Source organism: Triturus cristatus, chromosome 11 (genome assembly GCF_964204655.1).
Source record: "Triturus cristatus chromosome 11, aTriCri1.1, whole genome shotgun sequence".
Classification (NCBI taxonomy): Eukaryota; Metazoa; Chordata; class Amphibia; order Caudata; family Salamandridae; genus Triturus; species Triturus cristatus.
The window spans coordinates 42,853,096-42,925,184 of record NC_140594.1 but is presented as its reverse complement, the minus strand read 5'-3'; positions in this window follow the sequence as shown (position 1 = coordinate 42,925,184).

Sequence of the window (72,089 nt, the reverse complement as noted above, 5' to 3'; positions counted from 1 at the left end):
GTTTAGTGCTACAAACCCTTAGGTATGATCCAGCTACCCTGCCTGCTTCCATGAGAAGTACCTGCTTGAAGCTCCTTCCACTTGGAGTCTGGACTTGTGTAGGACATCAGAAGCCTTGGCCAGTATCTGTTGATGATGACACCTTGCTCCTACTGCCTCTGATGAACACCACCTGTCTGTCTGTACAGAAACTTGTTGCACCTGTAGAACAGGACGAGTTCTGAGACCCCTGGCCAAGCTCTGGATAGAAAGGGATTAGCATCCGTTTGCCAAAAGAGAGATTGTGGGGGAGGTGTTAATACAAAATCATTTAATAGCTAAAAATACATGTGTCATCCCAAAAACAGAGTGAATGCACAAAATAACACAATCTGTGGATTTTGCTGCTGTAATATGTGGTGATCAATTTAGATTTAGAAAGGAGGTTCTCTGGCATCACAACCATTCTCTTCTACCTTGTTACATGCTCCTGTAAGGGGGGGACTACCTGACCCTTCTAGGCGAAAGTTGACCTCAACATGTGAGATTCAGAAGAATTACTGCTAATAGGATCCCTCAGGATCCACTACAAAGACTGCTCGCCATCTGTCAAGAGCCCCCGAGCAGGTCTCCAGACTCACCAGAACTCCATTTATAGAGACAATTGATTTTGGCTATTTTCCCTTTAAACCGTAGACATAAATCTCACAGATCAGTTCTTGTCCAGTATCCTGCCCCAACAGTGAGCTAATGATGCATTATGGCCACAGCATCACGTGTGACCGTGCATGAAGGTCTCAGGCCTCTTTGGCAGTCCATGTCTCCAGCCGCGTCTTGTGACCCTGTCACTCATCTCGAGTGACAGTCACTCCACCCGTCAGATGCAGGCAAGCGCATGGCTTGCTGCTCAATTAGGCAGCAACGTAAGTCTAGAAATAAGCAAATGGGTAACAGAAAATGCCCAATCTCAGTAAGTGATGGCAAAGCAGTTTTATGATCTTTATTGTCAGTTGAAAACACAGCTAGTTCCTACCACAGCAACGTCATCAATTGACCAGTTGTGTCACTCAATTAGCCTACTCAACACTGGCGCAGCATCTGCGCCGTGGAGAAGCCCCAGATCCAGTGCTTGTCTAAAGTCATTTTCATTTTTAATTGCATAAAACTAGCAACTAAATCCACCAGTAACTTGACAAGAGTGGTGGAGAACATCTGGAGCCTTTGGTGTAATATTCAGTATGCATCCTGGGGGGTGCTGTTCCTCTTGCTCGCCCAGGCAGTCTAAATCTGGGTGCGTCTGCTGTCTGCTGACCCCCCGGGGGGGGCCTGACCCATGTGTTTCAGAAAATGTCTCTTAGTAGCTTCAACTGAGGACTCAGAGCCCCCCAAAAGAAGCTGGAGGGGCCGCATGATGTGGTCTGACTCCCAACCCAAGCCCCTCCGCCCCCACCAGCAACATCTGCACACAGTCCAGACTCTGGAGTCTGATAATCCTCTCCAGACCCAGATGTCCCATGCATTCCTTTACTACACAAGTCATTAAAATCGCTTGCTTTAGGGAAGCACAGGAATGTGGAAAAGTATAATTTACTATTTCAACTCCAGCCTGTGCAACAGTATGGTAAGTGGTGGACTTAAAATCCCAAATCAGTCCAACAACACATTCCACAAAGCAAGTCGTTGTAAAGACTTGTGTGGTAAAGGAGCACATGGCAATGATGCGTTCATTGTATTGCCCCCATTGTAAAAGCACTGTGTGGTTCTGACTGCGTGGTAAGGGCTGTTTCAGGTGCCCATCACTCTGCAAGGACATAGCACCTCCCCTTTACCTAACTTGAGCATCGGCCTCATGCAGTCCTGTCTCTAACCTACACCTTAAGTGACCTTTACCTACCCCTACTCCTGACACTCACCATGATGCTAACTTACTCTAACACTAACCTGAACGAAAGACTCACCAGGGCCCAAACTTTATTCCTAACCATTGTCGTTGACAGAACCTACCCCAGTGTCTGTCTCTAGCCGTACCTGGCCTTGGCCCAAGCAGTGAGTGGTACCACAATTCTGACCCTCAGCCCCAAGACGTATCCCGAGCCCAACCTAAAGATTACCTTGAGCTCAACCATAAGGCTTTGTCCCTACCTTTACCATAGTTCTAAACCCAACCTTTCTCCTAATTCCAGTATGCACCTCAGCCATCCCCCATTTCTGGAGGAAACTTTTTCTATGATTTGTATTTTTCTGATTTAATTTTCAGTTGAACACACTCCTTGTAATGTATTTTAAACTGCCCAAATAAAAAAATTGAATTGTTAACCTGTCTCAACAAATGAAACTTTATTCATTCTTTTAAAAGAACATCAAACTCAAATCTTATATTTAACAAGACTTTATTTTCTATAAAATGAAAGAAAAACAGAAAATGATAGCCTGACAGAACAAATGAAACATAAATAAATTGTTTAAAAAAAACGTCAAAATCAAATCTTATATTTTATGTGACTTTATTTTCTTTATGAAAAAAACAACCAGAAAATGATAACCTGACAGAATAAATGAAGCATGAATAATTATTTTTAAAAAATCATAAAAATCAAATCTTATATATACATTACTTTATTTTCTATACATCAAATAGAGCTATACTTGGCTGTTAGAAGGAAGCAATTATTTCAAAGACATACAGAAAATAGCATGCATCTGACACATAAGTGAGAACAGGTGGACTGCCATGCCGATTCGGGGGGAGGGGGGATATCTGGAGGAGGGGTCCATGCATTACTAGCTCAGTAGCGGCCTGTCCCCTGCCAAAGTGTGTGTAGGGTGGGCTGGAGGACATAGGTGGGTAGGGGGGTTCGGGAACAACAAAAAACTTACTTGAAGAACGCATCAGACGCCGCCCGCCGCACTGCACTCTTCCACTCTTCTTCTGGGCACCGACTCCCAGACTGCACTGCGGCCAGTCCTGATGCTGCATGAAGGCAGCAGCTGGATTGGCTCTGAAGGCTGTCAACTTGCACTCCCAGGCAGACTGGGAGCCTGTGCTTGCTCTCTCCAGCCCCGGCTGAGACCGCCAGCCAAACCCTCATGCGCACTGTAACAGTGGCCATCGCCCCTCCACCAGCAGTGTCATCCCCCTGGACCCACCCCCAAGACTCGTCAGAGTTGTGTGATGGGTCCAAAGGGATTAAAATAAAACGATAATAAAACAGGTTTAAAACCAGTTTTATTATCGCTTTATTTGAGGGTAGTGGCGGAGGGGCGGCGCTCCTCCACCCTAATGGAGGGCCGCCACAGTACTAGCTTAGAGACTTTTGCATGCAGACTTTAGCTGCTGAGGAATGATGCATCATCCGACGGGCTTTGACAGCTTTTACATATATTAGAAGCTTCAGGCCAACGCTGTATTCTGCACAGCACGCTGCGAAGGACAGACCAAGGTCTTCCTGGTCCTGGAGTGTGATGCATTTTCTTGGAAGCCTGGGACAGTCAGAGGTTACCCTGTATTCTGAAAATTATTTATCACTTGTGTCCCAGAGCCACAATTTTGTTACCCTACAAACTGCATATCTAAGGGCCACATGTATCATTCTTTCAAGCTGCGATTACCTAATTGCGATTTTCTCGGATGGTAATTGCTAATCCTAAAGTATGAAACTTGAGTTTCGTTAGCAATTCCTAATGGGTCGCAAATAGACCTACCTCATGCATATTAATGCAATTTGTGACCCATTAGAATTCTACAACATCACAGGGATGATGGCTTGATGAGGTCAGCAGAACGCCATGTCTGTGATTGCTTTTAAATAAAGCAGTTATTTTTTTTAATGCAGCTGGTTTTCCTTAAAGGAAAATGGGATGCATTTAAAAAGAAAAAGTGAAACTTTGCAGTTTCATCTTTTAAGAGTAGGCATTGGTCCGTGGGACCACTGACTGCTCTTAAAAATATTTTTTTAACCATTCTCAAAGGGGATGGTGCCCCCTGGGGACCCCTTTCCATTTGTGAATGGGTTACCACCTCCTTCATGGAGTCGGTAAAATATTAATGCTTTGCAACCGAAATTCGGTTGCAAAATATTCATACATCCCATTCAGATTCGGTATTTGGAAGGGACGCTCTAAACACCCCCCTTCCAAACAGCGAATCGCAAACACAAATTGCAATTCGGTAATGTGTTACCGAATCGCAATTTGTTTAATACATATGTTAAAGCATATGTAAAAGCATTTTTGTTTTCAGAAATGGACAGATCGACCGTTTCCAATCGCAAAAATGCTCAATACATTTAGCCTTAAGAGACTCCCTTTTGACACTTGTAACTCCAAGGGTAGTGAAGGCTTTTAAATCTATATTATAAACAAGAAAACCAATAGGTCCTGGTAACTTCTGACAACTCTAGACACTTTTATAGCCCCTTCGCACTACTAGCTGGAATTTTGCTTAACATTGAGCCTTGTGGGCCATGATAATCTGTGGGAATGTGTGATAGGACAAGAAGTAGGCGGAGCCAGTGTATGATTGACAAGAAAGGGATTGCTTTATTTTTTTCAGTTGATAACTTTATTGCGGTCAAAAGACCATAAAAGTGCAAATACAAAAACAGCACATATAAATAATACATTAAATAGACATAGAACATTAGAAGAAGATTAAGCTAAGAGTTATCAACCACGAAAGAATTTAAGATCAAAATAATTCCATAACACAAATATCAGGTTAAGAATGATTGTCTCCTACGCCACATACCTATAAGATAACGAGATACTGCAAATACAATAGGGGGGTGGGTATCATAGGTTAATGCTCTGCAGGCTTGGGAAAAATTGAGAAATTTAAGGTTCTTCCAGATTGGAGTCAGCCAGCATTTTCTGATCACTGAATAAGCAGGACAAAAGAACAAGACATGAGATATGTTCTCAGTTTTATAGTCGCAGGCAGGGCAAATTTCATTATTAGACCTTGCCCATTTATTGGTAAATGACCTAATAGGCAAAGTGCCATGCCTTAACTGGAGATACAACTTCCTGGCCAACGGGGGTTCAATTACGTCCATAAAATCCTCCATCCTAAAATCCAGTTTCACCAAGAGGAACTCAGTGGTCAACCTACCCAGGGTTGCAGAACTCAAAGGGTTTGAAATTTCTGCCTACGTATCAACTCATGGAGTTCTCGCTTGGGTACCCTAGGACAAAAGGTGTCTGGCATTTCCCACAAGTCCGGGGTGCCCAGCCTAATGCTTTCGGCCCTAATGTACACCAGCCAAGGGATCTTCTTATGTTTGAGAGAGAGCCATACCTAGGCTAGTTCAGTTCTAAAAGGGGCCAGCTCTGGGACTGACCAGAGCCTCTTCCAGTACATAATTGGTCTTGCACTGACAGTTTCCTCAATTGAGTCCATACCAAGGTCCATTCTAAGTGGTATCAAAGGTGTACTAGCTGGCAAACCCACCAAGTTCCTCAGAAAAGCTTGTTCCACCCTAGAAAGAGACAATAATTGTTTGTGCCCCCAAAGCTCAGCCCCATAGATCACTGCAGGTCTGGCTTGGCGACAATAGATTTCCAGCGCCGAGGACACTGGTTTAAAAGTTGACCCCTTTAATACCTTACTGATCCCCCCCACTAGCTGTGAGAGCTTTAATGCCGATTTGATAATCTGGGAATTCCACAAAAAAGTTTCAGTGAGGGTAACACCTAAATAGACAAATGTCTCAACCCTCTCTAGGGGAGTGCCATTTAGCACCGGATTAGGGCGTGTCTGCTTCGGGGGGTTAAATATCATACATTTGTTTTTCCCAAATATATTTCCAGTCCCCGCTGCTCACAGAACTCCACAAAGCCATTAAGTACTTTCTGGATACCCGATGATGTTTTAGACAGCAACAATGTGTCGTCAGCAAACATCAGAGCGGGTACCTTTCCTGTGGCCAATTTGGGGGCGTCGATGTCTGCCACGCCATTCAAATGGTCAACAAGACCATTAATGTACAGACTGAATAGCGTGGGGGCCAATACGCACCCTTGGCGGACCCCTTTTTTAACAGGGAATTGATCTGTAAGATCGTCTTGCCTGCCACACCTAACCTGAGCGTAGTTGTTGGAGTGTAACCTAGTCAGGATAGAAAACAAGTAAGAAGGGAGACCTAGAGCTGCCAGCACTTTCCATAGTTTCGCTCGAGGAACTAAGTCGAAGGCAGCCCGTAGATCCACAAATACAAGGTAGAGGCTCCCACCCTCCACCTTAGCTGCCTTCCAATAAAGTACCTGCAGGTGAAATATTTGGTCTATGGTGGAAATACCAGTTCTAAAGCCTGCCTGGAATGTAGATAAGATGTCGTTCTCCTCTACCCACCCAAGGATCCTATCAAGAATAATCCTCCCCATTAGCTTTTGTGAGGTGTCGATCAAGCTAATAGGTCTATAATTTGAGGGGGTGAGGGGGCAACCCTTTTTGAAAACTGGGACGATCTCAGCGCCTAACCAAGTAGGTGGCACATCTGCGCCCTGCAAGACCCCATTAAACAGCACAACAAGATAAGGAGCCCAGATTTTAGGCTGGGTTCGATAAAGATCCCCTGGCAGTTTATCCAGCCCAGGGGCTTTATTAGGTAAGAGCTTAGCTATGGCTGCCTCCACCTCCTTAAGGGTAAAGGATTCAGCCAAGCCGCCGTGCCTAGAAAATCCAGACTTCCCCACTAAATCATCAGATTCAAGGTTATTTGGGATTGGTTCCAAGTTTACACACCTTGTGGTATCAGTCTCTAGAATTCCATATAAACCACTAAAGTGATTTTTCCACAATTCCGGGGCAATATTCGGGCCAGGCTCAGAATTGGAACCATGCGGCCCAACAGCAACAATTGACCAAAATAATTTGAAATCCCTAGCTGAGAGTGCTGTACCCAGTTCCCCCCACATAAAGGCCTCCCGTTCCCTCTTAGCATTCCCAATTATATTCTTGTACAAGCTACGTTGAACCCTAATGAAGCCCGCATCTTTGGTTTTTAGAGCTAACAGCAACACTTTCTTAGCTTTACGACATTGGGCATTGAACCACGGGTGCTTCTTTGTTCGCAACTGACTAGTCCTCATCACCGGGCACAGGACATCCTTCAGTGCGGCCACCAGCTGATTATGTATATCTAGAGCCCTGCCCCCAGACTCAGATCCCCCCATTTCCGCAATAAACGGAGACGCAATTTCATACAATTTTGCAAGTTTACATGGGGAGTCTTGCAAATTAGGCCATTTAACCCTACGCCTACAATTGGAAATTATTAAAGATGATACAGTTCTAACTTGAGCAGGTGGGGTCTTGTTTAACCCAAAACTCCCTGGTTTGAGGGATAAAATCAGCGCATTGTGGTCGCTGTCATGCCTGTCAACAACCCTGAATTCCAGCAACCTATCCCAATGCCTGGCTTCCATGAAGACATAGTCAATCACAGAAGACTGATTTTGACGGTTAAAGGTATTTCTACCAGGCCTGTCAGGCTCCAGCCTCCCATTGCAAGCGCGCAATGAGGTGGTCAGTACCAACGACTGTAGTTGCAAAACGAGAGGGGTCCAAACCTTAACTAAGGGCATCATAGGATCCGGAATAGACCAAGACGAATCGACCTCATCAGAGTCACCCAAAGACGGGTCAATAAGAGGCTCAAAATGACAGTTGAAATCTCAGCATAGGATTATAACAGTGGAGGAGTCAAACTTCAATAGCAAACCTAGCAAAGTTTTAATAGCCTCAGATTCCAAACCCCGCTTAACTGGCCTTGAATAAACATTAATCAAAGCTATTCTTTGCCTACTTAACGAGGTTAATAAAACAAACTGGACATCAAGAGAGTTGGTGTCAATGAGCGTTGCCTAGACACCCAGGTGAGTACCAACCCAGATAGACAATCCACCTGATGGTCTTCCTTTACCACTTGAAGTCGCTAAGATTTCAAAAATAGCAAAACCAGGAAATGAGGTTTCATTTACCACCCAGGTTTCTTGCATCATGCATATGTCATATGATGAAATAAATGAACCCCAATCTGGTATAGGCAACTTATTCTTCAGTCCTGCCACATTCCAGGAAAGAATTTTAATTTCGGAGCTGTCCGGATGATTCTCAGGAAGTGCCCCGTCTCCCAGACCAGGAGCTTCAGTAGTAACATTTAAGTTCAGGACCCCCTTGGAGCCGACCAAGTCTTGTTCGGGCGAATCACTGTCCCCCAAACAGAAGGTGTACCAATAGGATTCAGATTCGTAGCCTCCTTTTCCACTTTTCCGATACCTAGCATAGATTCGTCAGCAAGTTGAATGTCACCTGGAATCTGGTTAAATGCCAGGGAATTAAGCCTAGTATCATAGTCAGTTGGTACCCCAATATCCATGAAACTAAGCATAAAGTTCCCAAGAGGCCCCGACTGTCAATCGCAGTTGCTTTATTTTTATCTCTCTATTCCTCTTGATTCACTCAGGGGCATATTTACAAGCTGGCGATAAAAAATTATCGCCGCTTTTGCGGCCGTTTCCGGCCGAAAAGCGGCGATAATTTTATCGCCTAATTAGCAAGGCCCCGCTAATGCGTGAAACCTTGCTTTAGCGTGGGGATTCCTAACGCCCAGCTTTGCATCTCTAATGAGATGCAAAGTGGACGTTCCTGACCTGACATGACAGGAAAAATGTCGCTAGGCGACATTTCTCCTATCATCAAGCCGCACGCTATGCAGCATAGCGGCAGGAAAAGTAGCGATAACCCATGTTATCGCTACTTTCCTTACGCCTGCTTCAGGACTGACTTAGCCATGATATCCCATGGAAGGTGGATATCATGGCTCAGTTTGTGAGGCCCTATCAGCAAGCTAACGCCACATTGCGTGAGATTATCGCTGGGTTTCCAGCGATAATCTCACGTTAGGCAGTTAGCGTGAGGATTTTTATCGCTGAGGAAATAGGCGTTGCTAATAGCACGCTATCTCAGCGATAAAAATCCACGTTACCCGGCGATAATTATCCTAGTGCTAAGTGCGCTTAGCAATAATTATCACTGGGTGTTGCTGATATACCCCTCAGTCTCTCAGGTGGCGCCAAGAGTTATCCTCACTCTTCTTCTTTATTTGTCTGTTCCGTCCTTCTTTTTTCCTCGCTGCTATGCCCTCAAAAACATGTGGCAATTAATTCTCTACTCCTTGTTAAGCAAACCCCTTCACCAATCACCACTTGTGCACCAAACCCCACACCAGGTCTGTGGTTTCCAACCAGCTTTAGTTTCCCCAAGTGTTGTAAGTCTTGTTTAGGTGGATGACTAAGGGAAGAAAAGATAGGAGTTCCCCTTCACACCCCAGCAGTCTACCCTCCCCACCGAGTTTCGTTAAGGATATCCCTTACTATCCACAAGATAAACCCAACCCGCTTCACTATTGCGCCTGGGGACAACACTTGCCTTGGGCCGTGACTCCCGACCGGAGTCACAGCGCCCCGTCCGTCATGCATTCCCTCGGGTCCTTCTCAGCATGACCCGTGTGATCATCTCCTGTCCTGGCCTCCACGTCCTCCTCCAAGGTCTTGTGCCATCCTCCGCTGCTCTCACTCTTCTCTCGTCCTCCGGTCTCCTCCCGCCTTGGCTCTCCTCAGTCCGCCATCGTGTCCTCTTCTTCCGCCCTCCTCATTTCCACTTCTGGGCCAGGAGAGAGCGGGCCAGGAGAGAGTGGACCGCTAGAGAACGTCTCTCCCATGCCCCCTGGGTGCCCTTCTCCCGATTCTTCGTTCCTCCTGCCACAGAACGGTTATGGTTAACATGGGTCTTGTTGGCGTGTTCAGTTCTCTCCGAAAATAGGGAACTTGATTGATGGGATACAGCCAGAGATACTGTTACTCAAGTTTTACTTTGCTGTAGGTGCCGTGGCACCCAAGGATGCTCAAGAACAAAAGATTCCCTTAAGTGGGATGGGCATGCCCAGACATGGGTCCTGTGCTCTCTGTGTCACTGGAACACAGCTATACGCATCTGATAAGCCCTAAATAGGACGAAACTCACCCTGGGTTGCTTGTGCTTTGATTCAGGGAGGACCTGGCCTAGCAGTTCAGACTGGACTGTTCCTACTGGAGCAGGGCCAGGACAGATTTGCATATGAGGTGGCATGGTGTGCAAAATGATGATGGACTGGGATGTGGTCCAAGTAACTACCAGTAGCTGAGATCAATTCAAGTATTCCATTTATCATTTTTTTGTATACAAAATGTGTAACCCTTAAAAATAATCAATGTCCTGAAAGGCCTGTCAAAATGAAAATATCAACCACAACAACACACCACATACACAACAATATACCCACCCACAAGCAACATACTGAGACATACAGAGGGTACATGACATCACCAGTGTCTGGTTCAGGTGCACAGTCAAGAAGCTGAAGTGCTGAGGGCAGGCGAGGGACCTAGTGGTCCCTTTGGTACAGGCACACATGTCTATGACCCTCAACCATACATTGCTACCACCACCATCAATCTCCCCATAGGCTGGATGCAGAGGGGGCTTGTCACTTACATTCAGAATGGGGTTCTACTTTGGATTTAGAACCCAGCTATGCTGTCATTAAAAACTAAAACAAAGGGAGGCAGGAAGCCACCCATGGGGCTCACATGACTTGCAAGCAAAAACAAAGGGCATGTGTGGAAACACACAAGGACACAGCTGTCCAAAGCCACACAGAGGGCTTTTGTTCCAACACGGAAGTGGGCTTGCTAAAAGAACAAAGATGGGGGGTACAGGTAAAAGAGGTGGGTTGCAGCAGTTTCCCCATCACTGTATTAATACTAATTATTTGAGGTAAAAAATAAAAGAGAAGTAAAAACGAACACATTTTGGCAGACGCCAATAGGTCGCACCTATACAAGAGCTATTGGTATGGCAATGCGGGTTGGCATGTTGTTCACCAGTGTGGCTGCTGTTCAGCATGGCTAAAGGTTAGTGGCATGGCATGTCCTAGAGTGGAGTCTGGGGAGTAGAGTGTCATAGACTGGATTTGTTGGAGAGGAGTGTCGTGGAGTAGGGGGAGTAGAGTGTCATAGAGTTGAGTAGAAGGAGTAGAGTTCAGTGTTTCAGTGACAGAGACTGTTGTAGAGTGCTGTGTTGTACAGTGGAGTGTCGTAGAATGGAGTGGTGTGGTGTAGAGTGGAGTGGAGTGGGGTGGAATACAGTGGAATGGATTGGAGTGGATTGAGGTAGTAGGGTGGGTTGGACTGGAGTAGATTTAGATAGTTTGGGGTAGAATGGGTTGGGTTGAGTGGAGTGGGGTGGATTGGAGTGGGTGGACTAGATGAGGTTGATTGGGGTGGATTAGATTGGGATGGATTGAACTGGAGTGGATTGGACTGGAGTGGGGTGGATTGGATTGGATTGGATTGGGCTGGATTGGAGTATGGTGGGCTGCAAGGATTAGATTGAGTGGGGTGGACTGAACTGGGGTGGGGTGGATTAGATTGGGGTTGACTGGATGGGGAGGATTAGATTGAAGTAGGGGTGGAATGAAATGGGGTGGGGTGGATTTGATTGGATTGGGGTGAGGCAGGTGGACTGAAGTGAGGTGGAATGGAGTGTGGTTGATTGGCATGGGGTGGATTGGATAGGTGTGGTGTGGGGTGGATGAGTGTGGAGTGGATTGGATTGCAGTGCGGTGGATTGGATTGGATTGAGATTGTGGGGCAGATTGGGGTAAGGTGGATAGGATTGGAGTGGGGTAGATTGGATTGGGCTGGCTGACCTTCAGGAGACAACTCAAGACCTGGCTCTTCGACCACTAACAGCTCCCCCCCAGCGCCTTGAAACCCGCCCGGGTATGTAGTGCGCTTTACAAATTACATGATTGATTGATTGATTGATTGATTGATTGATTGATTGAATTGGTGTGGGGTGGATTGGATAGAAGTAGGGGGGATTGTGGTCGATTGGAGCAAGGTAAATTGGATTGGAATTGGGCGCATTGGAGTGGGGTGAATTGTGGTGGGGCAGATTAGAGTGTTGCAGTTTGGAGTGGGGTGGATTAAAGTGGGGTGTATTGTTTTGGATTGGAGTGGGGCAGATTGTTTTGATTGGAGTGTGGCAGATTGGAGTGGGGCATATTGTTTTTGATTGGAGTGGGGCTGGTTGGAGTGGATCAGATTGTTTTAGATTGGAGTGGGGGAGATTATTTTGGATTTTGTTCTGGCATATTGGAGCGGGGTGCATTGTTTTGGATTGCGAGTGGGGCTGGTTGTTTGGGATGGGAGAGGAACAGATTGTTTTGGATTGGTGTGGGACAGATAGGTGTGAGACAGTTATTTTTGGATTGGATTGGATTGGGGAGGGTTGGAGTGGGCTGTATTTGGGAGGGTGTGACTGGATTGGATTGGGGTGAGGTGGACATGATTGGAGTAGGGTAGATTAGATTGGGTTGGCATGGATTGGTGTGGGGTGGATTGGATAGGAGTGGAGCGGATTGTGGTGGATTGGAGTGAGGTAGATTGTATTGGAGTGGGGTGAATTGGAGTTGGGAAAATTAGGGTGGGGAAGATTGGAGCGGGCAGATTGGAGTGGGGTGGATTGGAGTGGGGTAGAATATTTTGGATTGGAGTGGATCAGATTGGAGTAGGCAGATTGGAGTGGACAGATAGTTTTGGACTGGAGTGGGGCAGATTGGAGTGAAGCAGATTAGAATGCGGCAGAATATTGTGGATGGGAGTGGGGTGGATTGGAGTAGGCAGATTGTTTTGGATTGGAGTGGGGCATATTGGAATAGGGCAGTATGGAGTGAAGTGAATTAGACTGGAGTGGGGTGGATTGATTGGAGTGGGTGGATTGGAGTGTAGTGGGTTGGATGGATTGGATTGAGTGGGGTGGGTTGAACTGGGGTGGGGTAGACTAGATTGGGGTAGAGTAGGTGGATTAGAGTAGAGAAGAGTGGATTGGACTGCAGTGAAGTGGGGTAGATTGTAGTGGAGTTGATTAGATTGGAGTGGGGTAGAATTAAATGGGGTGGGTGGATTGAATTGGTGTGTGTGGACTGAAGTGGGGTGGAATTGAGTGAGGTGGAATGGAGTATGGTGGGCTGGAGATGGGTGAATTGGAGTGGGGTGGATTAGATTGGCGTGGGGTGGGGTGGATTGGAGTAGAGTAGATTGGATTGCTGTGGAGTGGATTAGATTGGATCCAGGTGGATCGGATTGGGGTGGGGTGAACTGGTTTGGGGTGTGGTTAATTGGATTGAGGTTGATTGAATGGGGTAGGGTGGATTGGAGTGGGGTTGGGTGTGGTGGATTGTAATGCAGTAGATTGGATTTGGCTAGATTGGGATGGCTTGGATTGGTGTGGGATGGCTTGGATTGGTGTGGGGTGGATTGTCTTGGAGGGGGTGGATTGGATTGGAGGGAGGATGAATTGGATTGGGGTGAGGTGGATTGGATTGAAGTGAGGTGGATTGTTTTAGATCGGAGTTGGGCAGATTGTTTTGGATTGGAGTGGGGAAGATTGTTTTGGATTGGAGTTGGGCAGATTGGTGTGAAGCAGATTGGAGTGGGGCAGATTGTTTTGGATTTGAGTGGAGTGGATTGTGGCGGGTTAGACTGGATGGGATGGATTGGGAAGTGTGTGCACTGGATTGGGGTGAGGTCAATAGGATTGGAGAGAAGCAGATTGGATTGGGCTGGTTGGATTGGTGTAAGGTAGATTGGATAGGAGTGGGGTGGATTGTAGTGGATTGGAGTGAGTTGGATTAGATTGGAGTGAGGCATGGGACGAATTGGAGTTTGGCAAATTGGGGTGGGGGAGATTGGAATGAGGCATATTGTAGAGGGGCGGATGGAGTGGGGCAGATTGATTTGGATTAGAATGGGGCAGATTGGAGTGGGTGGATCGAGTGAGAAGAATACTCTAGATTGGAGTGAGGAAGATTGGAGTGGGGCAGACTGCTTTGTTTGGAATGGGGAAGATTGGAGTGGGTCAGAATGGAGTGGAACAAATTGGAGCGGGCAGATTGTTTTTGGACTGGAGTGGGATGATTGGAGTGGGGTGTACTGTAGTGTGGAAGAATGTTTTGCATTGGAGTGTGGCAGATTGGAGTGGGATTGATTGGAGTGGGCAGATTGTTTTGGATTCGAGTGAGGTGGATTGGAGTGAGGCAGATTGTTTTGGAATAGAGTGGGGCAAATTGGAGTGGGGTGATTCGGAGTGGGGCAGATTGGAGTGGGGTAGACTGTTTCGGAATGGAGTGGGGCAGATTGTTGGAGATTGGAGTGCTGCAGATTGGATTGGGACAGACTGTTTTGGAATGAAGTGGGGCAAATTTTTTGGATTGGAGTGGGGCAGATTGTTTTGGATTGGAGTGCTGCAGATTGGAGTGGGCAGACTGTTTTGGAATGAAGTGGGGCAAATTGTTTTGGATTGGAGTGAGGCAGATTGTTTTGGATTGAGGTGGGTAGATTTGAGTGGGACAGATTGTTTTGTAGTGGCTTGGACTGTTTTGGATTGTAGTGGGGCAAATTGGAGTGCGTAAGATTGTAGTGGGGCAGATTGGAATGGATTGGAGTGGGACAGATTCAATTGGGCCGTTTTGTTAGGATTGGAGTGACGTAGATTGGAGTGGATTAGGGTGAGTGGTTTGGATTGGAGTGGGATAGGTTAGATGGATTGGCTTGGGGTGGATAGGATTGAGTGGGGCTGATTGTTGTAAGGTGAGGTGGATTGGATTGGGACGTAATGGAGGGTGGTGAATTGGGGTGTACTTCATGATTCTGTGCTAAAGTATAATTGCATTACAATTACACATGAGAAACAATGTCACATTTGCAATAACATAATCTTCATCTTTTGAGAGCAGCACCCACAATCAAAAACAAAAGAAAACATGAGTGCAAAATTGGAAAGGAGAATTTGGTAAAATAAAAGAAATATAACTATAGAAAATAAATATTTGCAATTATTTTTTATCCTGCTGGGTACATATTTACCAGTCACACGCCTTCTGTTTGCAGGGCAGTAAAAGTTAAAAAGAACAAAACAGGACCTTAATCACGACGGGAGCAGCAGATGGTCACTGATAAAGTTGAATCAATCAGTGCTTGGTCTCTGCTCCACAGAGAAGAACTGAAATGATGTTAGGCCTGCCTTGACAAATTACGAGTCTGTAAAGAAGAGTGCCACACAAGCCAACAAATAGTAAGCAACAGGTGAGCTCCAAGCCCTTTTCTGCATGCAAGAGTGTCACGCAAGCGACACACATGTGCTAGTGCATGCCCTTGCAGGCTCAAAGCTAAAAAGGAATTTGAACAAATCTTTTTAGGGAAAATGTATTTAGAAAAACCCACTCACATGTGTTGCTGTTCTCATTATGTGCCTTACATTGTTTACTTGTCAGCATTTTACATAAGGGTTGTAATATGATTCTTCGTTTTCACACATAAATTAGAAAACAAAACACTGAAAGTATTTTGAGTGTATGGGAGCATTAAATCCTGGTTTGTGGTAAAATGGAGACAGATTTGTGCTTTTTGTACTGAGTTCCAGCGGTACCTCGCATATCACTCGTTGTCGGGTAAGGACTGCATTTAACAGGAAAGGAGCTGGAAAGTTAGTATTCGTTTTAGATTCTGAAGTGGCAGTAGTTGTAATGCTCATTGAGCAGAATTGACATCACATCTCAGCTGTAATAATTTATCAAAGTAAAGTACTGATTTCGAATCACAGGTAAGTATTGTGTTGTAGTGTAATATTTAGATAGTGCTTTCTGAGGTGTGTGGGACACTCAAGTGCTTGCCTATAGCAGCAGCATGGCACACCATGGAAGGTGTGTGGTTGGAATGGCGTTGTCTATGTTTTGTGCTCTTTTGTGAGATATGTCGCATGTCGTGAGTGAGGTCCACAGAGGTGCAGTTTCGTGTTATGGGACTCCGTGTTTTGCAGCATGACGGATGAAGAGGTGTGAGAGAGAGATGCGCAGTTTATGGTTTCCATTACTCTGGCAGCTTTGAACAAGGAGCTCTTTAGTTCTCTTTAAGGTGTTTTTATGTTCACAGCCTACTTTGCTGATTGCTGCACTGGGATGTCCATTTTGAGATATTGGTTTAAAAGACTGACAAAGGCATAGATTGGGAGGAGACATGGTGGAGGATCTGCTGAGAAAGACATTTAGTTAATATCCTCCCCTAGCTGATTGTCATTGTGAGATATCAAGAAGCGGTCTTAGTGTGCAGTAGTGGTGTGTGAAATTTGTGTACTTTGGTTTCGCATAATTATGCAACATGTGGGCAAAATGATGTGCAGTTATGAGGAATGCAAATCCATCATTTAGCTCTATATTGAAGTGCGAAATGCATCCTCACGATGATTTTTGTCACAAGGGCGCATTTCTTTCTAAACAATAGTGTAAAAGACAGAAGCCCTATACACAACTGCCACTCCCATTCGGTTGTATTTAAAACACAATTTTATGTTTCTGCTTCTCGCACTGCGAGAAAGCAGTGGTGCGACGCTCCTCCGCCCACATGGATGAGCCGCCCCTGTGTACTTGATTAGCTGGCCATTCCCTAACTTTAATTATGAGGCTTTCTTTCTCAGAGCCCATGTAAAACTATCATATGTCAGTTTAAATGTATGTATCCAAATACATGTCTTCCACACTTCAGAGCAGAGGTCTTCAAACTTTTTACTCTGAGCCCCCCCTAAGCAAACTGTTTCGAGGTTGGGCCCCCCTCCAAAACATTATGGCAAGGATTGGGAGAGCAGGAGGGACATGTCTGCGTGCAAGGAGCGGGGCTTATGAGATGATTTCAGGAACACTTTTTCTATAGCTTATGAAAAATTGGAGTGTTCTGAGGCCCTCACACTCTTTGACCCCAATGCAACTATACCTGCTGCACTAATGATAACTGCAGTCCTGAGTAGCGGGCTATCTCCTCTGCATCTTTTACCTCTTCCCCACCATGATGGATCATCACCTCGGTCCTAATGCTTGAAAGGAAAATAAGCTCCGATGTCCCTTTTTTAAAGGTAGATAGTCATAACTGTGATGCTGTGGGGCCCTCAAATCCCTGGGCCCCATTCCTTCTGCATCTGTTTCCTAAGTGATAACCAGCAGTGGCCACCTACACACTTGGCAGCAGTACCAGCTTCACTAATGAATGTCCGTTAAAAAAAAAACACTTATATTGTCCCCTTCTTTGGGGTATCACTCTGAAGACGCTGTCTCTGGCCATTTGTAAACTTAAAAATGAGTCCCCACACAGTGCTCCCTATTCTGGGCCTTCTTTTTGACAATATTGATTAATCTCGTTCCTTTCCTCTGTCTCCTAGACCATTACCGAGAGGCCCCATGGATCGAGAGGTTTAGTGCTCTGCATCTGAATGCAACCCTGCTGGCCTTCTACCTGCCACTCCACGGACTCAGATTTCACAAGAAAACTGCCCCTGAATGGTTAATACTGACTGAAAGCGAAGGATGTGATGGTAGTTAACCCTGGGCATAGTGGGCATAGCAGGGCTACACGGAGGTCCACGGAGTTACGTACAAATTCCTTGGAACTCCGCTCCGCCACCCACCTCCACCCCCCTATATGAACAAGTAAATCTACATTACTTACTAGTAAATTAAAACCACTTACCTGGCATGCGGCGTCCCCGGGCTGTCCTCCTCCTCTTCCTCGCCGTCTCGGTAATCCTTGAGAAAACTGAGCATGCACGTGCGCCTATGCATGCGCATTAAATGCTAATCAAATGCTAATTTAATGTTTATATAGGGTCGGTGGAGGCGGGGGCTGGCCAAATGCGCTCCGCTGAGGAGTGTGCGGAGATTTGCCTTCTCCGCGTTCTCCGCAGAACGCGGAGGAGGCAAATCTCCCCACACTCCGCGAGTGGAGCGGAGGTTTTCCGTCCAGGGTTAGTGGTAGTGCAGAAAGGTAAAATAGAAACCAGCCTTCTTACCAGCCATTAATTGATTGAGTCACTTAAAAGCCACGACCACTGGAAATATGAATTTCTGCAGCAGCAGCGTTTTCCACATAATTATCAGTTTACTGCATTTGCTACATAATCTGCAGATTTCAACTAAAAAACTTGATTCTATCTCAAACGGAACAAAAGTTACTTAAATGGTGACAAAGTGTTCCGGAGCAATGGCATCTTGAAGTTGCTCACTGCTGTGTTTGGGAGTTAAACTGGTACTAATGGGGTGAAATATTTCCCCTGACAGCGTTACCTTGAGTTAAAATGACAAAATAATGAAGTAATGCTAACCACAAAATGTGGCGCATTGTGCCGCATAATATACCTTTTCTTGCTGCATAATTTAGTCAAACCTGCCACATAATGTGGTCCTCTTCTGCTGAATAATTCCAGTGGCTCTGCTTAACGCTTCATGGTGGCAAAGATTTATTCTTTTTGAGATGTAATGTAAGGGTATTATCAGCTGAGATCTGGAATAGTGGAGACACTTACAAAAATGTCTGCATTAGATACAGTTTGATTACTTATTACTAAAAAGTATATTTTGGAAGAACTTTTTTTATCTCAATCACTGCATCATTTTGCAGCAACCTAGATTAAAGTATGTAAATACTGTTTTAAAATAATGACTTACATATTCACAGTGGTTTCTGCCACCGGCAGGGATCTCATAGCACAATAAACAGGGCCACTGGAATTATGCGGCAGGAGAAAGTCAAATTATGCAGCAGGTTTTATTAAATTCTGCAGCAAGCAAAGGCGAATTATGCTGCATAATGCTGCATATTTTGTGATAGCATTGCTGCATTATTTTGCAATTTTTACACTTGTTAACACTGCCCTGGCTTTTATTGCCCCTCATAAGTACCACATTAACACCCACATTTAGCAATAAGCAACAGAAAGGTGACCAGTCAACCTTTAGGAAGGACCTTCCACTGCGAGGTAACACGTTGCTGCTTTTTTAGTAACTTTTGAACCGTTTATGCTAGAAAGAAGTTTGCATATTATGCAGCAGATGAGGGATTATGTGGCAAACGCGGGAAATCCATAACTATATGCTGTGAGTGCAGGGTGAGTGTGAAAGTGAAGGGTGAGAATGAGGAGTGAGTTGTCTGAATGCAGGGTGCATTCCCAGACAATTGAAGTAAATCAGCATGTTATTGACGGCGGTGTAGGTTTTCAGATATAAGTTCAACTATGGCTATTATGGCATTAATCAGAGATCGAGGGTGGAGGAAATAAATAAAGTGCTGATCCTACAACAAACTTCCAGTCTTATGATTAGGGTTGCCAGCTCGTTATTTTGATGTCGCAAACGGTACAAAACTATACAGTCATCTAAAGCTGTGTTTTCAGCACTTATCTGTGCGTACTTCGAACAGCAAATATAAATAGAAAGCTCTTTTAATTGTGTTCTAGGGCTGCCTGAATGATTCATAACTGATAATTAAAGGGAACAAAGACAGAAAAGTCAGATTACGAATGAATTCCAAATAAAGAGGGGAGTTACCTCAATGTGCACCACACAGAGAGTAATATCGATGATTTATTCACGAAGGATTTACGGTGGCAAAACAACTTAAATATGGCTGAACGTACTGACCTGGCAAATTTGGAGCGTCGCCATGATTTAACTATTAAACCTGGTGATAAAGGCGGCAGTATTGTAGTAATGGACACTACAGACTATAATAATAGGATGCATAACCTTTTGAACAATCCTCTACATTATGAGAAATCAAATAAACTAGAATGGAAGGCACTAATAGACAAAGTTGGTAGACTTTTGGATTTTGCTAAAGAAGATGATATTATATGTTCAGAGGAATATAATTTCCTCAGAAATCTTAATCTCAAACTTCCAGCATTATATGGGTTACCCAAAATACACAAAGATCTCAATAATCCTCCCATGAGGCCGATAGTATCTAGTATTGATTCCTTAACCGAACCCCTCAGCAAATATGTGGATACATTTTTACAACCATTAGTAGTTAAGCAGAAGGCCTATATCGAGGATACAACCTCTATCATTAAAAAAATTGAAGGTCTTCCATACCATGTAGTAAATCAATGGTTAGTTACACTTGATATAGAAGCCCTTTATACGAATATACCACAGAATGACACAGTTCAAATGCTTGAGGGTCTATTAAGAGATGAACATGATGATTTATCGATCCACTCATCGTTCATAATTGATTGTGTGGAAGTTATCCTAAAGAATAATATTTTCCTATTTGGAACAGAGCTATACAAACAGATCAAAGGGACCAGCATGGGGGCTACCTGTGCTCCGAGCCTGGTCTGTTTGTATGTAGCAAACTCTGAAGAGAAGCATATTTTTAATACAGCGGCAACATTTTATGAAAATATCTCATGCTGGTCCCGTTACATTGATGATGTCTTTTTTATTTGGAGTGGGACCATTGAATCACTCAATGATTTTATAATATGGATAAATCTAGGAGACGTTAATCTCAAATTTACGTCCAATATAGATAAGACACAGTGTGACTTTTTAGACATTAAAATAAAACATGTTGATGGTGAACTTAAAGTAGAGCTGTTCACTAAGCCTACAGACCGTAACACCATGTTACATTATCAGAGCAATCACCCTACGTGCCAAAGGGATAATATCCCTTTTGGACAATTTTTAAGAATACGCCGCAACTGCACTGATATCAATGATTTTAACAGACATGCGGATGCTCTAACAAAAAAACTGATAGAGAGGGGATACCCTAAAAATCTCATACGAAAAGCCTATGAAAGAGCTAAATACTTCAACAGAGACTCGCTATTCAGAGATAAGGAGAACTAAGATACGAAACTACAAAATTTACCATTAATCTTTGTGACTAATTTCAGTAGCATCAGTAATAAAGTAAAAAATATTATCAATAGAAACTGGTCGCTTCTTAAATATAAGAATGAGATTAATTCAACAAAACCAATGTTTTCTTTCAGAAGAAATTTCACTATCCGTAATAAACTAGTACACACATATAGGGAAAGTAGGATATCTAAACAAAGTACCATTGACAATGTACCCTTCCCTGTTGGCACTTTTCCATGTAATTCATGTAAGAGTTGCGGCAATATTATGAGTGGCAGTTCGATAACCCATAATGGATATAAGCACTACATAAGAAGTTTGATTAACTGCAGAACTCGTAATATAATCTATATGATAGTCTGTCCATGTAACAAAGCATACATCGGCGAAACGTCTCGCGAAATACGAACAAGGATTACTGAACATAAATCCGCAATTAGGACTAAGAAAAGGACAGCCCCACTTGTGGATCATTGGTTAGAGGCAAACCACTCAATAAACGATTTGAAATGGTGTGGCGTAGAAATTGTACTTTGCGACATACGCGGCGGTGACGTCGCTTTAAAAAGAAAGAAACATGAACAATTTTTTATGTCACGCTTTAACACCTATAAAAATGGATTAAACAACAGGGAGGACTGGGAGAGATTATTGTAAACGATTAGTATGATATTTTTTTAATCTTTCTCTCATGCCTTCTATCTTGGATCTCTTATTCTTGATTTCTTGCTCTGAAACAATCAAATGAAAGTCAGATGAAATATAATTCCTTGGTAAAGCCCGACACAAAATCTCGGGAAAATAAAGAATGTAGGTTAGGTTTTTTTAGATTTAGTGGCTGCTTATAGACAAACTTCACAATATCGAACTACCCACTAAAAACATAATATATATATCTAACCCTGAAGATCGCCAAAGACGATGTATGACAGAACATCAGGGCCATATACAATGTGAAATCAGTATACATAATAGTGTGATTCCTTTGATTCTGAATTAGAAGTAGGACCGCTTTTTAGTGATACTTTCGATGTACACATTTGCCTGATGACACTACATCAGCGATAGATAAAACGTATATATAAAGTAACGAAATAATTCAAATAGGGGAATTATGGTTTATAACGAGTGATGAGACCATCCTTTCCATTAATGGTTTTTCTTCAAGATGGCCGTCTCGGATGCCTGGTATTTTACCAGTACATTAGAGCGACAGATATCGTGCCTTAAATTTAGACACGGAGTAGCGAAATAACTCGACCAAATTAATTATGGTTATCTCAAGGATTAAGTATAAGATTTTGGCTTTAATGTCTCTAATCTATAGAGAAAAACTAACAAGATCACCATCTAAAAATGTTTAAAAATTCCTAATGAAATAAAAAATTCTTCTACATATTGTAATTTAAATGCGACGGTGGATATAGCAATAATACAAAAACACGAAGCACTAATAACATTTGGAGGGAGTTTATGTTTGAATTTACAATATTCAAACTACTCTTTCCATTCAGTGTTTATACTTTAAGATGGCTGCCACTGTCACATACCATAGCAGTAGCACAGCATACACGGTTGACGTACAGGAAATGACGCAAATAGGAAATCCGGTGAAAATGGGTTTAAAAGAGAAAGATACCGGAATATCTCTTATAACCCGCCTTGGATGTTCCGCGAAAGCAGGGAGGCCGAATCAATTCAATAAGATAAGCGGTTAGGAGCTCTAACAAGGCCGCATTTAGATCAACTTATTTAGCCTTAATAACGGGCTATACATGTCACCGACCATTCGGTACCAATTGGTTCCGCAGTCGGGAAACCGATTATTGATTTTGCTTGAAGAGCCCCCGTTTTCTTCACAAGTAATGCAGTTCGTCTTGATCTAGAGGCATGAATATGAGATAATACACTGCAGACATTTTAAAAGGCATGTTATCTAATATAGACTGGGGTACGGACTCCCTCATCCTATCTGCAAGATCCGTAACGGTATAACTAATCGTTTTTTGACTAAACACGACCCGCTGCAATTAATATATGCAATATGGGTGGTTTTGTGTTCCTATATGAAGCAAATAAAATTAGAGACAATACAGAACAAGGCATGTTGTGTCTGACTGAGCCATTATTCACGTGGGTAGCCAATAAACAACTAGAATACAACCCGAAATTAAAGGGAGATAATTCTAATAAAAACAAAGAGAATTGGATTCACTACTACATAAAGTTGAATGTAAATCTGAATGCAAGGACATATAGGTAAATTCATAATATGTCTTTTACGTATAGGTCTTTACAAAACTTAAGAAGAAAGAAACATCTTCAATTCAATACATTGGCATCTTCTTAAAGATTGAAGATAGGGACAAGGACCTTTATCTACTTAACATTGTGGTGAGCGGTATAAGTATTATCCTAGACATATTAAATAATTTCTGAGAGGATTCTTGGCTAACGAAGTCTTTTTATTAATATGCTTTTTACAGAGAGTTAAATTCCCAATGATTTAAAGTGGTCTCTGTTCTCCTGTGAAAAGAACACAATTACGGTGGTTTTTGCGGAACAAATATACAATCCTGATTATCAATAAGGTATGCCAGCATTGCCCCTTTTTAATTAAAAGCCCCATACAGTAGCTAATAGGGTCACTCAATGTTTGACTAAAAAACGATATGTGCTTACACTACAGGCAAAATAATTACCTGGCAGAGAAATTTAATTCAGGAAGGTCATCCTCCTCTCAATGCCTCTCCAATCGTAAGATGAGGTATGCAGCTTTTTGTTTTATTGAATTGTACAATATATACATGCTGAATAGAAGATATGTTTGTATAAATTGCGTGTTAGTATAAATAAAATATGTAACAGGATACAGCTGTAGGTTTGATCTGAAGTACTCATGCAAAATAATACAGAGGATGTTGTTGATATACAGTAGAACACTGTTAATTTGCACTTTTTTGTTCATAAATGCTAAAATAGATACATTTCTCTTTTGTTTTAGATTTGAAAAAAACAATTTTTAGTCCTGAAGAAGGTGGAAATATTACAAATATCACCGAAACGCTGCGTCGACTTTTAACTTTGTGGTTTTAATGATCTGGATTAATTCCTTTGTAATACTTATAGAGTGTAACCCGATTTTGGGAGGTATAGATACATGGTTTTAATGTTTTTTTATGATTTGTAATAAATGATTATGTTTTAAGTAATACACCTCTGATAGAGCTTTTCTAAGTGCAGATATAGCATACAGTGTTCTTGGTAGACCCTGATCGTTTGGTCATAAACAACAGTCCTCTGTTTGTGTCCATGAGCAACCTGGATAAGTTTTAAATAGGGACACTTTGTGTATTTTCAGATTACGAATGAATACATACTTTTTTTATTTATAACCCTATTTAGTGTCAAGACAAGGTCTTTGCAGGCTCTTCAAACAACACATGGCTGGCATTTTTCATTTGGCAACCCTACTTTATATTCCTTTTCATGAAATGCATTCTCACACTAGTAAATGTAAAATACAAGGTAAGGAATAGGTAGAGTTGGAGCCCAGGGGGTACTGGAACCAGAAAAAAAAACTAAGGTGGCGGTAACCAGTTCAAAAAGGTATGTTAATATGCAAATGGTCTTTAAAGACCTGTGAAAAACTCGGGTGTGCCGGAGATAAGACTCCAGACACTGCCCAGCCGAGCCCACAGCAGCGCACTCACTGACCTCTGGCCCGACGGCATTCGGATCTCACTTCAAGGGCTTCGGAGTAAATGAAGACAGCCTGGAAATGCAGCAAATAAACATCACCCCACTTCCAGGACATCTTCATTTACATGTACTTGCAGAGGCATTTGGGCCCCCATGGGAACCCATCCACGCCACCCCAGGGGGGCACGCTCCAAGGTTTGAAGACCTCTTCTTTAGAGCATGGGTACCAGCAAACATTTTCTAGCGAGCCAAAAAGTTTGGCCTTTTGTGTGACTGAGGGCCGCATTGATGCCAGCAAAGTTGCCGGTGGAGGGGTGGGAGTGGTAATGTAAGGTAGCATAGGGGAAGCGAAACATGTACATATAAAGAATGAATTGCACATTGTGAAATCACAAAACTTGGGATTAATCACAGCTTTCCTACTTGACCAAATTGTGTGATCCTAGGCAATTGTTTTATTTCACTTTGCCTCCTTTTTCTTCAGCATCATATATAAGAGGACCTCGAAAAACATGACTTCATGATGTGTGTTGTGCAAAACCTTTTCTTGTGTTTAATTTGATAAACTATAATGCTGACCATGTATAACAGCAACCCAGGCCACTCTGAGGGTGAACATAACAACTGACTTGCCTCTCAGTTCACTATTTTCATTGGTGCCACGGTAGGAGGGAAGCCTGAATGTTTCTAAATTCATGTTTGCAAGCTATCAGTTTAAAAAGAAATACTTCTGAATGTACTTGTATAATCTGGTGTACTAAGGTGAAACGCTTCTGCGTGTTAATGAAATGCACTTTTTAAATTTTTCTAGAGATGTTATATTTTTACACATGTGTTGCAAGAGGGCTTTAAAAACTAGGGGGTTCCTCAAGTTAAGTGGTGCAGGACACCTTAGTTACTTCCTTTTTTAAGTTCAGTTAAGCTGTAAATAAAGTCTTGCCTGTTTATTTAACATCTTTATAATGTTAGGACTGTTTCAAGTGAACAGTAGCCCAGTGCTGCTGTTGGCCAGTGGGCTACATCTAAAGGTCAGGAGGGCTAAGAGCGGCCCCCGGGCTGTACGTTGAGGATCACTGCAACTGCTTTAGATCATAGAATCTTTATGAAAAAGTTGAAAAACTGGGCAGAAATGGCCAGAAATGTATTGGTTTGATTCAAATTCGTTTTTTTAGTTGCACTCAGAAAATAAGAATGGGATCAGCAGACTACAATTAGTACCCAGGGGTGACCTCTGGAAAGTTTGTTGTTAGACCTGGCACCCATGGCATGGTTTTCCCCCTACCGTTTTGCCTTCAAACCTCCCGTTTTTCAGTCTTCATTTTTGCTGGCCTTGGGACTCAGCACACTTTACCGCTGCTGACCAGTTCTTAATTGCTTGTGCTCTCTCCTTAAAACATGGCAAGATTGGCTTATACCCAATCCAATTGGCATATTTAATTTACTTGTGAGTCCCTGGGAAGGTGGTACTGCCTGTGCCCTGGACCTGTACATTAAATGCTGCTAGTGGGCCAACAGCACTGACAGTGCCACCCACTGATGTAGCACTTTTAACATGTCTCTGGCCTGCCATTGCATCTTCTGTCTGCAGTTTTAAACTGCCATTTAGAACTAGCAAAATAACAATTTTCCCGGCCCAAGCCTCCCTTTTTAATACACATTTCACAGCTAGGGTGTGCCCTAGACAGCCCAGAGGGCCCGGTGCAGTGCATTTAAAAGGTTGGACATGTACTTTTAAGGTTTACTTGTCTTGGCAACGAAAAACTCTTAAATTCCTTTTTCACTACTGCAAGGCCTACCTGTCCATTAGGATAGAATCAGAATTACCTTATTACATTAAATAAGCTGTAATTTCCAAATTGGAGCAGGTAACCAGTTTATGATTGGTGTCTGTGGAATCAGAATGAAATGCCCTAACTTATGGTGTAGTCAGATTTTAAATTACAATTTTGAAAATGCTACCTGAGGATACTTTGCCAGGAAGAAGGGCTGCTGTGCTGCTTAATGAACTGTCACTCTGCTGGACTGCTGCTCTGAAGGACTGCTGCCCTGCTTTCCTGAACTGCTTTGTGCTGCCCTCTTGCCTGGGTGATAAGGACTGGATCTGCATCTGTTGAACCCAGGACCCCAAAGTGATTCCAATGGCTAGTTGGCTGGCCTGCTGACCAGAGCCTCTGGGACAAAAGGCACCAATAACATTGAACCTAGCTCCTCGACTTTGCAATCTGTTAGTCCACCGTGCCAAGTGGTGCCACCCCACCTCTGGATGCTTGAAAGTCGGCCCACGGTGCTCTGCCAGCCTCTGTGGATCCAGCAGAGCCTAGCACAATTCCGTGCAGAACCGGTGCATTGCCGCTGCTACATGGATTGGACCCATCGAAAAGAGCTTAATCACTTCTGAAGCCCTCAGTGCAGGCCCTCGGATCCCTCATCGTCGGCAGCCTCGATAATGATGCCGGACTCTGCCTCGCATCGCATTGAAACTGACACATCGCCTGACTGCGCGATGCATCCTCAATGCCAAATTTCATATCACAAGCCCTCGTTGACAGTATCCTCAAAGACAACGTAGGAATTTGCACCGCAGCCTTGCCATACTTCAGAACCTATGCTTCGCTTTGGCTGCACAACACATCCTCCATTCGGATTCTCGCAGTACTCCGCAAACCAGGACTTAAGGTACTTATTTAAGGGAGCCTAACTTGGTTCTTGTAGACATCCCGCACAATCAGTCTGAACTTGTGACTTTGTCCCAGTCCAGCATGAACAGATATCCACAGTTGGCACTTTGTGTTTTTTGGCACTATTTGTACTGAAATCTTTAAAATTACATATCTTCAGGTCTACTGATTGGATTTTTGTTGTTTTGGTCTTGTTTTATTTAATAAAGTATTCTCAATTGTTCTAACTTGGTGTAGGATCGTTTTTGTGTGGCGTCTTTTCACTTTATTACTGTTTGAATTGTTGCACAAATACTTAACACACTCCCTTAAATTATGCCTGACTACTCTGTGCCAAGCTACCAGAGGGGTGAGCACAGGCTAATTTAGGGTTGGCTTGTGCCCTGCTGTGACAAGGACAGTGGTTGTTCCTTGACCAAGGCTCACACCCCAGTCAACCAGCAACCCAATTTCTTACACTTGTCCTTCAATAACTCTTTGTGTAAGCTGGCACATCTCCTTAGGCAATACCAAGTGAACCTTGAAATGTATGCTGAGGACAACCAAAGCAACTGCAACCTGGAGCAGAATGCAGAGAATTAGACCATTATCACAGAATTCATGGACTGTGTCTACATTTAAATGAAGGAGTACTGCATCTGTCTGAATGAAACTAAAACAAATATCCTGGTTTCAGCAATGATTAATACTGACTCCATCCGTTTAATCTGCCACTACAGACCTTGAAAAACTGGAATACTTCGACCAAATTAAGAAAACTGCAAATTATTTTTCACGCAAAGCTTTCATTTACACCTAAAGTCAATATGTTGGTCTAAGCAGTTTATCATGCAGTTTTCTTCCCTTCAGAAAATTCTGCCTCTACACCTGCCAGACCAAGGTAAAAGTTAGTTTTCAGGTATTGCAGACTTTGATGTGCCCCGGGTAAATGCCTGCAAGTTGTAGACAACTAGATGTAGCCAGCCTACTTATACTCAGCTCATTAGAAAAAAAGGTAATCTCCTTTTGGAAATTGGGCAAACTATCACATCATCCTCTGACTACAGGAACTCAGGTCATCCACCTCAACAAAAGATAGGAATCGGGAAGTGATCAAAGACTCCAAGCTGTCTCCTGCACCTCAGGTAAATCCACTAAACAGTGATTCCTGCTACACCATGTACCTTTATGCTACAACAATTCACTACAGAGACCCCCATGCAGGGTGCAAGCCACCAAGCCACCATAGCTTGGTCCCACCAGACTTTGCTGCAGGGCACACAGTTTGACCCTGTTGTCGCCGATAGGGCAACCAGCACTCATTTTTGGAGACTAACACTTATTTCTTCTCGTAAGAAATTGATGACGAGCAAAAGAAGGAAAAACACACAAAGTGGCAAGACAGAGGAAGAGAAAGACGGAAAAACAGTCACAAAAGGAGAAAGCAGGATCCAGCGAGAGTGGGATAAAGTGGCAGGGAGTGTCTGGTGGTGGATAAAAGACGCCTGGGGTGGATTCAAAACTACACAGCCTTGATATTTGCGCACTGATTTTTAATACCACTAGATTTGGGCAGTGGCACTCATTCTTTTACAAATTAAACACTGACTACAGTGATACCAGACTCTGGCTACCAGGCATTTTCTGGATATAGTCATGCAAAACACATATCTTGGCCCTGCATTCTCTGCACGGATATCCCCTAGCCAGCTGCATCTCACTCAAGCCTCCTTGCATTGTTTACCAACCCATCCATGTTGTCAGATTAATCTTTTCCAACTAAAACATCATACAAACTCCAGAGGAATGGTGCTGTGATCCAGGCTAGTCCCAGTTGTCATCATCCACTTCTTCACGATGTCTGGATCAGTGGTACATTTTATTCATTCAGTTCATGGAAGCCCTAAAACCTGTTTGTTCCCGCAAAGAAAAAGGATCAGACAAAACCTCTGTGAATTCCAGTGGGTGCTAAAGAAGTGGCTGATCCCAAACAGAAGATCCCCTCAAAGGTGTTTTTGTGAGAATATGGAGGCCATTAATATTGACCTACAATATTAACTGCTGAATATTAATATCATCAAAGTAAGTATTTAGAGGTAAGTAGAGGTTTACTATTCATAAACCCACATCTGTGGAAACATCAGTTCATGCAGAACAAAGGCTAAATCTGCCTTTCGACATCAAATGCCAGTATACTGCAAATCGGTCAAAAGGTCGAAAATAACACCTGTTATATGCAGTAGATAGAGATGACCACACCACTAGATGAAACATTTAGCAAAAACTCACTTATCATTCGTGAAGACCCTCTTACTTCCCTCTTCTTAATTTTTGCCATTTCTCCATGTTTGTAGTGATCCACTGTGTAAGCATGCCATTGCCCAAAATCATGCTCAACTGACGTGCAGGTTTTATGTTTTTGCTTTTGCTCCTGGAGATCCCCCTGTCTTTATATTTTTAGGCTTCAGTGCCTGAATATTGATAAGTCGCGAACATATCCGACCACACACTGATCGAAAGACTCAACCACATCAGCATCCAATGGGACGTGCTCAGATGGATCCCCTCCTTCCTCATTAGAAGAACCCAGAACATCGCCCTCCCACCTTTCACCTCTGAACCCAAGGAGATCACCTGCTGTGTCCCCCTAAGCTCATTCCTCAGCCTCATGATGATTCAGTGTCCCTGACGACTGAGGTTTGCAAAGACACTTGTGTCCCGCACCATTAAATGCAATGAACTTTCAGAGAAATAGACCCTTGCAAGTGTATTTGACTTGGTGGTGACTCACTTTCGACCACCATTTCTAATTTTTAACCTTTTCTTTGTTGTTCCTTTGGACCTGCCATGTGCAGTTGTCCAGCATGCAGTTGTGTAGCCAGTAAGGTGAATCCAGGGACCTTAGTGGTCCACCATGAGCCTGATGTGTTCAAGGCAGGACTTGTGCCCTTGGGAGCTGTTGGACCCCCAAAGTTGAAGAGCCTCCATTGTATCCCAGTGTGCGACACCAACGCAGAAATGTCTTTTCTAGGTATGTCAAGCTTCTCTAACAAGTTTGTGATCATCACACAACGTTTAGCGAGTGACCCTAGTTTCACTAACGTGGTGTAATTTCATCTTATCTGTTATACGGTAACCCTGCATGAGATTACCAATCTCTCTTTGAGATTACTGGTTCTTTTTAGCTTTGCGGTATATTATTGGACATTGTGTTTGGTAATGTGCAGAACTGTGCTTCGTGTACTTTCCATTTGACCTTATTTTATATGTATAGAATATATGAATTATTAATAAAAGTGTTGCATAGACACAACACTTGCTGGACATTTAGGGCATTTAAATCATTGTGTTGTGTCGCCCTTGCGTCATGAAAGGGGGCCCAAGGGTGACACAACAGCAAAGTCAGATTTATCAAGCCACGCAAGACCAGCTTGCATGACCCAGCATGGCTTGACAAATCTGGAGCAATGCAATGCAACACAGCGCAAATCGCTGCCTTGCGTTGCACTGCCCCAGAGAGGTGTTATATGGGTGGAGCGTGGGTGTTCCACGCATCCACATATAGATTTTGGCGCATTCCTGGATTTACCATTAATGGTACACCTGGGAATGAGTCTAAAGGTTTTGCCTTCCCAGGTGAGGCACAAAGAGGAGAAATATCTTTACTGCTCCTCATTTTTCCTCTTTCTATGTGTGCCGCTTTTGCAGCACACATAGAATGAGGAAAATGCCTCAGAGGATTGTTTTGTGCAGATAGGTTTAGTGCAAGAGTGCCTGCGTTGGTGCTAGGCAGCACATAGTGCACAAGTGCAAGAAAAGGACAGGAATGTGCTGCATGATGTTAAATACGGTGCATTCCTTGCCTTTCAGGCAGCGCAGCAAGGTGCAGTGGCAGCTCCTTCTCAATGGCGAAGGAACATCAGCCCACTGCCTGGAGCAGAGTCAGCAAACAAAAAATAAAACGATGCTCTAGCCAGCTTGTGCACGGATGGGTGGGGCATGGGTGGGGGAGAGGAGGAGTCCTTGTGCTCTCCTCAAGTATGTATATAGAGCATGTTACCTGTCTGCTCAGGCCAATCCCTGCGCTGCTCTGCAGCATGGGGATTAGAAGGGAGTCGGTCCCAGGGGCTGCTGTGACCCAGGAAGAGGCCAACGGGAGTGACATGATGCGGGAGGTGGTCAGCAGGGTTAGGCAAGTTAAAAAAAAATATTATTATTAATCTGTCACCCCCCTGTGCTCACTCTCCCCCCCCGCACTCCCTCCACCCACCACCCTTTGTTAGTGGCGGACGCCACTGGCAAGGTGGCTTGATGCGCTGCGTGACAAGTTGATAAATATGCCCCTTATACTTCAATCTGCCTGTGATGTCTGTGCTGCGCTGTGCCTGTAGTCATCCTCACATGCCGTCCCTTGCGTTCAGTCTTGGACTGAACACCCATATACACCCAGAGAATCAAGGATAATTAAGTGAGCTTTCATATAGAAAGCCCAGTGGCCCCTGTGATTCTCCACTCCAGATCCATCCTGACATCTGCACTTTTACAGGCCACTATCATGTTTAATTGTTTTTTACCCATTGGGGGAAAAAGCATCAGACCCCCTGGTCAACAGCCTTGTCTTTAATGGTGCCCCACCACCTCACAATCTGCATTCCAAATAAAACAGAGCAGTGGGTCATCTTATAAAATGAATTACATGGGCACCTCCATCTGTGCCTGGGTTTACCACCAAGGCGCGCGCCCCTTCGAGAGATAAAGGATGTGGTGGGGGTGAGATTGGGACATATGAGAGTCAAGTTAAAGGGCAAGCAATAATAAAAGACAGATAAGAATCAAAGACTCTGTGAGAGAAGCTGGCCTCCAAGGTAATCACTTGTGATCTGATGAAAGGATAAAAAATACAATCCCTGCCCTTGGGCTGAGGAAGGAGGAGGGCCGAGGGAAACCTTACTTATAAATGTGCTCACCACTCACCCATTGACTAGCCGACATGTTAACAATGCAAGAGTGTTTTTGATAATCTGTCTTCCTTTTATTCTTAGTTCCTAGGGTGCAACCCCTCAAGAAGTGCATCTTCAGGGATAAGTATATATATATATATATGTATGTAAGCTACGAACAGCCTGACCCCCAATATGCTTAGCGAATGGGCAGAAAGCAGTCTGGATTCATCGGGTCGGCTGATGAGAATTCTAATTAAATATGCTGAGAGTGATCGGATAGCACTACAAGTGAATGCCGAAATAGATAAACTGGAACCATCAAAGAATGCCAAGAAGTATCGTGAAGAAATGCTCAGTCGACTAAAAAAAGAGGAGGAAATAATCAAAAAACGAAAAGCGTTTAAATTTCAGAGGGACAAACTAGACTACCAAAATGGGCAAATTTTTACTTTTGCAAAAATGTTTGATTCCCTAAGAACCCCGAATCAATACCCTATCAAAAGTACGCAAGTCCGTGAAAAGGATGTCTCAGAACCAATATCATCGGTATCTGATCTCAGCTCAGCAATAGATAGTGAGTCAGACAATGAACAACAACGTTCAAGATTGGGGTTTCCACGACCATCCCTGGCACAAGAGGTGGATTTTTTACGCCAAGATCGACGATCAACTCTACGGCCACGCATGGCAAACACAAACAAGCCCAACGAGCAAATGCGAAACGCCGTGAACGACGACTCAGCAACAAAAAGGCGCCAAACAAAGCAGCAACAACAAAAAAATGGCATACAAGCAGAACAAGCGATGGAACCGCAAATAAAGAACTATGGCAAAGGAATGATTAATCCTCAAACAATCATCAATCTCACATCAACACCATTAAGTGAAACTGAAACTGACATTTTATCATTAGGTTTAACCTACAGTGCAGCCAGCGACTTTAACTACACCCAGACGCGGATTGATATTTACAAATTCACCAGAAAAATGAAGTTATGTAAATATTTTACACTCAACAAATACCAAAGAGAAAAACAATCCAAGACGACAATGCAAGTAACATCTGATTTGAGCGCCAATGATTTGGGAGCATTACAAAACCTTTATGATCTGGCCGAAGAAAGTGACAGTGATATCAACCAGGATGCAATTACATTGAATATGTCTGGTAGTACGCATTTTAAGGCCAAATCAACTTTCACTCCTATCACACTTCATGACAATATTGACACATTCTCAGAACTGATCACAATTGAACTAAAACGACTGTATAAATCTATTGGCTATTCTAAACGTAGATATACGCACCAAAACCAGTGTTATTCCCAACTTATCAAGAAGCTCCAATCTAATGGCAACATGTTAGTGCGCCAGGCAGACAAAGGGGGAAATATTGTCTTATGGTCTAGAGAATTGTATCTGGAAGAGGCATTGAGTCAGTTGAACGATCACAACTGCTATAGGAGAAGTGAAATTGGCAAGGTAAAAAAAATGTGGTCGAATTTCTATTTAAAATTGACTGCCTGGAGAAGTGCGGGTCTGATAAGTGTTGATGAACTCAAATTTCTTAAAAATGATCATCCCGTCATACCGGCCATATATTTTCATCCCTAAGGTGCACAAAAACATAGAAAGACCGCCAGGCAGGCCCATTATCTCTGCAAGAAATAGCATCACAGAAAACACCTCCAGATATGTAGATTATTTTCTACAAGAACATGTAAAGCAGCTCCCATCTTAACAGGATCAAAGACATTAAATGGGATCCGGAATGTCTTTTGATAACACTTGACGTTACCAGTCTTTACACCAGCATTCATCATCTGGATGGGATTAAGGCGGTGGAAAACTATCTTGGTACCAAATCCATCCATATGAGTAACCATAACAAGATGTTGGTGACTATGATACATACCTGTTTATACAACAACTTTTTTATGTTTCAGAACCAAGTATATCAGCAGGTCAGAGGCGTTGCAATGGGGGCTTGCTTCTCTCCCAGTTATGCTTGTTTGCATATGGGACTGTGGGAGGAGCAGGTCCTCAGATCAACGTACTCTGAAATACTGACCACTCATGTAATGTGCTGGTACCGGTTTATTGATGATTTGTTTATTATCTGGAAAGGCACTGAAACACAGGCGAGAAATTTTGTTGATCAGATCAATGTCAATACTCTTAATCTTGAATTCACAGTCAACATGAGTAGGGAAATCATCACATTTCTTGATGTAGAGATCTATATCTGTGAGAATCAAATACAAACAAGGCTCCACAGAAAACCCACGGCTGGGAACTCCATACTCCACGCGTCTAGCCATCACCCAGGCCATCTGATTCGCAGCATTCCTTATGGGGAAATGTTGCATTAAACGGATCTGTAGTCAACAGGAGGAATGTTTAATGGCACAAAATGAAAGCAGGAAGAGATTTCTAGCTAGGGGTTACTCAGCGAAAGATGTTGACCAGGCAACTAGGAGAGCTAATCTGATATCTAGGACGGATGTCCTAAAAAATAGTCAGATTACCCCCAGTCCCATTGACAATCAATCCATAGAGCCAACCAGATTGATATTGACATACAATCGACAACACCATACTATCCGAAAAATTCTCAGACATAATTGGAATCTCATTCGTAATGTCCCTGTAATTGGAAAGCAAACTACATTGGTCCCCAATATTACTTTCAGAAAAGCACGTTCCATGTCGAGTGACTTGGTCAAAAGCAGTCCAGAGATTATTTTAACCAAAAACTGGCTGAATTCTAGGAAGGGTTTCAATCGTTGCACAAACTGCAAAGCATGCAAACATGCCGTTAGCACACACAACATACAGGACTCCATTTCATATGGAAGAGAGGAAGATAAGCAAATTTTTAACCTGTAAAACAGAGTTCGCTGTTTATGTGCTTAGGTGTCCCTGTGGCCTGCAATATGTTGGTAGTACCAAGTTGCAGGTCCACAAGAGGATACTCCAGCACATCAGAGCAATTTCTTAACAGTGACCCCGCTTATCCAGTCACGAGACATTTCAAAGAAAGTCATAACAATGCCACTGAACATTTGAAATACTTTGCGATAGATTGTGTATTGCCACTCAGACGAGGTGGCAATCGTGAAGCCATGTTGCACAAACTAGAAACACGATATATTCTAGAATTAGATACCAAGTCACCAAATGGTCTGAACGCTAATGAGGATTTTTACACGTGTCTATGAAATAAATACCACGTACTGTTACTGTTTAAAAAGGAAAATTCCGAAAGACAAATGATAGACGAGATAACGTAGTATCATTGACAGCCCCTTCCCCTTTTTCTTTTATAAATATAGTAAAATGTTTTAATTTTTATGTATATTTTTAACACTGGGTAGCACTTTAAATCTGCACAGGCACCTTTGTTCTTAGAAACAGCTTAAAATCCCAAAAAGTTAGCGAGATTTTCAGGTTCAAGCATTAGCACTTTATTTATGAAACTATGTGAAGGCAGTTTGGATATTTGTTTATTGTTGAACTATTGATTATTTATTTTTGATTTTATTGAATAATAACAAGTGATATGAAATTTTAGAGTATACCCACTGGGGTTTTATTCTTTTATCATATTTATTACATGAATAAGAACGTATATTTATTTATTTATATATTTATATATTCATATATATGTATTTACACCTGGTTCTTTTTAAATCTGAACAATGTTAGTGTCCTTCATCAACAACGGGACTGAAGTTTACCTGCAATATTGCTGTATTTGCACATCTAACTACAACTTTCTAAAGATGTTGTTCATTATGATTACACAATAATGATGTGACGTTTTTATGCTTTCCTGGAAAAATGAGAACATACCGTTAATTCAGAAAGATCGGAGAAAATTGTTTCTATGTCTATGGTGACCTATTAAGTATACACCACGTGATTATGCACTAGCACTTTAAATATGTGAATGTTTTCCTCACATGTCATGTGATCAAGGCCTTTGGCAGGCCGAAACGCGTAATGGCGGCAGTGCTGGGTGAAAATAAATAGAATATTCCTGCACTGATATCTGGGTCTGTGTTCGTCTTTTCCGAAGCAACGTGGAAGCTGGTGACGAATTTTGCAACATATATATATGTATATATATATATATATACATATATATATATATATATATGTTTGTATATATGATATATATATATATATATATATATATATATATATATATATATATATATATATATATATTCACTGAAAAAAACGTAGGTTTTAGGGGCGTTATAGTTAGCTGGACTTTTCACTCGTACAAAACCATTGAAATTCCCCTGTTATAGTTAGTTCAGCTAACTATAACTCGCGCGCCCGCAATGCACTGCTGATGACATCACATATTACATCACTCATGACATGATCAGTGACATCACTCATGACATCATCCTTTTGACAGTCACTCATACATGTACTCACTCATCATATGTACTCATACACCTATACATCCTGTTACACAACGCCACTCATCCATAGAGTTACTCACACACATATTCACTCATGCTAATAATGAATCAAACATCCATTTACTTGCATATACAGTTATACACACACCACCACACTTACTTCTACAGAAACTTACACATACTTAGTCTTTTAAACAATCACTTATAGAAACACATACTTATTCATACAGGAACTCTTTCAATCTCTCACTCTCACATATACTCACTTATATACACCAATAGTCACATATACTAGTTTAAAACATATGTAGTTACTCATAAAGACACTATTGAGACAGTCATTCACTCACTAACACACCCATGCACACACTCATCCACCCATACAGTCCTGCACACATGCTGTCTTCAACACATACAAACAGCGAGTCACTCATTCATGCACCTATGCACTACGTAATACCCCCCACCGAACCATACAGACACTCAGACACTCATACTGATACTCAAAAAACCAACTAATAACCTATATAGACACTCATGTAGCTACTCACCAACCCATGCAGCCACTTATACACAAAGTGAGAGACTGATACAGATATTTACATATTTAAACATTACTCACTAAGCCATGTATTCACTAAGATACACTTAATCAGTCAGTTATACAATCAATTTTTAAAAAACAAATCATCCATTTAGACACTTATATACCCATTTATTCTTCCATCGACCTTGAGATATACATGTATAAAACATATGTAATTTTCAGAAAAACACACATTCACTGGATGATGTCATCAGTGATGTCATCAGTGATGTCATTTGAGATGTCATCAGTGATGTCATGAGTGATGTCACTGACCATGTCATGAGTGATGTAATATGTGACATCATCAGCAGTGCATTGCGGGCGCGCGAGTTATAGTTAGCTGAACTAACTATAACGGGGGAATTTTAATGGTTTTGTACGAGTGAAAAGTCCAGCTAACTATAACGCCCCTGAAACCTATCGTTTTTTCAGTGAATTTCTAAGGTTTTTTAAATGCAAATTCCTAACTATAACATGCCTGAAACCTATGGTTTTTTCAGTGAATATATATATATATTTATATATATATATATATACATATATATATATATATATTCACTTAAAAAACCATAGGTTTCACACATGTTATAGTTAGGTGGACATTTCACTCGTAAAAAAACAATGAAATTCCCCCGTTATAGTTAGTTTAGATAACTATAACTCGCTCGCCCGCAATCCACTGCTCATGACGTCACATATTACATCACTGATGACATGGTCAGTGGCATCACTCATGACATCACTGATGACATCATCCTTTTGATAGAGTGGCGGTCGCGCGAGTTATAGTTATCTGAACTAACTATAACGAGGGAATTTCATTGGTTTTTTACGAGTGAAATGTCCACCTAACTATAACGTGTGAAACCTATGGTTTTTTTCAGTGAATTTGTGAGTTTTTTAAATGCTAAGTTATGTATTTATTATTATATTTTTTATATATTTATTTTACAATAAACTACGTATTAAAAATTATTTTAATTTTTTCATGGTTTTTCACCGTGCGCGCACCCCGCGATTTAAAAAAAAAATTTAAAATGTTTTTTTCTGCCTTCGAGGTCCTTCAGGGACCCCCTGACAAAGGCTAGGGGGTCAGGAACTCTCTACCCTGCCCCCTTTTCACGTTCGCAACCTTCCTTTTTCACTCTCGCACTCAAAACAAACAAAATGGCGGCCGACACTTCCTGATTTTGACCGATTCGAACGTTGACTGACATGTAACCCCCAATCAGAATTCCGCTTGCGCACGTTAGGGTGCACGCACGGTGCGCAGCAATAGATATTTATGTACTTTAACTGCAATTTTCTCAGGAACTACTGAACAGATTGACTCTATATATGCAAAAGGCACATCCCTGACCTGAGGACTACCTCTTTGCCAAATTTCAAGTAATTCTGTTCAGCCGTTCGGGCTGTACGTTTGACTAAAGGTCCTATGGAAAATTGCATGGGGAAAACGCGTTTTGGGACCCCCCTTTTTTCTCGGCCCCCGCTTGATGAATCCCCCCGAGACTTTCAGGGTAGGAGCTGAGCAGAGCGCCCCATTCGTTTTGAAAATTTCGCGAGGATTCGTCAACCGGCGCCAAAGTTATTCTATATAGAATTTTGAGATTTCCTATGGAAACACGGTCCTAACTATAACTATCTCTTGGCGACCGCCAGTAGATAATATAGATGGATAGATGGATAGATGGATAGGTGGATATATGGATAGATGGATAGATGGATAGATGGATAGATAGAAAGATAGATAGATATATCTCTCTCTCTCTCCATATATATATAAGTCACCAGTAGGTAGTTATAGTTAGGACCTATTTTCCATAGGAAATCCGCAACATTCTATTTGGAATAACGTTGGCGTCGATTGATGAATCTTCGCGAACTTTTCCAAACTTTTGGCCAGTTCCGGTCCGCTCCTATCCTGAAAATTTCACGGTGATTCGTCAAGCGGGGGCCGAGTAAAAAGGGGAGTCCCAAAACGTGTTTTCACCATGCATTTGTGCCATAGGACCTGTTGACGCAGCTACAGCCCGAAGTGCTGAACGGAATTACACCAAATTTGGCAAAGAGGCAGTCCACAGTTCGGACTCGTGCCTTTTTCTTAAATGGTGTAAATCCGTTCAGTAGTTCCTGAGAAAATCAAAGTAAAATCACATATATATCTGGGCGGAGCCTAACCACACATCTCATCGTGAGATCTGATTGGCTGTCAGCACTTCATCCCATCTTGGGACCAATATTCATGATAGCACCTCATTAAAGAGCATTGCAGTTAATAGAAGGTTTTCAGACTTTAGTTACATTATAAATCATTTGTTGATGGTACCATACCCATTTTAGGAATTGTGGTGTGTTCTAAGGTGATTTTACCTTGTGAAAAAGCCTTCTGTTGTGATATCATGAATCATGTTTGAGAGAAAACTATTTTCTCATGCTTTTCCCACAGAGGTTTGGAAGGTGATCTATAAGCTAAACTGAGAGCATATTTTCTGTAAATTCACATCATCTTTCTCAGTCATGTGAGAATGAAGTCTGACATTCTCAGTAAAACATGTACATCCAACAAGGGCAGAGACTGTCAGTTGATTCCTTTGTGTTCTACTGCAGCTTCCCAGGGTGTTCTAAAGAACAACTAGAGCGCTAACAGTCCTACTTATGACAAACGTATGGCACACCTGAAGCCATCTTGGTTGGAATAAAGTGGTAACTCTTAAAACATTTAATTTTAAAAGGAACAAAATGAGGGGGTTCATTTTGCCATAGAAAGTATGATTAGTGCTGCAGAAAGAAAAATTAGGGCACATTTTGAGTGACTTCTCAAATCCTCTTCTATTTCATTAAAAAATTCTGACATGCAGACTGAAACATGCACTTTCAATACCAGCAGCAGACTTCCCTGGTGAGCAATAGCTTTACTACAGTGATCTAATGAGCAACTAGAGTGCTAACATTCAGAATTCATGGCAAATGTGTGACACATCTGAATGCCTTGTTGATGGAACCAAAATAAACAACTGAAAGTATTTCCTACTGAGGAGACTGCAGTAAATGAGGAAATTAGGAAATTTCGTAACAAATAAATCTCCCAAGATGGCCACCAGAGACAAAAGAGCCCAAATGTAGCCCAAATATCACCCAGATGTAGCCCAAGTATAGCCCAATGACAGAAGTGTGCAAAATACTTTTTGTTTGTGTATTTGCAGTTTTATATAGTGCATACTTGTCAGGTATTGGAGTGCTTTACATGAGCATTGTTTACATCACACAAGATCAAATTCATTTTGGTTGTAGACATGGGGAGATTAAGTGATTTGACCAGAATCACAGAATGTTGAGCTGAAGCAGAAACTCCAACCCGGTTCCCCAGTTGCAAAGTCTGCAGCTCTGGAAGTAACACCACATCCTCTCCCCTAGGTGCAAAATTTAATCAATGGGTCAGCTGGATAAAAAAACATAAAGATTACAAATAATTTAAAAGTTCTTTGTCGCTATTTGAAAACTCAGAACATATGTCCTCATTTTATTTTTTTAGAGCACTAACCATAATTTTGATGCAAATAAGACCCTCTCATATATGTAATTTCTAAAGGAAATACTCTAGGTATTACAGTTTTGATTACATCAAGATGACGTCAGGCGTTCCACACTTTTGTAATAAATATAGAATGTTAGCAATCTAGTTATTCATTGGGATACTGTTGAGAGGCAGAAGCCAGGGGCACGGACTCTGAAAATTGAAGGCAGGTAGGAGAGCGCAGATGCAATAATTTGACCACACTGGGCAGGCAGGAAGGGCAGTGGCAGCACAACAGACTATGGAGGGCAGTGGAAAGGGGGGCAGGGGTAACAAACCAACAATACAGGACTGGCAAGAGAGGCTGTGGCAATATAATAGACCATTGTGGGCAGAAGGAAGAGGCAGTGGTAGTACAACCATACATGCCAACAGACCAGTTTCAGCCAGGAAATGTCCAATGTTTTTAAGCTCAAATGGGCTTTATTTGTTCTGTCTCCTATCTACAATCTCCTCTTTTTCAATGTAACTGAAAGGGGAAAATCAATACCCCAGTTTTTTTTCAAAATCTCCCTCTTACCAAGTTCAAAATGTTTGCAAGTATGGTACATTAGATCATGGTAGGCAGGGGGAATTGAGGTAGGGACATGGACTCGGATTACAGAGGACAGGAGGGACATGGAGAGGTGCACCAAACTGACCCTGCAGGGCAGGCATCAGGGTTTGCAGCAGCACAATACACCACACAGGGCATGCGGGACGGGAGTGCAGCACAACAATCCATAGAAAGCAAGAGGGAGGGGATAGGACCATGCACATGGACAACAGAGAACAGAGGGGAAAGAGGCAATGGTAGCTAGCTGACCATAATGGACAGACAGGAGAGAAAGCTGCAGCATAACAGACCAAAAAGGGCAGGAGGGACGGATCAGGGGCATTACAATGGAACAGACAAGCCAGGTGGGAGGGAATAGGGGTCTGCGCATGGAAACAGAGGCCTGGGGGCAAGGGGGCAGGGCAGGAGCAGCAAGATGACCATGGAGGTCAGGCAGGATGGGCACTAGAAACAAGACACACCATGGAGAGCAACAATGATACTATGATGCATACACACAGACCATGGAGGGAAGGTGGGAGGGGGTCAGGGGCAGCTAGCTGACCACACAGGGAAGGTGGGAGGGGCCATGGCAGCACAGAAGACCATGCATGGCAAGCGGGAGGGTTAGTGGCAGCACAATGGCTATGATGGGCAAGAAGGAGGGTGCAGGGGCATGCACGAAGGACCATGGAGGATGGAAGGGAGGGTCAGGACCTGGGCACAGACAAGAGAGTTCAGGGGAAGGGGCCTCACAACAGACCGCACGGGGCAGGCATGAGGAGCAGTTGCAGCACAACAGACTAGGGAGGGCAGAAGGGCGTGGCAGTAAAATGGACCAGGGAGGACAGGAGGAAGGGGATAGGGGCATGGCATGTGGACAGGCAGTGTGGAGGTGGCAGGGACAGGTTACAGTCATCTGACAATGCTAGGCAGGTGGGAGGGGAGTGGCAGCTCAACAGAACATTCAGAGTAGATAGGAGTGGCAGGTCCATGGAACATGGTGGGCAAAAAGGATGGAGCAGGGGCATGCACAAAGACATCGGAGGGCAGGGGGAAGGAGAATAGGGGCAGCAAGCTAAGCACAGAGGCTAAGCAGGAGGTCAATGATGGGCCATAGAATTGGGCAATGGAGGGCAGGAGGAGTGGACTGGTACATCATGCTAAATGGAGGGCAGTGGCAGCACATCAGACCATGCATGGCAGGAGGGAGGAGGCTAGTCCATGGTTTCTGACAACAGAGGATAGGGAGGAGGTGGATGGGGCAGCAGGCTAACTGTTCAGAGAAGGTGGGTGTTAGGAACTTTATTGTTTTTAAAATGTGTGTCTGTGCGAACTACTTAAAATATGAACAAGTATGCAGCATAATCTCACTTTTATTCAGGAAGGAGAGGACGTTTGTAACTGTGACTCCGGGCTCACTTGGCAGAAACACCCTCTGACCCTCCACCCCCCATCGCAAAATGTAATGCCCGTGAAAATGGTAGGTGGACGCAGTGTTATATAGAACATAGTCCTGAGAGCACGATTGAAAATGAAAACTAGATATAGTATATGGTATAAACTATGCACCAGAAATTGTGATATAAGATGAACCGGGGTGTGAAATATAATATGCAATACATTGTGCGCAATGACAGATTCATTGGAGAGCGCGAGATAGCACAGGCACTAGTGCGTGCTATGCGATATGCGCCTTGGAGTGTAATATGCACAGGGCAGTGTTGTGTAACCTAACTAGTCTCTAAAGTTGTAATATAAAATATGTCTTGGGGAGTGTAACGTTGCATATGCACTGTGACAAAGATATGGATCCCAAATTGTAATATGTATGGCATAGCGCTGTGCGTTATAACATAGGCATCAAGGAAGGCACGTTAGATGGGGCAATTTAACCCGTGCGAAGGCAAGTGTGGCATGACATATTCACGGGGTGGTGTTACAGTGCACATGGGCTAGAGAGTGTCATAGCATACGCACTAGCTGGTGGAATACAACACAGAGGTGTGAGGCACTCGGCGGGCAATGGTGGGTGTAACACAGCATTGGGCTCAGCCAGGAGCACGCTGTGACTCTCAAGTGAGGTTCGTCTCCTTTCCAGAGAGTAAAATAAAAAGTATTACACATCCGGCGGTGGATGTGTGTTTTATTAACGTGAGGGGGGTTTCTTGCATAGTTTGGTCGAATTTTTGTCCAATCCCTTTTGAATGGCTTGGTGTGCGTGTATATTAAATGTGCCCGTCAATAGCTACCCATCATTGTATAAATAAACGACAAGGGTGTCTACTTGGAGAGTACCCACCGGCGGGGGCGCCGGGATTAGGCACGGTAGGGCGTCAGACACATCAGAGCTTCACTAGCGGTGTATATACATTCCATGTGGATTCATTCTATGCATAGTCACCTTTTATTGAATATCACGCAAATCATCATGGTGATAGGTACATACGGTTTGTCCAGCATGTCCTAGGTTTTTCTATAAATATATATTTTTTAAAGATAATAAAAAACAAAGGACGACCCCGGGTGATGGGGTCCCCGGGGCCATTAGTGGCCTGAGGAGGGGGGCAACGCAGCCCCCTCCTGAAGAATTTTTTTTTAAAAAGCCCATGACCTGGGGGTTGGGGTCCCCGGGGCCAATTAAGGCCTTGGGAGGGCCAAATTTATTTTTTTCAACAAAAAAAATTAGGGTGCAGGCCCTGGGGGATGGGGTCCCCAGGGCCAGTAAATTAGAAAAAGAAGAGGGGTCACACAGCCCGCCTTCTTAAAAAAACAAAATAAATAAAAGACTGGCATCGCGCCAGAGGCCACGCCCCCTCCTTGCAGCACTCTGCAAACGCGCCCCCTGGCCAGTTGTAAGTTGGGGAATTAATTCCCCTTCAATACTGAGGGTCCCTGCGGGCCAACTAGCCCAACAGGTATCTCCAGTATGCGCCAGGGAGCTGCGTTGCAGACAGGTGTTCTGAGGCCACGCCCCTTTTTACACCTCTATGCAACGCAGCTCTGTGGTGCTTACTGGAGGTACCTAGTGGGCTAGTTTGACCCTAGGGACCCTTAGGGTTCAAGGGGACTTAATCTCTCAACTGAGGACGGCCACAGGGCGCGTTTACACAGTGGTGAAGGGAGGGGACGGGGCCTGAGGTGACATGTGCAAACACGCCCTGTGGCGTGTTTTAAGTTGGGGAAATAATTCCCTTTCAATCCTGAGGGACCCTGGGGGCCAACTAGCCCACCAGGTGCTACCAGTAAGCGCCACTGCTCTGCGTTGCAGAGAGGTGGTGCAGGCCGTGCCCCTTTTTACACCGCTCTGCAATGGCGCTTACTGGACGTACCTAGTGGGCTATTTTGCCCCTAGGGATCCTCAGGATTCAAGGGGACTTAATCTCCCAACTTAAAAAACGGCCACAGGGCGTGTTTACACAGTGGGGAAGGGAGGGGACAGGGCCTGAGGTGACGTGTGCAAACACGCCCTATGGCGCGTTTTAAGTTGGGGAAATAATTCCCCTTCAATCCTGAGGGCGCCTGGGGGCTAACTAGCCCACCAGGTGCTTCCAGTAAGCGCCACTGAGCTGCGTTGCAGAGAGGTGGTCCAGGAGTGCCACTTTTTACACCTCTCTGCAACGCAGCTCTGTTGCGCTTACTGGAGGTACCTAGTGGGCTAGTTGGACCCTAGGGACCCTCAGGATTCAAATGAACTTAATCTCCCAACTAAAAACGGCGACAGGACGTGTTTACACAGTGGTGAAGGGAGGGGACGGGGCCTGAGTTAACGTGTGCAAACAAGCCCTGTGTCGCGTTTTAAGTTGGGGAAATAATTCCCCTTCAATCCTGAGGGACCCTGGGGGCCAACTAGCCCACCAGGTGCTTCCAGTAAGCGCCACTGCGCTGCGTTGCAGAGTGGTGGTCTAGGCCGTGCCCCTTTTTACATCTCTCTGCAACGCAGCTCTGTGGCGCTTACTGGAGGTACCTAGTGGTCTAGTTGGACCCTAGGGACCCTCAGGATTCAAGGGGACTTAATCTCCCAACTTGAAACGGCCACAGGGTGTGTTTACACAGTGGGGAAGTGAGAGGACGGGGCCTGAGGTGACGTGTGCAAACACGCCCTGTGGCGCGTTTTAAGAGTTTGTTTTAATCCCCTGCCCTATTATATACTAGGGTCTTACAGAGGAGGTCATGCTGATCACAGGGGGACCCCAACGCATCGTGTTCCCTAGTGTATGTAGGTGTTTTCACTGTATTCTGAGTGTCTTTTAACATAGCACTGGCTCTAGGACTAGTTAGTCAGACTCAGTTACCACCAGTATCCGTCTGAAAAAGTTGAGGGTACAGGATGATTTTGCAACAAGGCTTCTTTCTGCTCTTCTGTTTGTTCTTTCTGCATATTATCCTTCTTCCTGCACTTTTCTTCGTCTTTGAGGACTTCTGTTGCTTCTTTCTGCATTTCTTTTTTTTCGTTCTGTGCGTTTTTTCTTCTTTCTTCACATGTCCTATCTCTGTAGGCATAGTTAGAAATTAGCATTTAAAAAACCTTTGAAATTCACTGAAAAAACTATAGGTTTCAGGCACGTTATAGTTAGGAATTAGCATTTAAAAAACCTTAGAAATTCACTGAAAAAAACATAGGTTTCAGGGGCGTTATAGTTAGCTGGACTTTTAACTCGTACAAAACCATTAAAATTCCCCCGTTATAGTTAGTTCAGCTAACTATAACTCACGCGCCCGTAATGCACTGCTGATGACATCACATATTACATCACTCATGACATGGTCAGTGACATCACTGATGACATCAGTGATGACATCTCAAATGACATCACTGATGACATCATCCTTGTGAAAGAGTGGCGGACCTCCTCTCCCCCTAATATAACCTTTGATACACACATTCAAAAATAGAAACTAAAATTTTCAAAACAATAGACAGACCAATATCAGTTACAACAACCTATTCAGTAATTCTAAGATCCACATACACATCCACTCATTCACCAACAGTCCTATACAGTCACTCATACATGTACTCACTCATCATATGTACTCATACACCTATACATCCTGTTACACAACGCCACTCATCCATAGAGTTACTCACACACATAGTCACTCATGCTAATAAAGAATCAAACATCCATTTACTTGCATATACAGTTATACACACACCACCACACTTACTTCTACAGAAACTTACACATACTTAGTCTTTTAAACAATCACTTATAGAAACACATACTTATTCATACAGGAACTCTCAATCTCTCACTCTCACATATACTCACTTATATACACCAATAGTCACATATACTAGTTTAAAACATATGTAGTTACTCATAAAGACACTATTGAGACAGTCATTCAATCACTAACACACCCATGCACACACTCATCCACCCATACAGTCCTGCACACATGCTGTCTTCAACACATACAAACAGTGATGCACTCATTCATGCACCTATGCACTACATAATACCCCCACCAAACCATAGACACTCAGACACTCATACTGATACTCAAAAAAACAACTAATAACCTATATAGACACTCATGTAGCTACTCACCAACCCATGCAGCCACTTATACACAAAGTGAGAGACTGATACAGATATTTACATATTTAAACATTACTCACTAAGCCATATATTCACTAAGATACACTTAATCAGTCAGTTATACAATCAATTTTTCAAAAACAAATCTTCCATTTAGACACTTATATACCCATTTATTCTTCCATCGACCTTTAGAAATACATATATAAAACATATGTAATTTTCAGAAAAACACACATTCACTGGATGATGTCGTCAGTGATGTCATCAGTGATGTCATTTGAGATGTCATCAGTAATATCATGAGTGATGTCACTGACCATGTCATGAGTGATGTAATATGTGACGTCATCAGCAGTGCATTGCGGGCGCGCGAGTTATAGTTAGCTGAACTAACTATAACGGGGGAATTTCAATGGTTTTGTACGAGTGAAAAGTGCAGCTAACTATAACGCCCCTGAAACCTATGGTTTTTTCAGTGAATATATATATATATATATCTATTAGGGAAGGCAGATACTACCCTGACCTTTCCCAAACTCACAACTTATGTTCAACTAACTTGAACCTCTTAGTTACAGCCAGACCTCCCTATATAGCTTCTACATTTTACTCATTATGCTCTGGCTTGACAGTAAAGGTTTTGTCAGAAAATTATGTGAGAATCACCAAAAATGGGGTTTTGGCTACACCCACATGTTGGGAGCTGGGAGTACATGCTTGATTAGGCAGACATTGTGTGCTTACACACAAAAGTGCTTGCCCTCCACACAGTTGTGATACTTTTTTTTATTTATTCAGCTGGTTGAGCTTGAACTTTCAATAGAACACACATGACATTGGAATGTTATTAAAGTGTCTAAAATAATTAGATAATTTATGGTATTTTTCTCTGGCAGCACCACAAATGGGAGCAGGGCAGTCATAAACTACATGGATTTTTAGGTCAGGCTTGACAGTGCAACTATCACCTTACCTTTAAACCTACACCAGAATGATGTTACGGTTCTTCCATTCCCATGCTATTTACTTGTGAAGCTTCACATTCTCATGCAACATCCCTTTAAAGCCAGTCCTACTGGCATTGCAAATGCGTGTTGTATATATTGGGACCTCTGTGCTTGCAGTCTCTCTCATTCCCTCTTACTGTTGAAACACTTTCATTTCTTCTGCTCAAATAATTCAGAACCCCTCCCACCCCCTATTGTGCAATAATTGACAACTCAGGAACATCCATTGTCTTCAAAGTCAAGAAGATTCGCCTGAACCGGTGTCTTCTTCCTCGGAGCTCACTCTGATGAATAATCATGTCACTTCAAGCTTGAAAAAGATCTTCTCATGAATGCCTGCAGTGGTTGCCTCCTCCTCCGGAGAATACCAGAGGTTCAACGCACTGAGGCGACCCTTTGTACTTGTTTATTGTTAAGTGGAATTTTAACGAAGATTACACAAAGTCATTGATGGCACAACTCCTTTGTGAACACGAGAACACGTGTGATGGGTACAAGTCTTTGTAAATATCTCAAGGTCACCTCTTTTTAGGGTGTGAGTACATGAGAACACGAGAACAAGTGAGAAGGGTACAAGTCTTTGTAAATATCTCCAGGTACCTGTCTTTAGGGTGTGAGTAAATGAGAACACGAGAACAAGTGAGAAGGGTACAAGTCTTTGTAAATATCTCCAGGTACCTGTCTTTAGGGCGTGAGTACACGTGAACATGAGAACAAGTGGGAAGCATACAAGTCTTTGTAAATATCTCAAGGTCACCTGCCTTTAGGGCGTGAGTATGCATGAACACAAGAACAAGTGAGAAGGGTACAAGTCTTTGTAAATATCTCCAGGCACCTGTCTTCAGGGTGTGAGTATGGGGGAACACAGGATCAAATTAGAAAGGTAAAAGTCTTTGTAAATATCTCCAGGCACCTGTCTTCAGGGTGTGAGTATGTGTGAACACCAGAGTAAGTGATAATGGTAGAAGTCTTTGTAAATATCTCCAGGCACCTGTCTTTAAGGTGTGAGCACACGTGAAGACAAGAACAAGTGAGACGGGTACAAGTCTTTGTAAATATCTCAAGGTCACCTGTCTTTAGGGTGTGGGTACACGAGGACATGAGAACAAGTGAGAAGGGTACAAGTCTTTGTGAATAACTCAAGGCACCTGTCTTTAGGGTGTGAGTGAGCGTGAACACAGGATCAAGTGAGAAGGGTACAAGTCTTTGTAAATATCTCCAGGCACCTGTCTTTAGGGTGTGAGTATGGGTGAACACAGGATCAAGTGAGAAGGGTACAAGTCTTTGTAAATATCTCCAGGCACCTGTCTTTAGGGTGTGAGTATGCATGAACACGAGAACAAGTGAGACTGGTACAAGTCTTTGTAAATATCTCAAGGTCACCTGTCTTTAGGGTGTGAGAATGGGTGAACACAGAATCAAGTGAGAAGAGTAAAAGTCTTTGTAAATACCTGCAGGTACCTGTCTTTAGGGTGTGAGTACGCATGAACACGAGAACAAGTGAGATGGGTACAAGTCTTTGTCAATATCTCAAGGTTATCTGTTTTTAGGGTGTGAGTACGCGTGAACACGAGACCAAGTGAGATGGGTACAAGTCTTTATAAATATCTCCAGGCACCTGTCTTTAAGGTGTGAGCACACGTGAACACAGGAACAAGTGAGACGGGTACAAGTCTTTGTAAATATCTGCAGGCACCTGTCTTTAGGGTGTGAGTACGCGTGAACACAAGAAGTGAGAAGGGTACAAGTCTTTGCAAATATCTCCAGACATCTGCTGTTAGGGTGTGAGTACGCGTGAACACCAGAACAAGTGAGAAGGGTACAAGTCTTTGCAAATATCTCCAGGCATCCGTCTTTAGGGTGTGAGTACTCGTGAACACAGGAACAAGTGAGAAGGGTACAAGTCTTTGTAAATATCTCAAGGTCACCTGTCTTTAGTTTGTGGGTATGGGTGAACACAGGAACAAGTGAGAAGGGTACAAGTCTTTGTAAATATCTCCAGGCACCTGTCTTTAAGGCGTGAGCACATGTGAACACAAGAACAAGTGAGACGGGTACAAGTCTTTGTAAATATCTCCAGACATCCGTCTTTAGGGTGTGAGTACGTGTAAACACGAGAACAAGTGAGATGGGTACAAGTATTGGTAAATATCTCCAGGCACCTGTCTTTAGGGTGTGAGTATGCATGAAAACGAGAACAAGTGAGAAGCGTACAAGTCTTTGTAAATATCTCAAGGTCACCTGTCTTTAGGGTGTGAGTACATGAGGACATGAGAACAAGTGAGAAGGGTACAAGTCTTTGTGAATAACTCAAGGCACTTGTCTTTAGGGTGTGAGTATGCATAAACACAGGATCAAGTGAGAAGGGTACAAGTCGTTGTAAATATCTCCTGGCACCTGTCTTTAGGGTGTGAGTATGGGTGAACACAGGATCAAGTGAGAAGAGTAAAAGTCTTTGTAAATATCTGCAGGCACCTGTCTTTAGGGTGTGAGTACGCATGAACACGAGAAGAAGTGAGATGGGTACAAGTCTTTGTAAATATCTCAAGGTCACCCATTTTTAGGGTGTGAGTACATGAGAACATGCGAACAAGTGAGATGGGTTCAAGTCTTTGTAAATATCTCCAGGCACCTGTCTTTAGGGTGTGAGTATGGGTGAAAACAGGATCAAGTGAGAAGGGTACAAGTCTTTCTAAATATCTCTCAAGGTCACCTGTTTTTAGGGTGTGAGTACATGAGAACATGAGAACAAGTGAGAAGGGTAAAAGTCTTTGTAAATATCTCCAAGTACCTTTCTTTAGGCTGTGAGTACGCGTGAACACAAGAAGTGAGAAGGTTACAAGTCTTTGCAAATATCTCCAGACATCTGCTGTTAGGGTGTGAGTACGCATGAACACAAGAACAAGTGAGAAGGGTACAAGTCTTTGCAAATATCTCCAGGCACCTGTCTTTAAGGTGTGAGTATGCGTGAACACAAGAACAAGTGAGAAGGGTAGAAGTCTTTGTCAATATCTCCAGGCACCTGTCTTTAGGGTGTGAGTACGCGTGAACACGAGAACAAGTGAGAAGGGTACAAGTCTTTGTAAATATCTCCAGGCACCTGTCTTTAGGGCTTGAGTATGCGTAAACACGAGAACAAGTGAGAAGCATGCAAGTCTTTGCAAATATCTCCAGGCACCTGTCTTTAGGGTGTGAGTATGCGTGAACACAGGATCAAGTGAGAAGGGTACAAGTCTTTGCAAATATCTCCAGGCACCTGTCTTTAGGGAGTAAGTATGCGTTAACACGAGAACAAGTGAGAAGGGTACAAGTCTTTGTAAATATCTCCAGGCACCTGTCTTTAGGGTGTGAGTATACGTGAACACAGGAACAAGTGAGAAGGGTACAAGTCTTTGTAAATATCTCAAGGTCACCCATTTTTAGGGTGTGAGTACATGAGAACATGCGAACAAGTGAGATGGGTACAAGTCTTTGTAAATATCTCCAGGCACCTGTCTTTAGGGTGTGAGTATGGGTGAATACAGGATCAAGTGAGAAGGGTACAAGTCTTTCTAAATATCTCTCAAGGTCACCTGTTTTTAGGGTGTGAGTACATGAGAACATGAGAACAAGTGAGAAGGGTAAAAGTCTTTGTAAATATCTCCAGGTACCTTTCTTTAGGCTGTGAGTACGCGTGAACACAAGAAGTGAGAAGGGTACAAGTCTTTGCAAATATCTCCAGACATCTGCTGTTAGGGTGTGAGTACGCATGAACACAAGAACAAGTGAGAAGGGTACAAGTCTTTGCAAATATCTCCAGGCACCTGTCTTTAAGGTGTGAGTATGCGTGAACACAAGAACAAGTGAGAAGGGTAGAAGTCTTTGTCAATATCTCCAGGCACCTGTCTTTAGGGTGTGAGTACGCGTGAACACGAGAACAAGTGAGAAGGGTACAAGTCTTTGTAAATATCTCCAGGCACCTGTCTTTAGGGCGTGAGTATGCGTGAACACGAGAACAAGTGAGAAGCATGCAAGTCTTTGCAAATATCTCCAGGCACCTGTCTTTAGGGTGTGAGTATGCGTGAACACAGGATCAAGTGAGAAGGGTACAAGTCTTTGCAAATATCTCCAGGCACCTGTCTTTAGGGTGTAAGTATGCATGAACACGAGAACAAGTGAGAAGGGTACAAGTCTTTGTAAATATCTCCAGGCACCTGTCTTTAGGGTGTGAGTATGCGTGAACACAGGAACAAGTGAGAAGGGTACAAGTCTTTGTAAATATCTCAAGGTCACCTGTTTTTAGGGTGTGAGTATGCATGAACACGAGAACAAGTGAGAAGGGTACAAGTCTTTGTAAATATCTCAAGGTCACCTTTTTTTAGGGTGTAAGTATGCATGAACATGAGAACAAGTGAGAAGGGTACAAGTCTTTGTAAATATCTCAAGGTCACCTGTTTTTAGGGTGTGACTATGCATGAACACGAGAACAAGTGAGAAGGGTACAAGTCTTTGTAAATATCTCAAGGCCACCTGTTTTTAGGGTGTGAGTATGCATGAACACGAGAACAAGTGAGAAGGGTACAAGTCTTTGTAAATATCTCAAGGTCACCTGTTTTTAGGGTGTGAGTACATGAGGACATGAGAACAAGTGAGAAGGGTACAAGTCTTTGTGAATAACTCAAGGCACTTGTCTTTAGGGTGTGAGTATGCGTAAACACAGGATCAAGTGAGAAGGGTACAAGTCTTTGTAAATATCTCCAGGCACCTGTCTTTAGGGTGTGAGTATGGGTGAACACAGGATCAAGTGAGAAGAGTAAAAGTCTTTGTAAATATCTGCCGGCACCTGTCTTTAGGGTGTGAGTACGCATGAACACGAGAAGAAGTGAGATGGGTACAAGTATTTGTAAATATCTCAAGGTCACCCATTTTTAGGGTGTGAGTACATGAGAACATGCGAACAAGTGAGATGGGTACAAGTCTTTATAAATATCTCCAGGCACCTGTCTTTAGGGTGTGAGTATGGGTGAATACAGGATAAAGTGAGAAGGGTACAAGTCTTTCTAAATATCTCTCAAGGTCACCTGTTTTTAGGGTGTGAGTACATGAGAACAAGTGAGAAGGGTACAAGTCTTTGTAAATATCTCAAGGTCATCCATTTTTAGAGTGTGAGTACATGAGAACATGACAAGTGAGAAGGGTAAAAGTCTTTGTAAATATCTCCAGGTACCTTTCTTTAGGCTGTGAGTTCGCGTGAACACAAGAAGTGAGAAGGGTACAAGTCTTTGCAAATATCTCCAGACATCTGCTGTTAGGGTGTGAGTACGCATGAACACAATAACAAGTGAGAAGGGTACAAGTCTTTGCAAATATCTCCAGGCACCTGTCTTTAGGGTGTGAGTATGCGTGAACACGAGAACAAGTGAAAAGGGTAGAAGTTTTTGTCAATATCTCCAGGCACCTGTCTTTAGGGTGTGAGTACGCGTGAAAACGAGAACAAGTGAGAAGGGTACAAGTCTTTGTAAATATCTCCAGGCACCTGTCTTGAGGGTGTGAGTATGCATGAACACAGGAACAAGTGAGAAGGGTACAAGTCTTTGTAAATATCTCAAGTTCACCTGTTTTTAGGGTGTGAGTATGCATGAACACGAGAACAAGTGAGAAGGGTACAAGTCTTTGTAAATATCTCAAGGTCACCTTTTTTAGGGTGTGAGTATGCATGAACACGAGAACAAGTGAGAAGGGTACAAGTCTTTGTAAATATCTCAAGGTCACCTGTTTTTAGGGTGTGAGTATGCATGAACACGAGAACAAGTGAGAAGGGTACAAGTCTTTGTAAATATCTCAAGGTCACCTGTTTTTAGGGTGTGAGTATGCATGAACACGAGAACAAGTGAGAAGGGTACAAGTCTTTGTAAATATCTCAAGGTCACCTGTTTTTAGGGTGTGAGTATGCATGAACACGAGAACAAGTGAGAAGGGTACAAGTCTTTGTAAATATCTCAAGGTCACCTGTTTTTAGGGTGTGAGTATGCATGAACACGAGAACAAGTGAGAAGGGTACAAGTCTTTGTTAATATCTCCAGGCACCTTTCTTTAGGGTGTGAGTACGTGTGAACACAGGAACAAGTGAGAAGGGTACAAGTCTTTGTAAATATCTCAAGGGCACCTGTCTTTAGGGTGTGGGTAGGGGTGAACACAGGATCAAGTGATAAGGGTACAAGTCTTTCTAAATATCTCCAGGCACCTGTCTTTAGGGTGTGAGTATGGGTGAACACAGGATCAAGTGAGAAGGGTAAAAGTCTTTGTTAATATCTCCAGGCACCTGTCTTTAGGGTGTGAGTATGGGTGAACATAGAATCAAGTGAGAAGAGTAAAAGTCTTTGTAAATATCTGCAGGCACCTGTCTTTAGGGTGTGAGTACGCATGAACACGAGAACAAGTGAGATGGGTACAAGTCTTTGTAAATATCTCAAGGTCACCCATTTTTAGGGTGTGAGTACATGAGAACATGCGAACAAGTGAGATGGGTACAAGTCTTTGTAAATATCTCCAGGCACCTGTCTTTAGGGTGTGAGTATGGGTGAATACAGGATCAAGTGAGAAGGGTAGAAGTCTTTGTAAATATCTCTCAAGGTCACCTGTTTTTAGGGTGTGAGTACATGAGAACAAGTGAGAAGGGTACAAGTCTTTGTAAATATCTCAAGGTCATCCATTATTAGGGTGTGAGTACATGAGAACATGAGAACAAGTTAGAAGGGTCAAAGTCTTTGTAAATATCTCCAGGTACCTTTCTTTAGGCTGTGAGTACGCGTGAACACAAGAAGTGAGAAGGGTACAAGTCTTTGCAAATATTTCCAGACATCTGCTGTTAGGGTGTGAATACGCGTGAACACAAGAACAAGTGAGAAGGGTATAAGTCTTTGCAAATATCTCCAGGCACCTGTCTTTAGGGTGTGAGTATGCGTGAACACGAGAACAAGTGAGAAGGGTACAAGTCTTTGTAAATATCTCCAGGCACCTGTCTTTAGGGTGTGAGTATGCGTGAACACAGGATCAAGTGAGAAGGGTACAAGTTTTTGCAAATATCTCCAGGCACCTGTCTTTAGGGTGTAAGTATGCGTGAACACGAGAACAAGTGAGAAGGGTACAAGTCTTTGTAAATATCTCCAGGCACCTGTCTTTAGGGTGTGAGTATGCGTGAGCACAGGAACAAGTGAGAAGGGTACAAGCCTTTGTAAATATCTCAAGGTCACCTGTTTTTAGGGTGTGAGTATGCATGAACACGAGAACAAGTGAGAAGGGTACAAGTCTTTGTAAATATCTCCAAGCACCTGTCTTTAGGGTGTGAGTATTCATGAACACGAGAACAAGTGAGAAGGGTACAAGTCTTTGTAAATGTCTCAAGGTCACCTGTTTTTAGGGTGTGAGTATGCATGAACACGAGAACAAGTGAGAAGGGTACAAGTCTTTGTAAATATCTCAAGGTCACCTGTTTTTAGGGTGTGAGTATGCATGAACACGAGAACAAGTGAGAAGGGTACAAGTCTTTGTAAATATCTCAAGGTCACCTGTTTTAGTGTGTGAGTATGCATGAACACGAGAACAAGTGAGAAGGGTACAAGTCTTTGTAAATATCTCCAGGCACCTTTCTTTAGGTTGTGAGTATGCGTGAACACGAGAACAAGTGAGAAGCGTGCAAGTCTTTGCAAATATCTCCAGGCACCTGTCTTTAGGGTGTGAGTATGCGTGAACACAGGATCAAGTGAGAAGGGTGCAAGTCAATGCAAATATCTCCAGGCACCTGTCTTTAGGGTGTGAGTATGCATGAACACGAGAACAAGTGAGAAGCATGCAAGTCTTTGGAAATATCTCCAGACACCTGTTGTTAGGGTTGGCTCTCGCTATTTGTGAACTTGTCCTTTTCCGAAACGTTAGCTTTTGCAAGAGGAAGGATGAGTGTGTCCTTAAGGGCAACTCAATCCAGCACTACTGATTTGTTTTAGGGCTACAGTGACTTCTGAGAAGGGGTCTATTCCAAACCCCTCACTGAGGTGGGGAAGTTTGATCACGTCTTGAGATCTGATTTTTGATACTAAGATGCACTTGGCTCTGATAAGCAGTGGTGGCCCAACCCAAGTGGCCAGCTTGGGACATATAATCTGGAGCTGCTCATCAGCATCTTGGTCATCTTTTGTATTCAGACGTTTGTGGACCCAGAGGATTGATGGTTCCTCCACAATGTAGAACATGAAGGATGCTCTCTTCCTGCTACGTAAAGCTGAGCCCGTAGGCTCCATGGAAGCTCTGCTGGCTACTGCATGTGCAGCTGAGTAATTAGTATTGCTATACAGATTTGTAGAGTGCATGGGTGCCCATAAAGGGTTTCTCAGCGCTATGCTCTGCTCCTTCCGATGCTGCAAATCTCACCTTCCCTACCACCAAAGTTTTAAAAAGACACGTTTTTAACAGTTTGCGGAAAAGCACGAGAGAATGACATGCTCTCATAGATGGAGGTAAGGAGCTCCATAGCTTAGGACCTAAATAGAAGAAAAGCTCGACCTCCTTCACCAGATTTCCTTATTCTTGGAATTACAGAAAGATTGAAATTGCTGGAACGCAAAGAACAAGTTTTATATGGTGACACCAAGGATCTGAAATAGATGAGGCCAGAATTAGATAAACATTTCTACATGTAAAATGGTACTTTAAATGGCACTTGTCATTCAATTGATAGCCAGTGAAGATCATTGAGAAGGCTAGCTGTGGACAGACATGGGACTGAGTGTAATGAAAGCAGCAGTGATTTGCGCTCTCTGAAGCCGCCGAAGCAAGTCTTCGAAATGCCTGGATAGAGAATATTACCATAGTCCAGCCTGGAGATCATCAAGGCCTGGATTACTGCTCTTTGGGCTGAGACAGGAAGACATCCAGGAATTCTCCTGAGCCATCTTAGAATACTAGAACAGGTGGAAGAAACCTTGGTAATCTGATGACTTATAGACAACCTGTTATCAAGCCAAGCACCAGGATTATTGACCGGAGGTACTGGATTAGGAGCAGCACCCATGGCCTCAGGCCACAGATGGGATCGCCAAAGGTAGGGGGAGGCGGTCCACCAACAGAACATCAGTTTAAGGGAGTAATGTGGAGATTGCCTGACACTGCGCTCCTCAGTGCACTAACGTTTCTTCTACATTGACCATAAAATAGCCTTAAATTAGAGAGCCTAATGCAGCCTAGCCTAGCACAACCTAACATAACATTGTCTACCATAACCTAATCTAACATAGCATAACATAATCTAATATAACAAGGCATAAGATATCCTAGACAAACATAACAGTTGATCATAACCTAAAATACCATTGCCTAGCATAACACCGCCTGCATAGATTAGTATAACACAGCCTAGCATAGATTAGTATAACACAGCCTAGCATAGATTAGTATAACACAGCCTAGCATAGATTAGTATAACACAGCTTTGCATAGATTAGTAGAACACAGCTTTGCATAGATTAGTAGAACACAGCCTAGCAAAGATTCATATAACACACCTAACATAAATTCGTATAACACAGCCTAGCATAGATTAGTATAACACAGCCTTGCATAGACTAGTATAACAAAGCCTCGCATAGATTCGTATAACACAGCCTCGCATAGTTTTGTATAACACAGCGTAGCATAGATTAGTATAACACAGCGTAGCATAGATTAGTATAACACAGCCTAGCAAAGATTCATATAACACAGCCTAACATAAATTCGTATAACACAGCCTTGCATAGATTAGTATAACTCAGTCTAGCATAGATTAGTATAACACAGCCTAGCATAGATTAGTATAACTCAGTCTAGCATAGATTAGTATAACACAGCCTAGCATAGATTTGTATAACACAGCCTAGAATGACATAGCTTGATACATCGTGCCCTAGCATAACACAGCCTAGCACAGATTAGCATAACACAGTCCAGCATAGATTAGTATGAAATAGCCTAGCACGACACAGCATGATACATCGTGGCCGAACATTACATAGCCAAGCATTGCCTGATATAGCAATGCCTAACACAACCTCCCCTAGCATCAAAGACCTTACACATAACCAGACATAACGTAGCATAACATAGACTAATGTGAGCTAGCCCCAAATGACACAGACTGATATATCATAGCCTAACATAACATAGTCTACCACACTCTAACATAACATAGGTAACAGCATTGTCCAAAATAGTCCAACACAGCCTAAAATAACAAAGTTTAACATAGTCTAGCATACCCTCACATAAAATAGCTAACATAACCTAGTCCAAAATAGTCCAACACAGCCTAAAATAACGTAGTTTAACACGGCCTAGCGTAGGGGAATGTAACCTCACCTAACACCACTTCGCTTACTGTAGATTAACATATCCAGCACAACATACTTTAGCATAACAAAACATACTCTAACATGATATAGCCTATATGACTTAGCATCATATATCATAGCCTAACATAACATACTTCGCATGGCCTGACATAACATAGCCTAATAGAAACATTGCAGTCTAACATATCCTAATATAACATAGCCTTACATAACATAGCTACGCACAACCCAACATGGCACAGACTTCCATGACATAACATAGCCTAACATAACATAACATAGCTAAGCACAGCCTAACATATCATGGGCTGCCAGGACATAACATAGCCCAACTTAACACAAAATAATCTTCGGGGGTGTTTAGCCAAGAAGAGAGAAGCTGCAGTTTTCTTTCCTGTGGAATCAGAAAACAAAAAACAAAAAACAAATAAAATGGATTTTTTTTCAGTGTTATCTCCACTCAGCAGTGATTTTACAGCAGGTCTTTGATATGGTAAACTGATGCTGTAAGAGAGGAAATTAAAAGTTTTCTTGCAGAAAACATGAGTTTGTTCAAAGATCCATACACGCCCTGGGGATCTTCAAAATCAGAAGAAAGAAATCTCATGAAATAATCAGCAGATAAAGAGCACTGAACTATGTGAGTGTTCAGAGCTGGAAGGCAAACATATAGTTAACATATATCAATATAAGAGCAACAACAATAATAATAATAATAGGAATAACATGAACAGGAACAATAATGAATTCGATTTTCCACAGCTCGGTGGGAAGAGAACCAGGATTTTATTAAAGACATGAAGAGTAAGATTATTCATTTTCTCTTTTGTTGCTACTATCACCAGCAAGAAACAATATAGAATGTCGAGCTCAATGTATAGAATTATAGATGGGTAACAGTGAATTATGGCAGTGGCGTAACGAAGGTTTAAGGGGCCCCCTGCAATGTGCATGGAGGGGCCCCTGCTCCGGATTTAATCGGGAGGCTCAGGCCTGAGTACTGTGCTGAGGGGGGCCCCTGCACCTCGGGCCCCCCGCACCGCAGGGGATGCGGGGGGCCTATGTTACGCCCCTGAATTATGGGGATGTTTTCACAGAGGGGTTCTGAGTGACATGAAATGGACAACGGGAGCAAAGCGCGAGGTGTCCATGATGTCACGCGGAACCCGAGGTGAAAAACAACGCTGTCATTCACTTTTCACCCATCTATATCCATTTTTATTTATGTTATGTATGCCCACCCACCCCCAAATCATCTATCCCTGCTTTCAACTGCTACGTAGTGACAGATGAGTAATGGGGAGGAAAACATAACATGTCTCTCCTCCCTGTCCCAAATAAATGAAATAAAAACCCGACCTATTAACCACCCACACAGCTAGCTCTCTGTGCCTTCCCTTCCCTCTCCTTCAGAAGCTGCCCTCCCTGCATTTCAGCACTGCTATGGCAGGCGCCCACAGCGCCCAGCCGGAGCAGCCTGGAATTCCTTTATGACGTAGCAAGTGAGTACTGAGATCTGTACCCACCGTTACTACGTCAAACCAGTACATTATCACTTTTAGAATGTGACTTGCAAGCTATTGGCTCTCAGTGGGAGCTTACGCTGACGATGCTCAAATCGGGTCTAATCTAGGAGATGAGAAAATTCGATTCTCGGCAGGGATGCTCGCCATCTCAAATTGGATGACGGAGAACTGCCTCCAGCTGAATCCTAGCAAAACCGAGCTCATGCTTATGGGTAAAGCCTCAACCATTTGGACGGACGACTGGTGGCCTGGTCAGCTGGGAACGGCCGCCATTCCAACTCAATCCGTAAAAAATCTTGGATTAAAGTTGGACCAGACCCTTACTATGAAGGATCACATTGCGACTGCTTTCAGCTCCCGTTATTACAGTCTACGCCTTCTACGTAAGATACTCCCCTATCTGCCTATAAAACATCGGAGAACCGTGGTCCAGGCTATGGTAATGAGTCGCCTGGACTATGGTAATGCGTTGTTGGCGGAGTTGGGTGAGACATTGCTCGCCAAATTGCAGCTGATTCAAAACTCCGCGGCAAGGATGATTTTAAACCGCCCCCCAGGCTCTTCCTCAGCCCCTTTATTGAGAGAGCTTCACTGGTTACCAGTGAAAAACGATCCTTTTTTAGGTCTCGCTGAGCCCAGCGCATGCGCTGGCTCGAAGAGACATTTTGTATGTGGGCTCCAAAAAGTGCTACCAGGCCAGCCTAGAGCTACAGTGCATGTGCGCGGGCGCGCGCGCCGTGCTTACTTTCACTTTCGCGGCCGCACGGCCGCTTTGCTGCGCAGACCCAGCCTCCTCTGCCGGCACACCCATTGTTTTCATTGAATCACTTGTTTATCTTCCTATGTGTTCGGGCGCCACGCTGCCTTGCACGGCACCAGGTTTCATGTTTTGTTTTAATCAGATGTGTCAAAACACTGAACAGGTCAATGCTTGTATAAAATCTTATCTATTTTGAAATGTTTTCAATAGTGAAGCCAAATCAAGATCCTAATAACTCATTGCACCCGAAGCCGCCGCTAGTCTTCTTTCGATGTCTATGCTTCCTTTATGTCAGCGCTTTCACGTCCTATTCTGTGTTGCCAATCAAGGATGTTCACTACAGCGGCCCGCTAGGTTCAGAAAGCAGCCTCCCTGGTTTTAGGTTCATGCTTACCGGGTGCTGCTTAGAACAGTGACCATGGGGCGGCGATTTCAGCCCCTTCTCCGAAGAATAGAGGGAGGAAGGTGCTCACCCTCACCGTTGCGCAAATCAATGCAGAGTTTAATACCCAGGTACACGCTTCTTATCCAGACCACGTTAAGAGAGTGCTCATGTTACGATCTCACTGAGCATCAGTTGTGAGTAGGGACTCCCATAGAAAGCTTGTCTAAGATGAGGCAGACCTTCAGTGAGGCGCAGGAACTCAAATGATGCACCTAAAGTAGCCCGAGATAGCTCTGTGGTGGACTTAGCTGTTAATACTGCGCTAATGTACTAGAGCTCCCTCCCCTCGATAACTCGCAGGCAGCATGTAAGTGCAGCCTGCCGCTGCTTCATTTGTGTTGGTACATTTGTCGACTTTCCACCCCCAATTTAAATAAGGTTGGTCGGCGCCGCGCTGCCTCACACAGCGCCTGGTTTCATGTTTTTTTTTAATCAAATGTGATAAAACACTTTAAAGGTCGCAAAGGCGAGACCCCTTGGCTATGTTAATGCTTGTTATCAACATGCACCCGAGTCCATGGGGCTTCCGTGCCTTAATCAGTAGCCGCACTCTCATGGGTTTCTTCCCGGCCCTCCCGTTGTCTTTGTTTATGCCCCCTCTTATTGTCCGTGTTTTTTTGTTGTTCACGCCCTACTCCCGTTGTCCGTGTTCTTTTTCTTCCCGCCCCCCTTCATGCTGGCTTTATTCCTGCACCCCTCCCTTGCTCACTCGTGACCCGCACAGCCATAACTGCCTGCAGCTTCTGTGTAAGAAACAGACTCCCACTCCACACAGCAAAGAGGGAGGGCTGGTCAGCTTGGTTCTCATGTCTGATACTTAGCCTTCAGCTGTAATCCTTCGTCCTATTCTTCGTTCTCGTGTTACTCTTTCCCTTTGTTGCTTTCTTCCTTGTTTTGTTAATTTTGCGCTTTTGTAATGTTATGTTTTACTGTCACGTTACATTGGTAATAACGTTACGCTTTTGTGTCTGCTACAGGGTGTCCCACAGCAGAGCTACCCCTCGATTAACACAGAGCCCAGTGTATTGTGCAGTAGGTAGCAGAGCCAGGCTTCTACCTACTCAGAACAAATGTTTAGGCCTCAGATAGCTGAACTAGCCCTCGGGGAACAGAGAGCGTTCACGCTCAGGCCTCAGTCACTAGAGCTGTCTCACAAGTTACCCCGCATATGTCACTGTTGTGACAGCCTTGGACTCTAAAGTTTCACTGCACTTACATGGCCGAGTAAACATAACGTGGATCAATCAAAATAATTGTCGAGGGTCAAACGTGCCAGCAAGGAACAGTGATCTCATAAAGCAAAGCGCAACCTCTGCGCTGCCTGTCTGCTGTCCGCCCTGCAGAGCCCCTTCCTTCCTTGGGCAGTAGGATGAATGTTTTGTATTCAGAGTTCATACCGATTGTTTTGATTTCACGTTTTGCTTTCATTCATGAAGCAGCTGTCGACACCATTCCCTTCAGTACAAAATGTCGCACTCATAGCCTCTCATTGATATTTCCTCTGTCTCTTCGTCTTCCTTTGCTTCTCACTGTTTGCATCTCTCTCATTGACTGTCGTTAATCCCAAAGGTGTTTGGAAGGGGGTGCGGGTCTTTACACAAAATGCTCCTCCTAAATATGTCTCCCGCCCCCCCCCCCCCCCCCCCCCCCCCATTGCAGGCAGCGTATGTGCACTGTTGCTTCCCGGTGACCTGTTGTGTCTTAAAAAACACTCAAAAGGGTATTTTCTTCTGTGTGTTGTCACTTTACTAGAGAACCTAGACCAAGTACTGAATTCATACATTTATTTATGTGTCCTTCGGCTGGTTGCAATTGGTTGGAGGTACTTGTTTTTTTTCTCCATCCCACCGCCCCATTCCTTGTTGCCCCCGTCCTTCCTCCTCCCGCGGTGTTGCTTATTTTTTTCGTCTGCTCGTGCCCCTTTAATTTCAGAGGGGTGTTGACTTCATTTACTTCCAGTCAGAGGCGCCTATTTCATCTGAAAATCTTAATAAACTGTTATTTCTGTTAACTCCAATATCAACTCTAATAAAAACAAACAAGCATTGGTATAGCCAATAGGTCTTGCCTTTGGGACCTTGTAAGTGTTTAGCCATGCAACTGTTGATTTTGTTGCACCAAGGATATTGTGCTGCATAACTAAATACTTATAAGGTCCCAAAAGCGAGACCTATTGGCTATGCCAATGCTTGTTAAGATCTGCTGCCTTACCTTTAATGCTCTGCACGGTAAGGACCCTCTCTACTTGCAAAAGAAATTTACAAACAGATCTTGGGTTGTAATCTTAGATCCATCTTGTTAGCTCTTCTTAAGGTCCCCCGAATCCATCTAAGGGTAGAGCTTTCTCGTACCTTGCCCCCCGGTACTGGAATCAGCTCCCCACGGCCCTTCGAAAATGCACTTCGTACATTGTTTTTAGGAAACAACTAAAAACCTTTTTGTTTTAAATACACTCTTTAAATGATACTGATTTCATCCTCGTTTTTCACTAGGTAAACGCCGAGATGCCCCCGGGTGAGTCGTGCGCTATAGAAGTGTGCCTAACATAACATAACATGCGCACCAACGCCCAATCTTCCTATCATATCACAGAACTTGCTGCTATCATTCTTCTTGTCTAGATGCAAGCAAGCTTTTTAACAGATGAATTACTTTTAACCATTTTCATCAATCGATTTAAAACCATTGCGTCGTTCACGCCTCATCTCCCTCTTACATTGAAACCTTAACCAAACTCCAGGCACAAGATCAATGCACCCTTCATCAGGCTGGCAAGAAAGATCAAAGTACAAGTGGAACTTTAGGGAGGATAGAAATGGGAGAGGTCATCTTGGCCTGTGTGTCTTTAAGAAAACACTGATTTTCTTCACATCCAGCTTTGGAAAATCTACATTTCATGTCAAGAAAAGAGGTTCATAATATTGAAGGTCAAAGCCTTGCAGTCTAATACCCCACAGCACCCTCAACTGGTTTAAAATAAAACCTTCTGAACACTGGAGCATTTGACCAGCCGATCACCAAATATCTTCTAAGCTTCGTCCCATCGGCCATGCCTTCCAAGCAGATGCACCGCTCACAGACTGCACTGTGAACATACTGTCAGGACCGTGAGTCAATGGCTTGTGAAAGGACATGGAGAGAGAAGGGGTGGCAAGATGCATAGGAAACAAAGTACCAGGAAGGCAAAAACCAGAATTGAGTGTATGGAGGAGGTGAAAACTAGGCCTGTGAAGGCTGGCTCAGAGCATAGACGCTAGGTCAGAGAGAGGCGGTTGACCACTAGGAGAACAGAAGGAGATGGGTCAGCACATCTGGAATAGCTTAGGGGCAGATTTAGTTTCATGCAGCACAGCAGGCCACCTTGCTGCTCTGCGCTGCGTGAAAGGGAAAGGGCAGGAATGCACCGTATTTAACATTATGCGGTGTATTCCTGCCTTTTCCTCGCGCTGATGCACAATGTGCTGCCGAGCGTCAACGCAGGCACCCTTGCACCATGATGCAAGGATCGGATTGTTTTTGTGTGGGAAGAGGATTGTTTTTGTGTGGGAAGGGACACCTTTTCCTCGTTCTATGTCTGCAGCAAAATACAGCACACTTGGAAAGAGGAAACAACAATGAGAAATAAAGACATTTCTACTCGTTACGCCTCCCCTGGGGAGGCATAGCATTTTGACGCATTCTCAGGTCTACCAGTAATGGTAAATGTGGAAATACACCAAAATCCATGGGAGAATATGTGGGAACACACACACTCCACCCATGGAGCGCCTCTCTGGGGCAAGGTATGCAAAGCAGTGATTTGTACTGTGCTTTATTACGGTAACTAGTCATAATATCGAACTAAAAATATCAAATGGACAAAATATGGAGTTTTTAATATCGAGTGGTCAGGATATCGACTTGCACAAACATAGTGGTTAGGAATATCGACATGCAGGAAAGAAAGAGCGATTTTAATAATATCGAAGTTACTAATATCGATTTTCAAAATATCGTTGTTAATAATATCGAAAAAATGTTTAGTGTTTTGTATGTTAGTATTTGTGGTAAAAGTATGTATATATTTTGTAATGTCCGTTTGAATTCTTTTAAAGTAATGAATTTTATATTAATTAATTTTTGCGTAATTTAATTCCGTGGCGGGTTGTGGGTTTATACGGGAATAGGGTGGCAAGTAATTTAACTATAATATATTTTTTAGGAATTATTTAGGATTAATTAATTATATTTTAATTACTTTTTGCGTAATATAATTCTGTAGCGGGTTGTGGGTTTATAGGGGAATAGGATGGGAAGCAACTTAATTGAAGTTCATTAATTAATTATTTTATTAATTAATAATTTAGTATTTAATAATTTATATTGTTAAGTTAATTAATGTATTATTAACTAATTATAAATTGATCAATAATAATTAATAATTAATTGGTAATTATGTTAAGTTTTTATTAGTAATTATTTAGATATTATTAATTAATTTGTAAATATGTTAATTGTGTACTTTTTTATGAGCGGGTTGAGGGTTGATGGGGAGTAGGGTGGGAAGTAATTTAATTTTATTATAATTGTTATTATTTTTTATATAATATTTATTACATATTATTTTATAGTGTTAATTGTGTGAATTAATTTAGATTTGATGGTTATTCATTTTATTGTTAATTGTTACCAGTTAATTAATTAATTGTTAATTAAATAGGTTCATTTATTAATATTTTACAATATTGTAGGTGACATTTATAGGGGAAAATGGTGGGAGGTAAATTAATTTTGAAAAATTCCCAACCGCTATCCAACACTTTCCCTACTGTTGCATTTGCTGGAGTGGGAATAGTAATTTTTACCCTCCCGCTATTCAACACTTTCCCTAGGGTTGCACTCACTGGAGTTGGAATAGTAATTTTTACCCACCTGCTATCCAACACTTTCCCTACTGGTGTACTCACTGGAGTGGGAATGGTAATTTTTACCCACCCGCTATCCAACACTTTTCCTACTGTTGCACTCACTGGAGTGGGAATAGTAATTTTTACCCTCCCGCTATCCAACACTTTCCCTACTGTTACACTCGGTGGAGTGGGAATAGTACATTGTTCCCACCCGCTATCCAACACTTTCCCTACTGTTGCACTCACTGGAGTGGGAAAAGTAATTTTTACCCACCCGCTATCCAATACTTTCCCTACTGCTGCACTCACTGGAGTGGGAATAGTAATTTTTACCCACCCGCTATCCAACACTTTCTCTACTGTTCCACTCACTGGAGTGGGAATAGTAATTTTTATCCACCCGCTATCCAACACTTTCCCTACTATACCAATTGTTGGAGTGGAAACAGTAATTTTATCCTTTATGCTATGTACCATATTTAGTTTTGTTATATTTAAAGTAGTGTAAAATATATATATTTTTTAAATATTTATTTAAATGTTTTAACCTTTTCATATTTTTTTAAAAATATATTAAAATTATTGGTTTATATATATATATATATATATATATGTGTGTGTAATTATATTTTAAATTATGTTTTTACATTTTATAATCAAAAATATTAATTATTTTTAATATTAATAAGTTTTACATTACATTTATTATTTATTAATTTTAAAGTTTTTAAATTATTTTTAAGTATGTTTTACCTAATTATATTTATTATTTAATTAATTTTATATTACTACATTTAAAAAAGTAGATATTTTAGCAAACTGTAATATTTACAATGATATTTAGGATTCAATATTTTTGTACTTACCTGTTTGTAGATAGGAATTCGATATTCTGTCACTCGATATTTTCTCATCGATATTCTGGCAGTTCGATATTTTGCTCCTCGATATTCTATCAGTGTTCCCTTCATTACATAACTCTAGATTTATCAAGCCACTCAGGGCCTCGCAAGGCGGCCTTGCGTGGCTTGATAAGTCTGACTTAGTTGTTGCATCGCCCTCGCGCAACCTTGCACGGCTTAATAAATCTGATTTAGTCGTTGCGTCGCCCTTGTGCCCACTTGCGTGGCTCAAGGACGACGCAACTCAATGATATATTTGGCCCTAAGTGTCAGTAAGATGGAATACATTGCATCAAAACTTCTTTCGTTGTAGGATTCCTGACGCCAAAAATAAATACACTATTTTGTGTTTCCATGAACTTCTATTTTATTTCCCAGCCCTTCTCCCAGTTTCTTTCCTTTTGCTACCACCTTGTTACCCCTTTCCCTTGAACGTGTGCATTCATTCTTTGATTGCCGAGACAGTTGACGCTCTGCACGCGTGTCAGCTTCTAGTGCTCCTGAGTTTGGGAGAGCTTCCTGTAACCCTGAGGGACCATCAACATTGGAGCATCAGGTACGCATGCCTTACGATTGAGTGAACCAACCAATGGACTCCAAAGGTTGGTAATAAGATCATAAAGTGTGTTCCATGTCTTTCTATAAAGATTTGCATTCCATACATGTGAGGCATACATTCAAGCCCTGGGGGCACCGAAAGAAGACCAGATCAGTGGAGCTAGGTCCAGTGTTTCTATCTCTCTCTCCCTTCCCTTATTTTCACCAGGCTAGGGATCAATGGTGGAGCTTTCCCATCTTCCTCAGCCGCTTTCCCCTCAGATAGGAGAGTAGTAGATTAACTTTAGCAATCGGTGCAAAAACGTCTTTACTCATATTCGGTCATGACACTTACATAGATCAATCTTTGCCTTCTTTGTCACTCCTTATCCCGCCTCACCAAAATAGATGCCAAAACGGCTCATGGGGTTTTTTATATTAAATGAATAAATGCGACCACTGAGTCATAAATAAAACCAGACTCTTTCTTTCAAACATCTCAACATAGACAAAATGTTATTCTGGAATATAGAATAAGAAATGGTGGTTGATAGTTTCTTTGCTCTTGTGCACACATTAAAAACACACACCTTCTTTTTGAGTGACTCGTGCAGAGATATCCAACACCTTCCCCTCTGAGACCTTTCAGAAGGATGCCAGAAATAGCAACATATTCAACTTCAGAGACAGTGGGGGCTATTGAAGGTGTGGCGGACAGGGTGCTCTAAATGTGACGGGGTTCTCAGTCCACCAAAGTGATGGTCCATCCACTCTAGCGTCAGGTATACTGTCATGTTACCACCGGCAGTGCCCCAGCTACCTCTGCCAGAGGAAACATTACTAGTCACCCCAAATGACATGGGGCCATCAGTGTAAGTACATCAAACTATCCACTCGATTTAGAGAGGACAATCTGATCTAAATGTTTTCACTTCAAGAACATCAGGGAAAGTCTGGGGATCTTGGACAGGAACAAAATTAGGTGACCCCCACACCCTGGGAGCAAAATCCCATGGTGTATGTATGACACTGGCTCGCTATATAGTGCACTAAAAGTAAGTACACTGTGCAGAGAGTCCAGTGTGTCCCCAATAGGTGTGCAGAGGTAAAAGCAGATAATTCTAATGCTCTCTTTGTGGTAGTGTGGGTGAGTATTTAGGCTTATTAGAGGGTAGTGCTAAGCATTTGTTGTCACACACACAGGCAATACACAAGACACACACTCAAGAATAATCTGAGACCAATTAGGAAAAACAAAATCATATTTTTATATATATTTTTAGAAACCAAGAACTTCATTCTACAGTTAATGATGGTCTTGATTGTCTTTTTTACCCAAATGCAATTCAAGACACAAATGCTTATAGGTGTTTAATGAATAGTGGTCAAAACCGTCAGACAGAGACCATTGCGGTCAAAGGAAAGAAAAGAATAGGGTTAGATAGCAGACTACCTCCAACACATTTACCGTTGTGGTCGATGGAAGCAACACTCTGCCATGGAGTTTTGGGGAGACAATGATCGCCCAGAGTTCAGGGGAGGTTTTACTCCAGGGGAGACAGAATTTTGGTACTCCCAGGGCTCGGGCACAGCAGGCAGTTCTAGATTACCTGGATCGGAGGTGCCGAAGGTCTTGGGATGCAGAATTGGTTCTTCATCTGTGGCATTCAGCTACAGGTGTGGTGAGGGCAGTCCGGTGCGGTCGGGGCAGTCGTGCCCAAGTTGCTGCTTTCACTCATTTGAAGCCAACAGAAAGTGGGTACAGGCCCACAGGAGCGGGGCTGTCTACAGCATTGGTCACAGGTACTGTAAAGGTCCCTCATGCTGATGGATACGTTGAAGGAGTCGGTTACCGGACTGCTAACAAACAGGCCTAGGCTGCTGCAACTTTTGGTTGACACGTCGGCACAGTCTGTGCCGGTCTTCACCTTGTGGTGATCTTTTACCACAAGTGTGCTGGGGACTAGTGCCAGTAGTCCAAAGCGAGGTCCCGGTCAATTGGCGGAGGCTAACAGAGCTCTGAGGTTCTTGGAGGCCGCACAGGTCTCAGGTAGAAATGACAGACGATAGTGGTCGAGTTCTTTTGCAGTTGGGCTCCAGTATCTTCTGCAGCAGGCCTCAGTTCCTGGATCAGTAGCTCGTCTTCTTCCTTTACCTTTTTCAGGTCCATGGTATTTGAAGTCAAGGTCTAAGAGAGCAACCTAAATATCTAATATACGGCATTACAAGTGGAGACATGTAGTAGCCAATGGGCTACTTAACTTCAGGGTGCCCACACCCTCTAGTGACTACTTCTTGTGGGAAGAGGTACTACCCTAGCCCTGATTGGAGTTTTTCTCACCATCTCTAGATGGTGGAATTTCTGGAGAGGGGTTCACCTCGCATACCCCACCCTAGTGGTGGTGCAGGCTTAGGGGGTACCCTCCACCTCATCTTTTTTCTGCCTTTCCTCCTGCCAAAAGTAGAGCAGGGAAGGGGGCTTGGCCTTCCCCACTATCTGGGGGTTACTCTGTTGAATTTCAATGGTGAGTCACCTTTGCAACTTCCCGCCTGGGAAGACCATCATGTCCTGGAGAAGGTGTGAAACACCCACTCCCAGAGCAGGTATTGTTCCTGTCCTCTGAGAGTCCTGACTCTCTTCCCGTGAGTTCATAAACATGTCTGGTGGTGGCAGGCTGGTTAAAAACCAGCCAAAGACCCAAGAGTCTTTGGTTAGGTTTTCAGGTGACCCTCTAAAAGGGTATCCTGTGAATTTATAATTAAATCTACCGCTGGCATCAGTGAGGATTTATTAAGACAAGATGTTTGGTACCAAAAACCTTAGAAATCAGAGAAGCCATCAAATGAGCTAGGAAACTCATGTTAACGAGTATCCAGCCCATGTACTCTTCATGGCTTCCCTGTTCACTTACAACATCACAACATAGTCTGAACATTGTAGGGGCCTATCTGCTCATGCAGATAGGCACACACATAGGATGTAGTGCTTCCTGACTTAGGGTTAAAGGCCTGCAGTAGTGGTGGCTGGCCTATACCTTATGCAGAGCATGGGAGGCATGGCACACAGGGGTGTGTGCCATGTCGACTCTTCAGGTTTTCCTACACCAAGACGCCCAGCCTGCTGTGGCAGAGTGCATAGCCTTGGTGATGGGGCACTGGGGTGGCACAACCGGTGCTGCAGCCCCAGAGGGCCCTCTTCAGTACCCAGGTCCTAGGTTCCAGGAGTACCGTTTACTAGGGACTTATAGGGGTGGCTGAAGTTGTGCCAATCATGGTACAGTTTTGGGGAAAGAGATCTGACACTGGGAAGAGTCATTAGGATTTTGTTTTCCAAAATGAACTCCCACTATGAGAGTTTGTTTTGGCAAAACAAAAAGGTTAGCAGAGCGCATGCATGAAACATGGTGGCCGCTTAGCAAACTATAAGTGCCTTCAGAGGAGTCACTATGGTCGAGACTCCTTTGAAGGCACAACGATCTCCTCTGAGCCGGTGAAGGTCTTTTAAGCATAGGGGCATGAGCCTGCCAGGGTGGCTTGGGTAATGACCTCAGCTACCTTGGCAGATGGCGAGCTGACAACCAAACTATAGATGAGGGCCAATGACCATAAAGAAAGAGACTTTTTCACCTTGATCACAACCCAAATTTATGTGTATTTAGTTAACAGTGGCTTCCTCAGCCAAAAGCTCCTCAGAAAGTCCAGGCATTTCCCACACTCCCCGAAATCTTCCACGCAACTGACACAAGATGATCGGCATCACCAGATCAAGCTGCTCTCCCACTGCTCCCATTAACAACTGTGGTAATCCCAGAAGTAGGATTAGATAATCAACCGACTTTACCATCACAAATTAAATCCGTGCCTGGGACCTCTACCGCTGCATCACCAACTCTACTGACTCCCTCACGCAGTGTACCTGGCAGAAAACCCTTGCTATCATTGCAAATGGGTGAAACATATAAGGAGTTAACCCTGCAAGTTGTGCAGGAATGGATCAATCGCCCCTGTGTAAGAAATTGGATTACTTTTTGAGAAGGGTGAAATCCTTCTCAAGCAGCAACCACAGTATCTGTTATGGTGGAGTCAGAAGCACCTGCAAGTTAACCTGTACTTCTCTTGTAGACTGGCACAAAAGCAGCCAGGCTTAACTTAGACGCAATGTGTAAAGTATTTATACAGCACTTCAAACAGTAACAATACACCAGAAAAATCCCACACCAATTTAGAAAAATTTAGTAACATTTAATAATTTATTCAAGACCAAAACACCATAAGTCCAGTGAGTAGAACCAGAGATATGCAAGTTTTAAAAAGTGAAGTGAAAATAGTGATAGAAACACAAAGTCACCAACAGCGGCTATCTGGTTGGTTCAGACTTGGACAAAGTCACAAGTTCACGCCAACTGCGATGGAGTGCGGGGCAGATACAGGGACCAGACTAAATTACCCTAATTCCTGGTTGTGGAGCATTGCGAGATCCCTGCATGGAGGATGCATCACGCAGGCCAGTTCTGAAGCACTGTGGGCTGAGATTGGAGGCCCTGCATTGAGGATGCGTCATGCAACGGCGAGCCCGAGGCACTACGGGGGTGCGATGCGAGATCCTGCATAGAGGATGCGTCACGGAACGGCGAGCCCAAGGAACTACGGGGGTGCGATGCGAGATCCTGCGTAGAGGATGCGTCATGAAGCGGCGGCTCTGAGGAAGTGCGGGACTACAATGCGCAGTCCTGCATATAGGAGGCATCACACAGCAGTGATCATGAGAAGCTACAGAGGTCCTGCGTTGAGGATGCGTCACGCAACGGCGAGCCCGAGGAACTACAGGGGTGCGATGCGAGATCCTGCGTAGAGGATGCGTCATGAAGTGGCGGCTCTGAGGAAG